We start from the raw sequence: 72,089 nt of genomic DNA, 5'->3' as shown, positions 1-72,089 counted from the left end.
TTGAGGGGCAAGTCTGCAAAAATGAATGTTAGGCAAGACTGTAGTCACAATCCATATTGTGAGAGACACATCCCCCCCAGATATTCAGATATGCTCAAATTAGCCCCCCCCCCCCTTTATATCGAGGTAATACATTTAAATATTCCACTCACCAGCTGTGTTAGGATGCATCAGTGTTCTCATCTGCTAATGATTCACTTTTTATTATAACACTCACTATTACTGACTATCTAACGCTTGATTTGCAGGAAAAGGCAACCTTAACGTCAATACGGCCTTTCGCGCTGAAACTGTAGTTGTAGAAATAAATATTTTACTTAAAAGTGTCAGTAATTGTGTTAAGTGGAAACAGACATTTTTGGTGAGAATGGGTCAGTTTGTAAATGCGAAATCAATCAACCATTACTACTGACTTTAGCTTATCATGTCTAAGTTTCCTGGAAAGTTAAATAGTCACACATTCATGCAGTGTTCATCAATGGTCTCGGTCATATTCAGACAACGTTAATGTTTTTAGATTTCGTTCTATACTTTTTATTTCCTGTTCACTCTGGTTCATTCAGAAAGTATGAGGATGTTGACAGGTCAGGGAGAGTGGGTGATATGGATGTGAGTGAGAAAAGGAGCAAATATTGATGGTTAAGACCAAGTAATGATGGTAAGGAGAAGGTAAAAGCTGCTCGTTGCCTGGACAGAACTTTGGAAACCAGTCGTCGTTCTGAGAAAAACATAGCAAGTTACAAATTTGTCCAGTAGAAAGAAATTAAACAATAAGAAATATGTGTCTATGTGTGTTAGAGGAGCAGTGGTTAATAAAAAGATCAAATATGTAGACACATTTCTACATTTGTACTGGGGGCCCTCTTGAGGTAATAAAATGATATTGTATCAGAAAAGTGTGGATGGTCCGGAATAAACTGGTTTCATAGAGGAAAGACCTCTCTAGGCCTCAGCATAAATTATGTCTTTAAATTTGTGTATTTGATATTCGGGGAAATGAGGAGGAGCATGGAGGCTACATGATGGCTTTTTCGCTTTTATGGTTTTATTTATTTTTTCTTGTTTTTTGTTTTGTTATCATTTCTTTACTGTTTGACTACATGATGACTTTCTTTGTTTTAGTCTTCTTCTATTTGATTGACATTAGGTCATTTTTGTTTAAGGTAGAGGCTGGATAAAATGTTTAGCATGACCATTCATGGTGATGCAGTAGATTTCGTTCTAAATTAGAGCGATGGTAATACTGTCTTGTCTTGCTGGGTAAGGATATAAATTCAGCTCCTACTTGATGGCAGTTTATGTTTTTATTTTATTTTATCCAATTTTGTTTTTTGTTCCTACTTATCTCGCATTTCCCAGTTACTTTTGTTGTTTTCTTTTACTTTGCTTTATACATTATGTCTAATCATCCAGTGTACCGAATCAGCACAGCAAGAGAACCTTCCTGACTTCCTAGATGGTTAGGAATGTATTAGTGAGCTCACATACAGTAGTTCATATCAATAGGTTACAGTTACTCACAGTATTAGTAAAATTATGAAGTGTAATATCTTAGTAGAAGGAACAACTCAACTATCCTGCCCCATGCCTGATGATGACTAGATAGGGTCTCTGCTGGCAGAGATAGCCACCTTGGACACAACGTATAGGTAAGAAGGAATGAAAGGTTGGGGATAGTCAATTAACCAATTGAGTTATATTAAGTATATAAACAAACTATTAAAACACTATCAATAAAAAAATATATCATCGATAGATTGCAAACAAAAACGCTGACTATAATGGGTTCATGACAAAAGTCATGAAAGAGGGGAAATGAGGTAATAAAGATATCTTAAGCGGAGAAATACACTGGTAGAAACAATATGGACATCACCGGAAGAACCAATATGGGCATCCGGTGATATAGAATAGGATCGCCTTTAAAAAAAAAAAAAAAGTAGTTCAGGTAGAACATAATGGTACCAAGAACCGGTTGGTGTAAGTATTGAATATCAATTTGCAAACACCGAATAATGTATGGTTTGGAGAACAATATTGGAACCTGGACAAGTATTATGAAAAAATAAAAATGGTTATGTAAGGGTCCTTGAAGAAAATGTATAAAAGATGTGCCCACCTGAGACTATTAGACATTCTCCTGTCAATGCCTCATTTGTAACATTGAGCTCAGAATAAAGACAGGACCAGCAGTTCTCTTCAATTATTTCAAAGTCTGGATCTTTATTTCTATTGAATTGAATTGTGTATTGACTAAACAGTGTTGAACTTAGGAAGCTCTAGGAACGAAACTTTCTTTAGTCATCCTACAGGAAACAGGTGGATAGAAAAGGACAGAAACAGCAATATCACAGGCTGACTAATTTACTGATTATATTTAAAATTGCATTCATTCAAAATTTCTCCTCCCAAAGTAAAAGAATGGTGTCTCCAATCCTTAGAGTTCTGAATGTCAGAGGTTGGTGAACAAGTGCTCAACCATGGATGACATTGGAAGGCTCCCCCCATTGGCAATGCACAAAAGCTGCTTCCAGCAGGGTTGGGTTGAAGTAACAGCAAAATGTAATAAAAACGCAAATGAACGTAAATGAACTTGATTCTTTAGTGCTCTGGTGAAGCAATTTTTAATCTATTGATGCAAGGTCCCTTGTGCTGTCATTGTACATTGTGTATATAATCATAATATGCATATATTGTACATACATTGTTAATATATTTTTGTACATACATAGAATATATATATTTATCTGTATATATATTTTTTTCTCTATGCACCCCTGGTTCTCTTCCTCAGTTTGGACAGAGCACTCTCCACCATTTCACTGCGTGTTATACTGTGTATGACTATGTATGTGACGAATAAACCGAACTTGAACTTGAACTTGTCTGTGGTCCCACCTGGTCAGACCCACGATTCCTTCTGCCTAGCCAACTGCCTACGAACAACAGACAAAGAGAAACATTTCCTACACCCACCTCACACACTCCCGCCCATCTAATATGCATAGGGGGGGCATGGACCCGCCGAAATATTACAGCTTGAAACAATGAGTCTAGAAACAGGTCCGATATTTTATACTCCAACAATGAACTCATGACAATAAAGTGGCTCTTGCAGGTGTGAATGACAGTGAGAGCGGACCCGCTGAAACAAGCTTTAGTGAAAACATGAATAACAATGAAACCGATGGGTGCATCAACCCACCGGTGCTAGCAGTCGTCGTTCGAGCTGTGATCAGGAATCTGATGTATATAATTATTGATGAAGATATGAGAGAAAACTGTCACGGCTGTGCTATTGACCATCCTAGTCAGCGTCAGCACACATGCCTGTATGATCCGGATGAATCCTATTTCAGCCTCAACGCACCTAAGCTGATACAATAAACTGTTCAAGCCGTGGTTCATACATACTCTAGCCAGAGCTTTGAAGCTGTGTGGCATTCAGATACCTCCATCCTCTAGCAAGATTCAGGCAATCACTGAGGTAGTGGTAACCGACCTGCAGGAAGAACAGAATATCAAATCCACTCTCAAAGAGTTCATAGTAAAAAACAATAGCGTGTGCGGGGAGCAGGTACAAGACGACGTCATGGACTATTGGAAGCTGCATGAAAACCTGAACAATGAAAACGATAGCGTGCGGGGAGCAGGTATACGACAATGTCGAATACTACTAGAAGCTGCACACAAGCCTGAACCCTGGTACTTGAGCCAAATGGGAATCTGCATGGACACCAGCGCTGGTCCTTTAACCGAGAAAAAAAAAAGAGTGCTGAGGACGAAGTTGATCACGCTGTTCTGTAAAACCCTTGAAAATAGAGTCAGAACCGTAAACTGATAATATCAAATCCGCATATAATTTGGAAAAGCTGATGTGTGTAGTATGTGAGTCTAGTCAGTGGAGTTCTCTAGTATCGGAAGCCAATAATACATGTTATCCTTTACACATATGTATATGTATATATATATATATATATATATATATATATATATATATATATATATATATATATATATATGTCATGTTATTTCACATATGTTTGAAAACCCGATGAATGTAAAAACGGGCATACATTATATATCTATATTCACATATGTAATAGATGTATGTGTTTTGAAACTAAGTAACGATGAAAAGGTTGATGTATATAAAACCTTTGATTGCATGCTTTCATTTTTAATTGAATGTAACGTAAACATAACCTCTTTTGCTGAAAAGATGCTAATAAAACCATAATCCAATCTAGCACTCTTTTCATTGTATTTCAATCATTTCGCCATGACTGAACATCTGCTGAAAAATATTTACTACACTCCTTCAAACCCAGGATCCTATGGAGGGGTCAAGAGTCTGCAAAGTTCCGTGGTGGATGAAATCGGTAAACGGATTGATGATAAGGAAATCAAAAACTGGTTAGCAGCTCAGGATGCATACATGCTACATAAACCAATCTCTGTGAAATTTAAAAGAAACAGAGTCATTGTAAAAAAACACAGATGAACAATGCCAGGCCGATTTGGTGGACATGACCAACATAACGGGAACATGAAATTTATGCTAACGTGTATAGATATACTTTCCAAGTATGCTTGGGTATGCATGATGAAAAACAAGACAGGTGCTGAGGTTACCAAAGCCTTTGTTTCAATTCTAAAAGAAGGCAGAGTTCCTAAAAAACTTCAGACTGATGAAGGGAAAGAATTTTTTAATAAAAGTTTCAAAACATTAATGAAAAAAACAACGTCAATCAATTTGCTACTGGGACGGGACAAAAAGCATCAGTGTGTGAACGGTTCAACAGGATGTTGAAAACCAGAATGTGGAGATACTTCACAGCCATCAATACGAGAAAATACATCGATGTGGTACAAGAATTGGTTCATGCTTATAACAACAGCTTTCACAGAAGCATTCAAATGAAACCCGTTGAAGTGAACGAAGGAAATTCCTTCACAGTGTTTAAAACCTTGTATGGGTTGTTTCAACCGAAAAAGGTGGAAAAACTAAGATTGAAGTTTAGAGTCGGTGATACCATCAGAATGTCACGATTAAAAAGACATTTTGAGAAAGGGTACGAGCAGGATGAATCACTTTATGGATGAATATTTTACCGTTTCTGAATGTCTAAGGAGAGACCCTCCTGTATACAAATTACGGGATTTTGATGGGGAAAATATAGATGGGATCTTTTATGAAGAGGAGCTGCAAAAGACTTTAGTGGCCTTTAAAACTGAAAAAAATTGTAACTCGGGTTTATTTTGTTCATCAGCTCATCATACAGAGGTTGCCAACATGTATAACACCATACAATGTTATCAGGAACAAGGAACTCGTGATCGTGTGAACCTACGGAGATACATAAAATAGAATTATAAACCGTGAGCATAAAAAGATCATCATGATGGTATCTTCTTTACCAGAACAAATAGATGTTACATCATTTAATGATTCATTTAAGTAAATAGAATTACCTACTTCGAAGTTAAAGTTTTTCTGTATAGCTAGCCATGAGAATAAGAATAGCCATCGAGTTTCAGTCAATCAAAATGTTTAACGTACTCTAAAACACAATGGTCATATTTGATATTGATCAAAAATAATCAGAATAAAGATAATATCCTTTCCTAGCTCGCAAAAAGAATAGATACGTACATAATGTACATAATATGTAATGATCGTTTGTTAAGATGTATGTTTTATCTAGACCTAAAAATTAATTATGACGCTAAGCCCTACCGAGTTAAATCATACAGTGCATGATAAATTATTTCAACCATTAGCTAAATAAATAACTAGATACACTTTAGCCTTTTTAGTAACTTATACTAATATAAAGTATAGCATGAATTAGTTAAGCATTACTGAATTGCTTACCTGTTCAAAACGGATGAGCCATGTCCATGTTCGTTCAGAGGTCTTGACAAAAGTTTTTAGATGTATCGCTTACAATTACGACTGTGAACTAAAGGAGTGAAGTACCGTAAAACACGGCTTTAAGAAAGAAGTGTAGGTGTGAAAAAAAGAAATGGTTTTCAGATAAAAGCTGTAAATTACAATCCACCCCTCCCCAACACCACTCTCAGATGTGGAATGCACTGAAAAGTGTTAAGGGCCCAAAGTGTGATAACGGACAAGAACCTAGTGTGATAAAACTTGTAAAGTAACCACATCCTGCTTTTTCCGTGAACGACGAGATGCCCGTGTACCTGCAGTGCCAGGGGATTTACTGTCTCTGGTTCGGTGGCGCTGAGACGTAGCGAACTCGGACTGTGCAGAAACAACTGGAGTTTTTTCCAAGCCTACCGTATCAGGAATGGCTTTGCTATTCCTCGACTAGTTTTGGCCAAGGGCGAGCGAGGGACTGCGGGTTGCATGACTGCACATTCCTTGACCAATGCATTGTTAATGATCCATTTTATTTCTGTTTGTTCATTCATACCACATCAAAGCCAGTTCACGTAATTTTCAAAGCCAGTGTGCGTGCCCTAAAAGTATGCAAACTGTTCAAAACATATGCCTTAAATTAGAAAATTATATGTTACTGATCACTGAAATAACCAACTTTCTGGAGAAGCAGATCCAGTCTGGTTAGCAGTGGCTCGCACTGCTGTCTGTGCAAACAGTTATACTGTGTATGACTATGTATGTGACGAATAAACCAAACTTGAACTTGAACAGTGTGCACTTAAAAAAGGGATCTTCGCGATTCTTTTCCAGCTGTTTGTCTTGGTTTTATTTGATAATGTTTCTCTCATCAATTATGCAAAATATATGTATTGAATTCTGTTAAAATTATTATAATAAATGCATTTATCTATTATATTTACACATTTGTTCTGTGTCTGAACAGGCAGGGTATGGATACATATACTTTGACATTTCCCAGATCTATAAACAAATCTCACATACAAGACTGCACCTTTTGCAAAATTGTATACTTGTTTTTGTATCTGGAGTAAGCAGAATTAATGCCGTAGGTCACAGAAGACCTGTCTTTTTTGTGTGTTTGCTTTAACAGAGACCTCTTGTGGTGACTTGTCACAACTACGGCAAGAGGCAGTCGCAGACGAGCTCTTGGGACGCCAAAGATCACAATAGCTTGGACTTTCATGTTCTATTTGTGCTTTATTATGCGTACAGTAGTTGTGGCATGTTTTATTTTTCCTTTCATAGCATCTCACAACATAGTAAAGTGAACAGTGGGAAAGTGGAACAAAAGAAAGGCATTAACATTGGGTCCCATGATAGTGTTGCAGTAAAGAAAGGAAACTAGGACATAGCTCACATTTCTTTTCAAGTAGCTCTATCTATCTATCTATCTATCTATCTATCTATCTATCTATCTATCTATCTATCTATCTATCTATCTATCTATCTATCTATCTATCTATCTATCTATCTATCTATCTATCTATCTATCTATCTATCTATCTATCTATCTATCTATCTATCTATCTATCTATCTATCTATCTATCTATCTATCTCTTGCTGTCCCAGACAAATTGGGACACACATCTGTGCTACTGGTTTTGGGTTAGGATTAGGGTTTGGTTAGCGTACAGTTAGGGTTAGGGTTAGTTCTTTTTTGTTTTTTTTTAACAATACCCATATTTTTATACATTATATATTTTATATATTTTAATGTTGATTGTTTTGGTTCTGTATAAATTAAAAAAGTTTTTATGCTGCATTTGGCCTCAATTGATGTATTTTAAACATATTAGATGTGAGTCCTTGACCAGCATGTCAATAAAGCTACATCCAGTTGCTCTTATCACAGTGTGTTCAGTTCTTCTTAAAAGGGTAACATCGCAATTCTAAATTGTATTACAGTAAAGCAAAACATTAAAGATTATTTGGTTGTACTATTCTATTGATCCTATAGTCAGTGGCTATCAACAAGAAATGATCAAGCACAGTTTTATTGGGTGTGTGTCTGGAAAGAGAACTACAGCTCCCGGTGAGATTTTTGGTTCAAGATTAATCATCATGCAAATGATTGTGATTAACGCTTTGTCTGTTTAATGAAACTATTATACTATAAACCTAATATTTTAACAGGGCTGGCAACTTTCTAGATCCGATTACTACACGTGTGTGAAGTACAGGTGCTGTAGCTTTACAAAATAGAAAATGTCCACAGTAGCCTAATTATAATATATACATCCAAAATAAACACCAGAAGCCTGGACTAATACTAATGTACATAAGTGCATTAAATCTAGGTAGGACTGCTCGATAGGTAGGATAACAAAACACTTGTCCCGCCATATAAAAGAAATGAGAGCGTGATAAGGACTCCAAGTCGCCACCAGATGGCGCCCGAGACCGCTTAAACGTATTCCAGTCGGAGCTGCCTTTTACATTAACATGCCAGGGTACACACACTGGATGTTTAATCTTTCTAATGGGTAAGCTATATTTTTATAGTTAGGAAAGATTTTTTTTAAATTATTAATCAGTTAAGGAATTCAAGCTGTTGCATTTTTCTGAGGTGAGGGAATATTGCATAACCCTGTACTGGCCAAATAATTCGATTTGATGTGCTATTTTGTGGATTAATACCATACCAGGTATGGTGGCAACTTCCATCGAAAACTACTTTATCATCACAAACTACATCTAAGGAACTACCAGAAACGTAAGTAACGTTAACATTTTGCTTTTTGCAACATGTTTATTCTTCGTCGTTAGCGATAGTTTTATCTGTGAGAAGTGTAGTTGAATTGCTAGTCTGACGGAGAAGACTCAAGCGCTAGAAGTGCTCTGGTTATAGGGGACTTTATTTTGCGACACGTGAAATTAGCAGGCCTTTAGGGAGACCAGCAGCAACAGTTGGCTGTATAGCAGGTGCCAGGGCGCCGGATGTTGCAGGTAGTGTTAAGGTTTTAGGCAAGCATGGGTTTTCTAAGATAGTTATTCACGTAGGAGCTAACGATATACGCCTTCGTCAGTCAGAGATTACTGAAAATAATATTGAAGAGGTGTGTCAATTAGCGAAGGCGATGTCCGATGCTGTAGTATGCGCTTAATAACATAATTAGTATTAAAGTAACTGATTCACAGAAAACTCCTTTTATCTAAAGCTGGGTTTGCTAAATGTTAGATCATCAGCGTCTAAAATGCTCATGATAACTGAAATACTAACAGATCATAGATGTAATGTACTTTTAATAACAGAAACCTGGATCAAGCCAAACGAGTACATAGCTTTAAATGCAGCGTGTCCTTCTGGCTACAGCTATGTACACCACCCTCGTCTAACTAGCCGTGGAGGTGACATTGCAGTTATTTCTATTGACACATTAAGCATAAACCAGAAAGCCTTTGAAATGATTTTTACTAGCATAAATCATGTAGCCAGCGATAAAAAGCCCATCCAGCCTCTTCCAGTAATTGGCATCTACAGGCCACCAGGACGCTACTCAGAATTTATTAAGGAATTTGCAGATTTCCTTTACACTTTTGTTGGTGATTTCAACAATATTCACTTTGATAGTGGCCAAGACCCTCTGATGGGCCTTTAGTTCTATATTAGAATCAGTTCGTTTTACCCAATGTATAACAGAACCCATACACTCTGGTGGACATACGCCTGACTTAGTACTGAGCTATGGTGTAGATGTAGTTATACTACTCCATCTCAGACCATTCCTTCATTTCATTTGAACTATGTACGCACAATCACATCAGCCACTGCACCTGGTTTTATTGGCAATCTACCAGACATATCATTTGTGACTAGGATGCCCTCACACCCTACAGAACTTGGTCAAATAACTGAATGCTTAGAATCAGTATTCTGCTGCACACAACTCCGAGGACTGGAAATCATTATACCAGTCATGGTAGTCGGACGCAGTCCCTTGTGACTCCTCCACTTCCGTCCCAGGACCACATTCCCGTATTGTGGGAGTCAGCAGGGTAGCCAAGAACACGGGGGAATTGCATGCACGAGCTGGGGAAGTGTGTCTACTCCCCTTCCTCCCCTTCTTCCTACCCTTCCCCGGCATCCTTCTTCGGTTGGTGTTTCTGTAACGTCTCGAGGTAAACAGGATGCGGGGAAGAGGCACGATTAACCAGACGTTTATTACACACACGAATGATACATAAAACAACCCACATGCTCTGTACACCTTAAACATCAACAAACACACTACGACACAGGAGATGTATATACATTAAAGACGATTACACATAATGCAGAACAGGTGGACAACACGAGAGGACATGGCAACACGGATGAACACACACAAACCAAGACGTTTGAGGAGGGGGTGGGGCCATAACATGACATTGGCAGTCTCCCAGACATATTATTTGTGACTAGGATGCCCTCAAACGCCACAGAACTTCATCAAATAACTGAATGCTTAGAATCAGTATTCTGCTGCACACTTAATGATGTTGCCCCACTTAAGAATAAAAAAATTAGGGACAAAAAATTGGTACCTTGGTATAATGACCACATTTGCAATTTAAATCAAAACACTTTCACATTTTAAATAAAAAATTGAACGTAAATGGCGCCACACAGCTTGTAGTCTTCCGGCTTGCATGGAAGGAGAACCTTCTCAAGTTTAGAAAAGCACTTATTACCGCTCGAACAGCTTATCTCTCAAACCTAATAGAAAAAGAAAAAAATAATCCTAGATTTCTTTTTAGTACAACTGCCCATCTAACTAAGAATAAGATTGACACCAATGCTCAGATTACATCACCACCATAGTAGTAAGGAGTTCATGAATTTCTACAATGAGAAAATAAAGCACATTAGAGATAACGTTAAGAGCATTAATATGACATCGGGCAACTACTTAGGTACAACCAAGAACAACCAAGCCAAAAATGACTTTTGAATCCTTTACACCTATCCAAGAGCCAGAAATTGCATATCTGATGTCACGCTCAAAGTCCTCCAGTGTTTACTAGATTCACTGCCCACACACTTTCTTAAAGAAATTCTACCTGAAGTAATTGAACCTTTACTAAATTTAATAAACTAATCCTTAAATATTGGCTACGTTACTAAATCATTCAAATTTGAAGTAATCAGACCACTTCTCAAAAAATCTAACCTCAACCCATGTCAGCTGTCAAACTACAGACCGATCTCAAACCTACCATTTATTTCCAAGATCCTAGAAAAAGCTGTAGTTCAGCAGCTAAGCGCATATCTGAATCAGAACCGAATGCATAAAGGATGTTGAGAAACTTTCTCTCACTTAATCCTGACAAAACAGAGGCGCTTCTATTAGACACAGAGACAGCTAGATCCTCTAATTACTCAATGAACCTCAGTGAAATCACAGTCACATCTTCCCTAACAGATAAAGATCTTGGAGGTATCATGGATCCCAGTCTCTCGTTCGAAGCTCATGTAAATAATATTTCTAGGAAGGCCTTTCTCCACCTTAGGAACATTTCTAAGATTAGAAACATGCTCTCCTCACATGATGCAGAAAAGATAGTCCATGCATTTATTACTTCAAGATTGGACTATTGTAATGCCCTACTATTAGGCTGTACTACTAAGTGGTTAAACAAGCTCCAGCTAGTTCAAAATGCAGCAGGCAGAGTGCTCACTAGAACGACAAAATCTGAATCCATCACGGCTATCTAAGATACTTTACATTGGCTCCCAATAAAATTTCATATTGATTATAAAATACTTCTAATTACCTACAAAGCATTGAATGGTCTTGCCCCACAGTTCCTTAGAGAACTCTTAGTTCATTATAAACCACCATGTCTGCTTAGATCGAAAGGTGCAGGTTCTTTACTTGTACCAAGACACTTTACTTGTTTTTTCATTTTATAATTATATTTTTCTCTTTAAATTGTTATTATTGTGGTGACTGTTGTCGGCCAGAGGAGGATGGGCCCACCATTTAGTTTTAGTTCCTCTCAAGGTTTCTTCCTCATGCTCTAGTGGGGTTTTTTCTTGCCAATGTCAGCCTTAGCTTGCTCACTGGTGGCTTGGACTTGGACATTTGTAAAGGTGCTTTGTGACATCTGTTCTAAAAAGCGCTATATAAATAACTTTTGATTTTGATTTTTGATTTGATCTCCTGAGGAAAAGCCAGAGTAGCTCCCACTCTGAGGCAGATGCTTCCTCTGTGAGCCATTTCCCACCACTGGATGAGCCCCAGAGAGAGCGAAGGATCCGCGGCCCACAGGCTGCTGTCAGAGAAGAGCGGCCCCACTTCAGGCAGGTGGCAAAGAGCTATAATTACAGAGCATACCTAAAAATACACAAATGGCATGCTTTAGAAAAATAAATATAAAAATTAGTGAGGGTCACCCTGACAGCGAATACATTTGTTTCTGTGTTTTTAAAAGTTGATTTTATTAATGAAACCTGTTTAGCATTACCGATATCATAACACCAGGTATGTACACCGTGTTCTAACGCTGTTTTAGGGAGAAGAAGAAGGGGAGCTTGACTCTGGTGCAGTCTCTGGCCCAGAACCACACTGACATCCTGCTTCCCAAGCTCCACGATGTGTGCCTGACTGTGGTCCAGAGGGGCCCTCTCAGGGACAAAAGATTCTCTAATCAAATCATATAAACAATGGCCCAAAAAGGAGCTTCGCATTTTGCTGTCCGAGCTGGAATTGCTCTGTTTTGTGACCAAAATGGTTCTAACCTGATGAAGAGTCAATTTGGAATGTTCTAGCGAGGAATATCTTGTCCTTAAACATGGTAGGTAGTACAAACTGATGCTTTTCCTTCTCTGACACACCAAGTAAATCTGCCACATATCGGATGAGTCCGATAGGCGTGTTTAAACAGGCACATCCCCATGGAGTGCCTGAACACCTGAGCCCCATGTCCACTGTCTCAGTTGAAGAATCTGAGCTCCATGGTGTCGCGTGCTTCCATGACAACACTGGCGCACATGTCCACCGACCTGTGGAGGGCCATGGACGCCAAGGCGGAGTTGGTTGCCTGCATGCTGCCGCACAAGGCGGGCGAAAGCAACCTCTTCATCAGGGAGGACAAGGACCTTGCACTCGGTGCCATGGTGCAGAGCTGCTCGCCCACTCAGGTCATTCATGCTCTGCTGGCCGGGGAACTCAGGAAGGATCACCTCACCAACACCTCTATAAATTTGTTTTGAAAACGGTCATGCAGCCATTTGACCAAAATAAATTACACTGCCAAAAGAGACTTTTAGTAGAAGACAGAAACACATTTATAGTACAGCAGAGCCCTGCTACTACGAGGCAGTAATAGTGGAATCTAGACGCTATAATAGGTTCATAATAATTACACGCTATAATAGGTTTCCAATGTTGGGCAGTAGTTTAGCTGGGGCCTGGGAATATTGACATACCTATCGATATCTTGGTGCCCTTTTTTTTGTTTTGGCTCCTCCTACAGGTCCAGCAGTCTGTGATGTCATCTCACGATAGATCAGGAAGCAGCTCCCTTCGTCACCAGCTCCCTGACCAGCCCTACCATTGGCCCGTGGCCTACTCGCTCGGCCAGAGGAAAGCCTGTATCCTTACCTGTGAGAGGAAGAGGAACACGGAGAGACATGAGGGATTCGGACATTGAACATCAGCTCGATTATTGAACTTGATTATTGTAGTTTCTGGGCTTATTGTTTGTTTTAATGCCTTCATTTTTTTTTAAAAATAGTGTTTTTTACAAACAGACTAACAAACTGTATTAAATGTATCTCAAATGCAATGTGTGATTAATGTGTTTAACAAGTTGATTGTTGTATTTTGAATTCCATGGGAGGTGTAACTATAAAAAATAGTTCTTTGGCACTTAGTGGCAGTATTTGTTCAAAACACATGTAACATCAAGCTCTTATGTAACCTTTATAGGATCTTCACCTCAGACTTTGAATTTTGGCTTAATTTAAAGGGATATTATGGGCTAATTGGAGCTAATTCTATAACTATAGTAGTGAACTGTATTACTACAGAGAAATCTTTTTGGGATTGTGTGTGTTTAAAATAGAAAACAAAAATTGAAACAGGTAATTTATCAGGTTTCAGATTTCCTGTTCTGCTGGACTGAGGGCATGTTGCTATATTGACAAAATCCAAGTAACTGCAAAATCTTTAAATAGTACAATATATAAACACAGGCAGTGGTAGTTCAGCGGTTAAGGTACTTGACTTGTTCTCGGAAGATTGCTGGTTCACTGCCACGTTGCCACTGTTGGGCCCCCGCGCAAAACCCTTAACCCTCAATTGCTCAAATCGTACTCAGTCATAATTGTCGCTTTGAATAAAAGTGTCAGCTAAATGACATAAATGTAATCAGCACAGTCAAAGATTGATTAACCACACTAAGTCCAATACTAAGAGACTGGTACAGTGGATGAGGCACAGAGCAGGATACAGCACTATTTTTTGCTTTCCATCAGCAAGTGCTACCTGGATGCAGTCTTGCTACTTGGGGATTTTGCAGGCTTTGACTCCTTGGGTGTGTGATGAGGATTTTGCTTCAGTTAAACTCCTCATGAACATGTCTGACAAACCTGCACGTATGCTCTACCAGGACCTCATTTAATACTTCTCTTTCAGTAACTTGGAGCCTGTGGTTTTTGTTTGCTATTTCTGACATAACTGGGCAACATTTTACATTTAATGTATATATGGAATCCACAGAATCTATACCATAATACTGTAAAGAAATAGTATACTTTATACATTGTAGCTAGTCCATGCTAGAAGCTCCCAAACAACTCCACATAAACTTCAGCTCAAATAAGCCTCTTCCTTTCCATGATGTCCAAAAGTATTGGCGTTCAAATCATTCTTATGGCTGCATGAGTTTCGCCAAACAGCGTCAAATAAATGGGAAGCTGATTGACAGCACGCGGACCTTTAAACGGTTAAAAGGAGAACTAAATAAGACAAGTGAAGGGTCTACGTTTTCATCTACACCTCCTCCATTTGTTGAAACAGCTGCCTTTCACGCCACTTGCCCAGGAAACATATGAAGTAAATAATAGTCACCCACCCCACTTTTTATGTAATTGAATTTTCTTTGACAAAATCTGAAGTTATCTTATACTGGAAGCATGTTTTAAAATGCCATTTAAAATGACAGGCACGATTGTTGTGGAAATTTACCAGAAAAGCACGAAATATTTAGCGTGGGATTCTGGAGAACGGATGCATGTAGACGGCTGAAATCGGTAAGCAGGTACATGTATTAGTCCTAAGAAATGTTATGTTGATAAATGTAGTACTTAATATTCGATGCTATCAAGTGATTTATATGAGTCTGCCAGTTTGGGCCCGTAGGTGCAGCAGGCGGACAAGCAGACACTAGTTTTGATTATGTCTGGACAAAGAGTAAAATAAATGTGAGCTTTTATCTTGTCTACTGGCGAGGTTCAATACGTGCACTTGAAATTCCATTTTATGACGTTACACCTGTCCATGTCACCTTGTTGCCATGGAACGAAGAGTCCGTAGAGTAGCGAATTGATATTTGGTGGAAATCTTCTCACTCCGGTCGATATAGCGTGCTAATAATTTCAATTCTTTAAATTAAGAACCACAGAACAACATGGATGATCATGAATTATATCCGTTCGGTTTTCTTGAGCCTTCTTTCCGTAAGGTTAAAGGTGGGAAAATAATCAACACTGAGGGTAAGTTATGAAGTTAACTAGCGGTTAGCGTTAGCGTTAGCTAGCTAGCGTTAGCTAAATCATAGATCGTGTTGTTGTTGTTGTTGTTGTTTTTTTTTAAATCTGCTGTTTTAGTTTTAATTTTGAATATAGCCCCTAACTAGATCTGCATAGCATTCCTTTGGTTAGTGGCCCTGTTTTCATCTTTCCCTAAAGGAATATTCTCTTCCCCTTCAGATTCCTCCAGTGGGATCGCCAAGAAAGTAAAATTCGAGAGCAATTACTACCTGCGGAGTCCTGGTCCTCGGATTCGGCCGGGGACGCCCTGGCCCTCGGATCCAGGGTTCAGTTCAACCGATGGCTTACCTGCCCTGGTCTTTTCCCCCTCTGGAGCCTCAGACAAGGCTGCGTCGTCGTCCAGCCAGCGGGGAGAAGACGCCCGTCAGAAGCGGTGCAGCCTGAAGAGGAAGAGAGAAGGGGAACACAGCAGCGACAGCGTACAGATCCTGGAGGATCTCTACACCCCTTCGTTGTCCAAGCGCGTGGCCAGGAGCGGAACAACCACCTCTTCCACCCAGTCCATTGCGTACTCCGGTTGTACCGCAGATAGCAGCAAATCGATAAGTGATTGCGAATACCAGCTGGTGCAGAATGAAATCCTCTGCTCTGCCTCCAACAGCTACGAGGTTCTGCACTACCTTGGTTGTGGAAGTTTTGGCCAGGTGGCCAAATGCTCCAAGAAGGACACCAATGAAATGGTTGCCATCAAGATCCTGAAAAACCATCCATTCTTTGCTCGACAGGGTCAGATCGAGGTGGGAAAGTTTTGCCTGCTTTTTTGGAGCTTTTGATATGGAATCAGCTGTAGCCCCGATTCTGTTTGTTGGTATCAGATGTGCTAACTCACACTGTGGAATCTGTATACAGCCAGGGTAGCACAAAAACACTTGTGTTTGGTATCAGCACACTAGTTCTAATTTTCAAAGCGTCAGTAGGAACTAGTTCAGATAACACATCGACAGCTTGAAGCTTACTATAAAAAGAAGGCTTAGCTACAATTGCATAAGCCATACCTGTTTGGATGTGTATTAAAAAAAAAAGTGCAGAAAAATTAAATCTGTCTTTCCTCATTTGCTCCTCCTCAGGTGAGCATCCTGAGACGGCTGAGCAGGGAGAACGCAGACGAGTTCAACTTCGTGCGTGCGTATGAGTGCTTCCAGCACAAGAAGCACATGTGCCTGGTGTTCGAGATGCTGGGGCAGAGCCTCTACGACTTCCTGAAGGACAGCATGTTCAGCCCGCTTCTGTTGAAGTGCGTCCGGCCCGTGCTGCAGCAGGTCGCCAAAGCGCTCATGAAGCTGAAGAGCCTGGGCCTGATCCACACCGACCTCAAGCCCGAAAACATCATGCTGGTGGACCCCGTCAGGCAGCCGTACAGGGTCAAAGTCATCGACTTCGGCTCGGCTAGCCACGTCTCCGAGGCCGTGTGCTCCAGCTACCTGCAGACCAGATACTACCGGTGAGGGACACGTGCTGAGGCGTGTTAGAAATAAGTGTGCACTTGTTGCACTCGAGTGTGCTTTAGAGTAGAGCTGCACATTTTGGCAGTTGCGATGACCCTGCTACACCTTAAAATCATGATAAGCATTACAGTTAACTGGAGCACGACTGATTCATATTTGATTTATAAGTGGTTTAATTTTAGTGATTCATGTGAGTGCTGTTATTTAGCAAAATACCTGATGAACCCTCTTCAATGTCTGAGATTAGTTAAGATGCTCCGAGTTGCAGGCTTTGGTAATATTAGTATTGGTCATGTCTGTACAAAACTGCTGTTGCATTGTAGCTATACCGTTAATTAACCGTGTTGTTTACCGAGTAACAGTGTTTAACTGCATTGATACTCTGTATTTACTTAATGGAAAACAGAACATCATTGTAGTGTCAGTGCATTTTTGCATATAGTTCCATGTTAGAATAGTGGGTGTGTAATGTAAAGTGGTGTGTAGGGGGGAAAAAAAAACCTGGACTCATCAACAAAATACTATTTAAACCTTTTACATTTTCATGAATGAATTCAGCACCGTTTGTGTTAAAGCAATTGCCGCCGAATCACCACAAACTACGGAATCAGCCGAGACTGATTTCATGATGGCGATATCTGTGTTTTTGGTCTAGGTCACCTGAGATCATCCTGGGTCTCCCTTTCTGCGAGGCCGTGGATATGTGGTCGCTGGGCTGTGTCATCGCCGAGCTGTTTCTGGGCTCCCCCCTGTATCCGGGAGCCTCTGAATATGATCAGGTAAGCACACGGGCCTTTGAGCTGTGCCTAGTCTTTTTCACGCATCTTGGGCTTGGATTCACGGAGCTCTGTAGAATTTCGCTGATTTGGGGTCGGTTCTTTCACTTTCTTTTCACACTTTTCTCACTGTGTGATGAAGACGTAAATCTTGTTTGTGAAAAGAGTGGCGTAGTGTTGCTAATGGAAATGGCCGTTCTTCTAACTATGCAGTTTGTTAGGGAGTCCATAATGGCTAGCAAGGAAGAGAGTGAATGTATGGTTTGAGCTTTTAGCTACTGCTTTGGCTAGCTTATTTTTAGGAATAATATAAATAAGAGTTTCTATGGCCTGTTTTTCTTTTCTTTTTTTTTTTATACATGCATTTTGAAAATGGAAGGATGAACACAAAATAAAGTCGTAATCCTCTTGCCGTGTGGTGTCTCTGCAGATCCGTTACATCTCCCAGACGCAGGGCCTACCAGCAGAGTACCTGCTGAGCGCAGGGACCAAGAGCAACTACTATTTCCACAGGAGCCCTGACTCCAGCTGCCCCCTGTGGAGACTCAAGGTTTGCCAGTCTTTCAATGCCAAATACCATGTGTTTGTTTCATAAGGGATGTAACTTAATGATGTCATGTAACTTTATGGTGGAGCTGAATGGTTGATTTTTTTTCTTTCCTTTCTCCAGACGCCTTCAGAGCATGAGGCAGAGCATGGCATCAAGTCCAAAGAGACACGGAAGTACATTTTCACCTGTCTTGACGACATGATGCAGGTTATTTTGGCTTTTGTGCACATAACTGTACGCATTGCTTTACTGTTGTGATGTGAATTTGAAGAACGTGAGAAACGGCTTCCACGGCTCACGTTGTAGAGCAGGTTGAGCAAGGTGCTAGCTCAAAGGTCGAGCGTTCGTGCCGTTATAATGAGGAACGCACATGAATCGCTCTGGAGAACGGCGTCTATGAAAGGCAGAGCAATGCATAGTAACTTGCTGCAGAACTTGCTGCGTCTTAGGTGGATCGGTGCCCTCTGCTGGTGTTTAATATGACTCACCCCTGGGTCTCTCGCGCAGGTCAATACGACCAGTCTGGAAGGCGCAGACGTCTCGGCGGAGAAGGCAGACCGGCGGGAGTTCATCGACCTGCTGAACAAGATGCTCACGCTGGACGCTGACAAACGGATCACGCCGATGAAGGCCCTGAAGCACCCGTTTGTCACCATGAGCCACCTCCTCCAGTTCCCTCAAAGTGCCCAGTGAGTTGTTCCAGGCCTTCCAATCTACATGTCACAGTTTTTAAAAAAAATTAAGGAACACCATCTTAATTTACAAATCCAAATGGTAGTACTGTAACTTGCCCCCCGCCCGTGTCTCTCTCTCTCTCTCTCTCTCTCTCTCTCTCTCTCTCTCTCTCGCTGCAGTGTGAAATCTTGCTTCCAGAAAATGGAGATCTGCAATCGGCAGTGCACAGGGTGTGATGGCAGCAAGAGCCTGTTTGGCAGTGGGGGTGGGGCGGGGGGCGGGGCCAGCACAGCTGCCAACCTCAATGACACCTTCAGCAGCTGGCTCGCCCAGCACAGCCAGGTGGGACAACCGGCACAGCAGGGCGGGTTCAAGAGGTCAAAAGATCGCCAACCAGAGAGCCGGGCTAGGTACTCCCTGCTTCTTATTGCACTTTTTAATGGTTGGCATTAGCGCTAAAACTCCACACTAATTCAGTGCAAGGGAACCCTAGAACAGGACTCGAGACCTACTGGTCTAGTGTGTGGGTCTGCATAGTGGGTACAACTGTTGTAACAAGTGCTGGATGGCTCTGTGCCATCACACTTTGGTGATAGGTTGTGTGTGTTCACTCGAGTGTGCAGTGTGTGTTGAGAGTGTTGACGTGCTCCTCTGACCCTGTGCCAGACCTGTGTCCTCCCCCGTGCATGGCATGGGCGACGCATCGGAGCCCATTATCATCTCTGACACGCCCAGCCCAGCTATGAGCGTCATCATCATCTCCAGCGACTCGGAGGACGAAGATGACACCAAAGTCCAGCCCACCAGGTGCCCTCGCCTCGTCTTTTTAAAGCCATTATGAAATCCTTCCTAACACTTTCCTTGCTGTCACTCATCTTGTTGTTTAACCCTTCCTTCCCTTCCTTGGCCCCAACTCCCAGCTGCGGCGGGCGAACGTCATGAGCTGCGTGACGGCGCAGCACTCCGACATGTCCACATACATCCCGCTCAGCCCCAAGCGTCTGCCCAAGTTCGTGTAGAGCGCCACCAACCTGCCCAAGTGTTTTTTTGTTTTTGTTTTTTTTTACTTTGAATAAAAAACTTTGAATTGAAGTCGCTGACTGTGCCATGCCTTTCTGTGGGAGGCCCCATTTTTAACATTTTTTTTAACAATACCCATATTTTTATACATTTATATTTTGATGTTGATGGTTTTGGTTCTGTGTGAAGTTAAAATATTTTTTTATGCTGCACTTGGCCTCAATTAATGTATTTTAAACATATTGGATGTGAGTCCTTGACCAGCATGTCAATAAAGCTTCATCCAGTTGCTCTTGTCACAATGTGTTCAGTTCTTCTTAAAAGGGTAACATCGCAATTCTAAATTGTATTACAGTAAAGCAAAACATTAAAGGTTATTTGGTTGTACTATTCTATTGATCCTATAGTCAGTGGCTATCAATAAGAAATGATCAAGCACAGTTTTATTGGGTGTGTGTCTGGAAAGAGAACTACAGCTCCCGGCGAGATTTTTGGTTCAAGATTAATCATCATGCAAATTATTGTGATTAACGCTTTGTCTGTTTAATGAAACTATTATACTATAAACCTAATATTTTAATAGGGCTGGCAACTTTCTAGATCCGATTACTACACGTGTGTGAAGTACAGGTGCTGTAGCTATACAAAATACAAATGTCCACAGTAGCCTAATTATAATATATGCATCCAAAATAAACACCAGAAGCCTGGACTAATGCTAATGTACATAAGTGCATTAAATCTAGGTAGGACTGCTCGATAGGTAGGATAACAAAACATTTGTCCCGCCATACAAAAGAAATGAGAGCGTGATAAGGACTCCAAGTCGCCACCAGATGGCGCCCGAAACCGCTTAAATGTATTCCAGTCGGAGATGCCTTTTACCTTAACATGCCAGGTTACACACTCACTGGATGTTTAATCTTTCGAATGGGTCAGCTATGTTTTTATAGTCCGGAAAGATTTTTTATTATTATTAATCAGTTAAGTAATTCAAGCTGTTGCATTTTGCTGAGTTGAGGGAATATTGCATAACCCTGTACTAGCCAAATAATTAGATTTGATGTGCTATTTTGTGGATTAATACCATACCTGGCATGGTTTTAATGGCACATGGTCAATACTTGCTGTCAAAATACAGAGGTTCATAAGGACCTCCTTCCTTCATAAGGAGACTCCTGTTTTTGAAACTGTTTCGCGCTAACACCACTGTTTCTGCATACTAGCTCTTACTGCTTTTTTGCAACATGTTTATTCTTCGCCGTTAGCGATAGTTTTATCTGTGAGAAGTGTAGATGAATTGCTGTTCTGTGACGTGGGAGACAAGGCAGGATGCAAAGACGAGCCGTGGTTCACATGAGACAGATGTTTATTAACACACAAAACAAAATGAAACCAAACACGAAGAACATTAAGCACTAACATCGGAGGCTCGTCGCTTTCAGAGTCCTCTGACCTGGTCTATAAACCACAGGAAGGATCCTCATGGCGGGCCTCCTCCACCTCCACTGATGGATCCTCAGAGCGGTCGGATTCGGTGTCTGACCTGAGGCCGACGTCAACATACTCCTCATTCCTGCTGTAATCCTCCTGGTAGTCCGTGGGGGGATAGTAGGACCCTGCAGAGTCTGACCCTGGATATTGGTAGTCGTAATCGTACGGGTCCCGGTAATCCAGTGAAGGTAGGCAGGACTCTGCAGCATCTGATCCTGGACCACCACCAGGGCCCCCCCAAAATCCTCCAGAGATACTCTCCCCTGATGTGATGACAGGGAGTGTTCCCACAAGTATGGAGGATTCTCCTGCATGGGTTGGGTAGAAGCAGCTACACTGCTTCTTCCCCTTTTTCTTCTTTCCCTTGGCTCGAGGCAACCTTCAACGGTCGGTGTTCCTGTGACGTGAAGCCGGATGCAAAGATGAGCTGCGGTTCAGATGCCACAGACGTTTATTATCATACAGAACAAGACAAAACCAAACACGAAGAACATTAAGCATTAACACTACTTAGAACATAACAGGCAGTCTTAAAACACAACAAAGCAGCATACATGGGGTCAAACACTGACAAACAACAACAAAACAAGGGTTTAAATATGTGTGCTCACAATTAAAAGAACTATAGACAGATGCTGGTTCACTCCTAACATCTGCAAATTAAAATACAAGTTGGTTATTTCTCAAAAAGGACTGAAGCTCTTCCTCCGTCAGTGAAGCACCCTGGTAGTGTTCTCATATGTGGCGATGGAAGTGACGTCCATGTAAATAGGTGTTTAATCACTGCCATGTGCTACTTGGAAAAGAAATTAATCTTTTAGTATGAACAATGTTGGGGATAAAGAATGGGGACTTGTACATCTCCAATAGCGATTAGAAGACAATAACTGACACTAGGACACCTCATCTAAATATGTTGACTTGACAAGTATAGTATTATTCATGTTATAAATCTATGGCATAAAAATATGGAAAAAGTGTTTTAACAAGAACGCCAGAGGGGGCATTTACTATTTTGTGGAGAATAAAAAATGGCTCATTTTAATGGGTTAAATTTTTTTTAATTATTTTACAGAGAGGGAAGGGTGAAAGGACTGAGAAAGAAGGTTAGCACCTGCCAACCGGTGCTGGGAGTAGGCCTCACTCACCTGTCATGCACAAGAGACCTGCAGTCCCAGGGCACAGTAAAGGCTAATTTACTCCCTACATATATAAGCTTGTAAAACTTGTTTCTGTTAGAGTGCTCCTAGACTGAGGTACCTACATTCCCAAGTCTGAAAGGTGAGATTCTACCTGTGCACGTAGAAAATCAGGTAGGCTGTTTTTGTCCTGCTCTTCAGGATGGCTGGCTCAGTGCTTCTTGATACTTTTAAGTCACTGAATGACAACCAGCTCTGTCCTTCTCCCTCAGCTGTGTCACTGATATAGTGGCCTGTCGGAGTAGTCGGTGGTCCTTAGTCATTTAATAGTTTCTACTGCACGTGTATAAATAATGTCAGATTACTCACCATGGTCCATGCTGTCACCTAAATGAGAAACCACCGCCTGGAGTCTGTAGGTGCCAATGGGTGCACATTCCTGCAACAAACAAATACATCTTTTTTTTCATACGATTAACTGAAAACGCATCACGGATCGAACGCCATCTCTGTATTAACAGGCCTCTTTCATTCTCTCTCATTCTGTCTCTGTGTCTCTCTCAGCCTGTATCTCTCTTCTTTTTGGTCTCTCTCTCTCCTCACCGGTAGGCTTACTTGCTGTCCTCTAGCTCCCTGTCCTTCTCCTCTCTCATTTACTACTGATGGGTTAAAAGAACTTAGTCATTATGGCAGATACTTATACACAGCCGTATTATCACTCCACTGTAAGAAAATGGCACAACTCTACCTGGCTGGGGACTGGAGTTTTCCCCCAGTTTATCATTTTGCATTTCTTGCGGTTTGTCCTGGGTTCCCGCTGCTCCACTGAGGACAAACCACAAAGCCATTCAGTCAGCATTTTGTAGCTAAATGGGAATGGGTGGACAGAGAAGTATGTGGGCACGGGTTGATGGTACGAGCTCACCTCGACTGCTGCCTGAGAGAAGCCACCCCAGGAAGGGCAGAGAGATCCAGCTCGGACGGGACGTCCATCACGTCTGAGAGCTTTTGGCCCAGCATGTCAAACCGCTTAAGGTGGAGGACGAAAATACTGTTCCAAGAGGAAAAGTGACTTAAGGACTGGAAGTGTGTGTGAGTGGAGGAGGGTGTGTGTGTTGGACTGGTTTAAAACTCATTCTTTAAGGTCATCTACGTCAGACGAGACTCACCGTGGCAGTGTGAAAAACTCCACCTCTTCAGTTGCCTCGCAGCCTGCTTCACACTCACAAAAACGCTCCAGTAGTGTTGGCTGAAAAAAGAAAGAGACCCTTTCATTGAGAGTGATAAAATCAAAATGGTAGCATGTCATAACTGTATTCTCTCCTTTACAACACAGTAATGAAGCCTTATCCAAAGAGGGTGTGTGAGGTGACCAACCTTAAAGTAAGTGTGTAGGCTGTCGGTCGTAGCAGGGCTCAGATTTACAGAGAGGTGGTTGTAGACATCCACTCTGCAGCTCTGCTTTCCACAGCTTTCACAAAATGGAGAACAGAAATGTTACAACATTTGCACAGAAATAATCTCCTGCATCCCTTATACAGTGTGTGAGTTATCACATGCTAATTTGCTCAGTTTTACAAGTAGATAACATCTTATCTAATGTGAAGCATCAGAGCAGAAAACATTTAGAATGCTCAGTCCATGTCTGTTGTTTTCCCAAACTCACACACACTCTGAGATTTGAAAGCTATGTGATGAATACAAGCTGAACTTGTGAGCATTTTAAATGTTCATATTTAAGTTATGTATGTTATGAAACTTTCATGAATACTTTAAACAGAGATGTCCGGAGAAAGCGCCTACTCTCCGTGAGAAAATGTACTTTAAACAAACACGTTAAGACTGGTTAAGACCAGTCCATTAACACAAAGGAGATATGCAACAGTGATACCTAATTACCTGGTGCATGTGAGCACAGACTTGATATGAAACTCAAAGTTTGCCACAGGGCAGATGTAAGAGAAGAAAGAGGCCCTGAGTCTCTCTCCCTCCTCTTTCAGCTGCAGTAAGCAGAGCATCAGGAACTCATGAGCATCCTGTGGAGGACAGCACAGGAGAACATCAGAGGAGGATTTGCTCCTGGACTTCAACAGCAGCACGGTGAGAAAACAAAGGTGGCCGTGTGCAGTTCCTGCAGGGTACTGCGTGAGGTTCTGATGTGTTCTGAATGGCTGAGGGGCCCATTTAGCTGGACCTGTTCATAGTCCTCTTCGAATGCAGGGCAGCGGGCTGAAACACACTCAAGCAGGGCTCCCAGGAGCTGCACCTTCTGCTTTGTGCTGCGAGTGGTGAGCTGGGCTTGCTGCAGATCTGAAAAACATCTACACACAGCAACAGGGAGACCAAGTGGTTTATATCTCTGAGCATCACAGCACCTCCTTAAGCACTCATGATTAAACAGTTCATTTAGACCCATGTGAAGCCTCTGGTTCTGAACGGGTACCTGAGCATCTGGCAACTAGAAGGATCCGTCAAGCAGGATGACTGAGCTCTGATGGGTCTCCAGAAGCAGGAGATACTCAGTAGGCACTGCAGAGTGGCGTTCATATAGCAGCTGTTCCCAATGTTGGGAAACCTAACAGGTCATCCATGTTAAAAATAGATTTAGTGCACAAGCTCTGAAACATCCAGGCCACTACATGTCAGTATAATGGCTGTTTCATAATGTGAAGAAGAACTGCTAAATGACTTACTGCTCATTTAATTACAATATGTTTGTATTTGTATAGGAGAAAAAGACTGAGCTTCACCTGTGTAAACTGTAAAATCATCTACTCTTAATAGGCTGTGTAGTAAAACGCGGTGTGTATTCTCGTCTTTACCCGAGCTGCCGAATGTTGAGGTGTTCGACAGCGGAATGGATGGGGGTGTGGCCTTGGCCCTCACCCTGACCAATCTGACGCCTCCTTTTACTCCTGAGGACGTGCAGCAGCTGTCGCAATAAATTCCGCGGCTGAACACGAGTGTCTGCCTGCATCAGAACAGCCGGAAACCTGAGAGACAGAAAAGAAGGGAGAGATGAATACAGAGTGGCCAGTTATGGACAAAATGTTCACATAACAACCCTTAGACAGATAAAGGTGTGAAGAATGAAAAATACAATGATGTTTTTTCTCGTTTTATGCCCTAAGGAAGTTACAATGGCAGTGCCATTGGGTAACCACCATGCCACACTTTTCTCTGCCACGAAGATGAATTTTGATAATGTACCCACCTCTCAATGCGCACGGAGTCCACATCTTTATCTGCAGCCTCTGTATAGAGAACAGAAACTTGGAGTAAATGTCCTTAACCAAAAACAGACTATGCATTTGAACAACATGATCAAATCTGCTGAGCTCTAACCAGGAACAATCACTGCTGTAGTCCTGAGCGACTCATATGAGGAGGAGGAGGAGGAGGCTTGACCAGGAAGGCACGACTGGGTAGAAGAGGCATTGTGGGATATGTCCACAGGTGAAAAGGAAGAAGCAGTACTGAAGATCAGGGACCCCTCAGAGGAAGAGGGGCAAGAAGTGGAGGTGGTCACATTCGCGGCGTGACCGTCTAATGCCACGCAGGAGTCAGACACTTTGGAGGATGAGATTATGTGTCTCCACCAACTTCTATTCGTTTTCTCCTTCTTCTTTTTCTGTAGAAAAGCATTGTAGAAACGTATTGATTTGTATATGCAGTATTATCGCGATTTAGCGATATCTCGGTATTCTTACAAGAATCTCATTTTGATTTAAAAAAAACAAAACAAAACTTTTTAATCATCTGCATTTGCGCTATTTTTTTTACAGGAAAATGCTAATTAGTTACGCACTGTAACGGCCCGAGTGCCGCTGCTCAAGGAACAGGACGTACAGACTCGCTCCACGGAGACGTTTATTAACGATTATTAACATACGATACAGACACCGGCACTCACGTATAACACAAACTGTGACCGTGAACATGATCAACGACTGACAATAAGGCACACACTAACAAGGGTTTAAATACATACAAACATGACAAGAGTAAACCGATGCAGGTGTGTGCTGAACAACATAGGCAAGGTTACGCACGAGACAGTCAACGAAGAACTCCCAGTGCACGCGGCGGGCCATACCACGTGACCAGTGGAAGCGTTCCGTGACATGCACAATAAATCTTAATCCTTTTCAGATTATCGTATTTAAAATCGTTCCCAAAGTGTAGGAAAAAACATACATACCTTCATACACGAGCAAACACAGCCCATCCTGTTCGAATCTGTGATCTACTCGATTAGAGAATTAAGTAAAATATCAAATATGGTTTTTACAGGTCCTTTAACTGATATTCGCGATACAGCGCACCTCATTGTTTTGTTTTAAAACGGAGTTTTGACTCTTAGATGTTCTGAATATGTATTATTTCGTCATTACTGATGCAAGTTCTCAGTTCTCATACGTTGTCACCCTCTTGAAAATAAATATTATTTACGTGTGTGTGTGTGTGTGTGTGTGTGTGTATGCGTTTCAAACGTTAAGATTCTTTAACTTCCGCAGTATAGTTTGGTAAATTCAGGTAGCGTAATGTTTTTCCTAAAATCCTCACTGTCTCGCCCTGTGGTAAGGAGAAATGTTCCAAATATGACAGGTTACGTTTTATCATAGATAACTGGCTACAAAGTTACATTTGCGCCCTAATTTCTCTAGACATACATCTATAAGCATTGTTACTTTAAAACGCAATTAGTCTTGCGCTCTGGCAAACGTGTGCACCTGTAAATAATTACAATTATTTTAATGTACAACTTATTTTATTGTATAACCACACTGTAAATAGAATCCATAAGAATGTATTCAAAGCCAGAGTTGTAACGTTCAATTATTTTTACAGGTAGCGGATTACTGTGCTTCTACTATCTCTTAGCAACAAGTGATTTTTTTTTTCTTCAGTATGACATGTGGGATAGTTTAGGGAACCTGATTTTTTTGTTAGATAAATATGTGTGGGTTATGACCGTTAAAAAGACCTGAACAAAAAAAATGTTTGGATTTTTATTCGCTGTCACCTTTCATCACGGGCAACATAAAAATTCACACTACTGCAATATCGCTAACATGTTACTGGCATGCGAATAAGACACCTGAGCACAGAGAGAAACCCAGTGTTATGATTACAGTTGACATTGGAACTAGCTAGATAGCTCATATTAAGACACTTCTTTGGAGAACACGTGCTAAAGTGTTTTCCCCACAATCTATATGCACAATTTATTTGCCAACTGTGACCAGAGAGAGAACATAGCTTACTCACAGCCTAGGACATGAATGGATTTTGATGAGGACTGCATATGTCTGGGATCAATTCAAACACGTCATGACGATGATATAAAACCTGATGAAACAAGCTTGACAAGCAGCAGTTCCGTTTTTCCGTGAAAGTATCAAGCACAGATGAAGACGTTTCTATGGTTATCTCGGTTTTATAAATATTAGCCTATAGAGTTGGGCTTAGTACGTGAATAAAAGATGGAATTAAACATGCATAAATTACGGTGTCCTGGAAAACCCATCGTGCTGCAAATACACAAAGCATATTCATCAAAGTGGTAACACACTTTAGAAATGCGGTGCAAATTTAGAAAACGCATACAACTTCAGGAACAAATCCTGTCACAACACAACGGAATTGCTGTTTCCGGAGGACACGGAAAGGGGTGGACTTCTATGAGATTAGCGTGAAGTCTATTGGAAGTAGTGACAACTGAGTAAAAAGGGTTGTTTTTTTTCCAGTTACCACGGTGTTATCAAAGGTAGGTATGTGATACAGAATGGAAAACTGACCTATTCATGCTCTGCATTCTTGCTTATTTATTTATACATAAGGCAGCCTTAAAAACATGGGATGGAAATCCCATTTAACACAATATGGACTGTTTTACATTCAGAGTGAAATAAGTAACATTCACCTTTTAATATATATTATATATTTATTTATTTTAAATGTTAAAATTCTTAACTAGGTCAGTGTTTTAGTTAGCTGCAAAAATGCCCCCATATTGAAATTTGTATTTCTAATGTCACAAGAACACTTTATTGACCTATCTCTGCCTAGTCAGCCTATAGAGGTTTAGCACACCCACTTAAATTGCCTTTCTCAGGCATTTCAGCTCTGAGTACCTTTTGAATGAAGCACAATACAGGGCAGCCAATCATAAAGGAGCTCATTTATCTTACATCCGTCTTAAAGGTGCAGTAGCAACAGGTGTCTGTTGAATTCCCAGCGATATCTATAGAGGTTGGAAATTGGTTGTGTAAAAATGAATTGTGATTATTAAGCCACATAGATGTAAGTGGACATCAAGGGAAAAAATAGTGTGGGTGCCAAGTATGGTGATTGTATCTTAAAAGCTCTAGGAAATGTTACATTCAGAATGTTTGTGAGACAAAAAAAAAAAAGATATAATTACTATCCATGGTTTAATTGACTGTGTTGCAGACAACATAGGCAGAGATTAGACTGAAAAATGTCAGAGTATTTTTAATGCTGTTTATTGCTGTCGTCAGAGGTTATGCAGCCATATCCTCCCTAGCAAGTACGGCGTCTAATACCTGCAGACACAAAAACCGTGTTGAGCAATATTTAATTACATCTACTTGAAATGCATATTTAATTGCATTGTTAGTATTCATGGAAAACAAGTGTTAGGATTGCTCTGCTGCATTGCAAACTTTCTCACTCTAACAACTGTGGATTCCATCTCCTCAATCAGTTGGTCCATATCATGTTCACAGAAATCATATTGCATCTTTATGAAAGAATTCAGTTTCAGTTCCAGCTATGAAGAGAAACAGTGTTAAGCAATATTTAATTACATCTACTTGAAATGTATAGTTCATAGCATTGTGAGAATTTATGGAAAACAAGTGTTAGGATTGCTCTGCTCTACTGCAGACTTTCTCACTCTAGCAAACATGGCTTCCGGGTCCTCAATACATTCATCCCAGTCATTGTGATCGTAAATCTGATTCAAAGGAGTCTTTTCAGGAAGCATCATCTTGAAATTCATATCTGGAGGTTCTATCTTTTTGAAAGACTTCAGTTCCACCTGTAGATATAAGTAGAAATATTGTTGAACAGTATTTAAATACATTGAATTGAAATATGACTTTAATTACATTTTGATGCATTTGGAATTTATAGTTTGTATTGGACTGGAAAGGAAACAAATACAATTTTTATCGCATAGCCGTTATCACATAGCCTGCAGGCCTAATGATGTAAAAATGTGCCCCCAAATATCAAATGTTCAACAGAAATAACAGGACCTGACACACTAAGGTACCGTAGACCCATTCAAATTGTGCTATTGGAATAATAAATTCCAATGCATTCAGTCATTTTAGCTAGTGTTGATTTTGATTCTAGCGACAATTATACTAATAATCAGTGTTACAACTCAGCATGCAAAGTCACCGAACAGTCGACTGTTAATTCTATATTAAGGAGAATGTAAAACAAACAAACAAAAAACCCACCAACAATTTTTTTTTTCCTGTAATTGACAAAGATTGCATATGCTAAATGTATGTGTCCTAAATATCATCTAAATAAATTGACATTAGTGTTTTTAATTAATTTCTCCAACATTTGTTGAAATGCATTTGTAATTTATATTCAAATACATTTCAGTGTACTTAAGTACAAGCATTAAATTAGCATCACTTCTTCACCATAGCTATTTTTCCATTTTTTGTGGCTTTTATCCCTTGCCTCAGTATGGCTTTAAATCATTTGTCTTGGTTCTACTTTACTTACCATGGCTGATTCAGTTCTCTCAGTAGGCAAGTCATTCTTCAATAAATACTTTGGTCTAGTATCTGTTTAAAAAGTAACAGAAAATGTCTTATTAGCGTTGTATAGATACTTAGAACACTTCTACGTAGATCTCTCTCTCTCAGACACACACACACACACACACACACAGTTCATCCAAGTGGTGGCTGTGGTCAGAACTTACCCTTAAAGAAGTCATCCACTGAGGTAGTGTTCCTTCTCTTAACACCCTTCCGACAACAGCAAGTGAACAATAGCACAAGCTGCGTGAATATTCTGGCAGGGATCTGGGCTCGTGTCTTTTCGTTCTTCTTTTTCCTATATTTACCAAATATCCCGTGCTTTTCCTTTTCATACTTGTCAGAAAGAACAGGTTCCTTGCGTCTTGGATTGCAGTCGTAACTACCGGACTGACCCATAATAAATTTAGTTTTGAAAATCCAAGTGTAACCGTTATCTGTGATCTGTAGACTAAAAATGGTTCACAGAAATTGTTCATTTGAAAAATCTGTTCTTTGACTACATCATAATTGCATAATTGATGCGGCTGCATTATGACATCACACGTCACCTCTGCAATAGTTTTCAATTTATACCAACCTTAAAGAGAAAATGATTAGCAAATGTAGTTGCTAGTGATTGTCTAGTGATTGTAAGCAACGACTATTCGTGCTCTGCATTCTTGCGTATTTATTTATGCTAGGTATTTTTTGCATTATGCTTACTACAGAATTAACAGTCAACTGTTCAGTGACTTTGCATGTAGAGTTGTAACACTGCTTATTACTAGAACTGTGGCGAGAATCAAAATCAACGCTAGTGTCGTTCCTAAACCCCAATCAGCTAGTCGTAAAGTTAACATTCAAATAGAAAATAAAGATGCAGACTTCAGAATTAGTTAAAGAGAATAGCTGAGAGAATAGAATAAATTATCCGTTACTACCCCTGTCTTTTATCATCCCTCCATCCCTCTATCCCATGCCATCTCCCTCTATTATTTGCTTTTCTATTTTGTTCTGGTATCTTCTTATCTCTTTTTAAAAAAAACATTGGCCAAAAGACTAACTAAAACACTGACATACTTAAGACCTTTAATATTTTTTTTAAATATAACATTAAAAGGAGAATGTTACTTATTTCACCCTGACTGTCCACTTATATATCTGTTTTGAGTATGATTTTCCTTGTTCAAGTGAAAACAGTAGGCCTATTATAAACAACATGGAGGAAATAAAAATAAAAATACTTGAGTTAGACAGTGGACACAGGTTGCTAATAAATCAAGTAAATGAAACTGGATGGACTGCTTAATTATGTAACAACACAACATTTATGGCGACGAAGATGTTTCAGACATATACATTCTTACGTGATGCTGACCTCGATATCCATATTTCACATTGATACTGTAACACTATAGATGAACCTAAACCTCACATTCTCGTCACGTTGATAAGCTTTTTGAAAGTTTGATCATGATCAAAGATCATGATCTTTGTTTTCTAAGTGTGTTTCCAAATTGCCTTTGACTGCTGTATGCCTAATTGCGGCATTTAGCACCTCATTTCGTCTCTAATTTTTGACATGTACTCTTGACATAAGTCTTGCATAAGTGGAAAGTCGATCAGCCCCCATTTAAAAATGGTAAGCTTTTACTGTCACGTTAATAACATCACGCACACGCACACATAATGCTTCGACTGTCCTACACTTTAAATATCTTTTGCACATTATGGAGTGTGAGCATAGTTACCAGTTCCCTTCATGCAAAAGGGTTGTCTTAGGTTACTGTAAAGTCTAATGCACATTTGGAATTATTAAAAGTAGTTTATAATCAATACGAAATTTTACTGGGAGCCAAAGTAAAGTAGCTAAGATATGATTGATGTGATCAAATTTTCTAGCTCTATTAAGAACTATGGCTGCTGCATTTTGAACTCGCTAGGCACTTTAGGCACTTAATAGCACAGCTAGATAGTAAGGGATTACAGTAGTCCAATATTGAAGTAATAAATGCATGGACTACCTTTTCTGCATTATGTGTGGAGAGCATGTTCCTAATCTTTGAAATGTTTCTAAGGTGGAGAAAGGGGGTCCTAGAAACATTATTTATTTACGTGAGCTTCGAACGAGAGACTGGGATCCATAACTCCAAGATCTTTAACTGTTAGAGAAGATGTGATTGGGAAACCATTGAGGTTCATTGAGTAATTAGAGAGTGGAGACCTAGCTGACTCTGGGCCTAATAGAAACACCTCTGAATGTCTCTGAATGTTAGAAATTAATTAAAAATACTAATGTCAATGTATTTACAACGCATGTATTTAGGACGTAATTTTTTCAATCACAACAAAATATGTTGTTGTATTTTTTGCATTATGCTTACTACAGAATTAACAGTCAACTGTTCAGTGACTTTGCATGTAGAGTTGTAACACTGCTTATTACTAGAACTGTGGCGAGAATCAAAATCAACGCTAGTGTCGTTCCTAAACCCCAATCAGCTAGTCGTAAAGTTAACATTCAAATAGAAAATAAAGATGCAGACTTCAGAATTAGTTAAAGAGAATAGCTGAGAGAATAGAATAAATTATCCGTTACTACCCCTGTCTTTTATCATCCCTCCATCCCATGCCATCTCCCTCTATTATTTGCTTTTCTATTTTGTTCTGGTATCTGCTTATCTCTTTTTAAAAAAAAACATTGGCCAAAAGACTAACTAAAACACTGACATACTTAAGACCTTTAATATTTTTTTTAAATATAACATTAAAAGGAGAATGTTACTTATTTCACCCTGACTGTCCACTTATATATCTGTTTTGAGTATGATTTTCCTTGTTCAAGTGAAAACAGTAGGCCTATTATAAACAACATGGAGGAAATAAAAATAAAAATACTTGAGTTAGACAGTGGACACAGGTTGCTAATAAATCAAGTAAATGAAACTGGATGGACTGCTTAATTATGTAACAACACAACATTTATGGCGACGAAGATGTTTCAGACATATACATTCTTACGTGATGCTGACCTCGATATCCATATTTCACATTGATACTGTAACACTATAGATGAACCTAAACCTCACATTCTCGTCACGTTGAGAAGCTTTTTGAAAGTTTGATCATGATCAAAGATCATGATCTTTGTTTTCTAAGTGTGTTTCCAAATTGCCTTTGACTGCTGTATGCCTAATTGCGGCATTTAGCACCTCATTTCGTCTCTAATTTTTGACATGTACTCTTGACATAAGTCTTGCATAAGTGGAAAGTCGATCAGCCCCCATTTAAAAATGGTAAGCTTTTACTGTCACGTTAATAACATCACGCACACGCACACATAATGCTTCGACTGTCCTACACTTTAAATATCTTTTGCACATTATGGAGTGTGAGCATAGTTACCAGTTCCCTTCATGCAAAAGGGTTGTCTTAGGTTACTGTAAAGTCTAATGCACATTTGGAATTATTAAAAGTAGTTTATAATCAATACGAAATTTTACTGGGAGCCAAAGTAAAGTAGCTAAGATATGATTGATGTGATCAAATTTTCTAGCTCTATTAAGAACTATGGCTGCTGCATTTTGAACTCGCTAGGCACTTTAGGCACTTAATAGCACAGCTAGATAGTAAGGGATTACAGTAGTCCAATATTGAAGTAATAAATGCATGGACTACCTTTTCTGCATTATGTGTGGAGAGCATGTTCCTAATCTTTGAAATGTTTCTAAGGTGGAGAAAGGGGGTCCTAGAAACATTATTTATTTACGTGAGCTTCGAACGAGAGACTGGGATCCATAACTCCAAGATCTTTAACTGTTAGAGAAGATGTGATTGGGAAACCATTGAGGTTCATTGAGTAATTAGAGAGTGGAGACCTAGCTGACTCTGGGCCTAATAGAAACACCTCTGAATGTCTCTGAATGTTAGAAATTAATTAAAAATACTAATGTCAATGTATTTACAACGCATGTATTTAGGACGTAATTTTTTCAATCACAACAAAATATGTTGTTGTATTTTTTGCATTATGCTTACTACAGAATTAACAGTCAACTGTTCAGTGACTTTGCATGTAGAGTTGTAACACTGCTTATTACTAGAACTGTGGCGAGAATCAAAATCAACGCTAGTGTCGTTCCTAAACCCCAATCAGCTAGTCGTAAAGTTAACATTCAAATAGAAAATAAAGATGCAGACTTCAGAATTAGTTAAAGAGAATAGCTGAGAGAATAGAATAAATTATCCGTTACTACCCCTGTCTTTTATCATCCCTCCATCCCATGCCATCTCCCTCTATTATTTGCTTTTCTATTTTGTTCTGGTATCTGCTTATCTCTTTTTTAAAAAAAACATTGGCCAAAAGACTAACTAAAACACTGACATACTTAAGACCTTTAATATTTTTTTTAAATATAACATTAAAAGGAGAATGTTACTTATTTCACCCTGACTGTCCACTTATATATCTGTTTTGAGTATGATTTTCCTTGTTCAAGTGAAAACAGTAGGCCTATTATAAACAACATGGAGGAAATAAAAATAAAAATACTTGAGTTAGACAGTGGACACAGGTTGCTAATAAATCAAGTAAATGAAACTGGATGGACTGCTTAATTATGTAACAACACAACATTTATGGCGACGAAGATGTTTCAGACATATACATTCTTACGTGATGCTGACCTCGATATCCATATTTCACATTGATACTGTAACACTATAGATGAACCTAAACCTCACATTCTCGTCACGTTGAGAAGCTTTTTGAAAGTTTGATCATGATCAAAGATCATGATCTTTGTTTTCTAAGTGTGTTTCCAAATTGCCTTTGACTGCTGTATGCCTAATTGCGGCATTTAGCACCTCATTTCGTCTCTAATTTTTGACATGTACTCTTGACATAAGTCTTGCATAAGTGGAAAGTCGATCAGCCCCCATTTAAAAATGGTAAGCTTTTACTGTCACGTTAATAACATCACGCACACGCACACATAATGCTTCGACTGTCCTACACTTTAAATATCTTTTGCACATTATGGAGTGTGAGCATAGTTACCAGTTCCCTTCATGCAAAAGGGTTGTCTTAGGTTACTGTAAAGTCTAATGCACATTTGGAATTATTAAAAGTAGTTTATAATCAATACGAAATTTTACTGGGAGCCAAAGTAAAGTAGCTAAGATATGATTGATGTGATCAAATTTTCTAGCTCTATTAAGAACTATGGCTGCTGCATTTTGAACTCGCTAGGCACTTTAGGCACTTAATAGCACAGCTAGATAGTAAGGGATTACAGTAGTCCAATATTGAAGTAATAAATGCATGGACTACCTTTTCTGCATTATGTGTGGAGAGCATGTTCCTAATCTTTGAAATGTTTCTAAGGTGGAGAAAGGGGGTCCTAGAAACATTATTTATTTACGTGAGCTTCGAACGAGAGACTGGGATCCATAACTCCAAGATCTTTAACTGTTAGAGAAGATGTGATTGGGAAACCATTGAGGTTCATTGAGTAATTAGAGAGTGGAGACCTAGCTGACTCTGGGCCTAATAGAAACACCTCTGAATGTCTCTGAATGTTAGAAATTAATTAAAAATACTAATGTCAATGTATTTACAACGCATGTATTTAGGACGTAATTTTTTCAATCACAACAAAATATGTTGTTGTATTTTTTGCATTATGCTTACTACAGAATTAACAGTCAACTGTTCAGTGACTTTGCATGTAGAGTTGTAACACTGCTTATTACTAGAACTGTGGCGAGAATCAAAATCAACGCTAGTGTCGTTCCTAAACCCCAATCAGCTAGTCGTAAAGTTAACATTCAAATAGAAAATAAAGATGCAGACTTCAGAATTAGTTAAAGAGAATAGCTGAGAGAATAGAATAAATTATCCGTTACTACCCCTGTCTTTTATCATCCCTCCATCCCATGCCATCTCCCTCTATTATTTGCTTTTCTATTTTGTTCTGGTATCTCCTTATCTCTTTTTAAAAAAAACATTGGCCAAAAGACTAACTAAAACACTGACATACTTAAGACCTTTAATATTTTTTTTAAATATAACATTAAAAGGAGAATGTTACTTATTTCACCCTGACTGTCCACTTATATATTTGTTTTGAGTATGATTTTCCTTGTTCAAGTGAAAACAGTAGGCCTATTATAAACAACATGGAGGAAATAAAAATAAAAATACTTGAGTTAGACAGTGGACACAGGTTGCTAATAAATCAAGTAAATGAAACTGGATGGACTGCTTAATTATGTAACAACACAACATTTATGGCGACGAAGATGTTTCAGACATATACATTCTTACGTGATGCTGACCTCGATATCCATATTTCACATTGATACTGTAACACTATAGATGAACCTAAACCTCACATTCTCGTCACGTTGAGAAGCTTTTTGAAAGTTTGATCATGATCAAAGATCATGATCTTTGTTTTCTAAGTGTGTTTCCAAATTGCCTTTGACTGCTGTATGCCTAATTGCGGCATTTAGCACCTCATTTCGTCTCTAATTTTTGACATGTACTCTTGACATAAGTCTTGTATAAGTGGAAAGTCGATCAGCCCCCATTTAAAAATGGTAAGCTTTTACTGTCACGTTAATAACATCACGCACACATAATGCTTCGACTGTCCTACACTTTAAATATCTTTTGCACATTATGGAGTGTGAGCATAGTTACCAGTTCCCTTCATGCAAAAGGGTTGTCTTAGGTTACTGTAAAGTCTAATGCACATTTGGAATTATTAAAAGTAGTTTATAATCAATACGAAATTTTACTGGGAGCCAAAGTAAAGTAGCTAAGATATGATTGATGTGATCAAATTTTCTAGCTCTATTAAGAACTATGGCTGCTGCATTTTGAACTCGCTAGGCACTTTAGGCACTTAATAGCACAGCTAGATAGTAAGGGATTACAGTAGTCCAATATTGAAGTAATAAATGCATGGACTACCTTTTCTGCATTATGTGTGGAGAGCATGTTCCTAATCTTTGAAATGTTTCTAAGGTGGAGAAAGGGGGTCCTAGAAACATTATTTATTTACGTGAGCTTCGAACGAGAGACTGGGATCCATAACTCCAAGATCTTTAACTGTTAGAGAAGATGTGATTGGGAAACCATTGAGGTTCATTGAGTAATTAGAGAGTGGAGACCTAGCTGACTCTGGGCCTAATAGAAACACCTCTGAATGTCTCTGAATGTTAGAAATTAATTAAAAATACTAATGTCAATGTATTTACAACGCATGTATTTAGGACGTAATTTTTTCAATCACAACAAAATATGTTGTTGTATTTTTTGCATTATGCTTACTACAGAATTAACAGTCAACTGTTCAGTGACTTTGCATGTAGAGTTGTAACACTGCTTATTACTAGAACTGTGGCGAGAATCAAAATCAACGCTAGTGTCGTTCCTAAACCCCAATCAGCTAGTCGTAAAGTTAACATTCAAATAGAAAATAAAGATGCAGACTTCAGAATTAGTTAAAGAGAATAGCTGAGAGAATAGAATAAATTATCCGTTACTACCCCTGTCTTTTATCATCCCTCCATCCCATGCCATCTCCCTCTATTATTTGCTTTTCTATTTTGTTCTGGTATCTGCTTATCTCTTTTTAAAAAAAAACATTGGCCAAAAGACTAACTAAAACACTGACATACTTAAGACCTTTAATATTTTTTTTAAATATAACATTAAAAGGAGAATGTTACTTATTTCACCCTGACTGTCCACTTATATATCTGTTTTGAGTATGATTTTCCTTGTTCAAGTGAAAACAGTAGGCCTATTATAAACAACATGGAGGAAATAAAAATAAAAATACTTGAGTTAGACAGTGGACACAGGTTGCTAATAAATCAAGTAAATGAAACTGGATGGACTGCTTAATTATGTAACAACACAACATTTATGGCGACGAAGATGTTTCAGACATATACATTCTTACGTGATGCTGACCTCGATATCCATATTTCACATTGATACTGTAACACTATAGATGAACCTAAACCTCACATTCTCGTCACGTTGAGAAGCTTTTTGAAAGTTTGATCATGATCAAAGATCATGATCTTTGTTTTCTAAGTGTGTTTCCAAATTGCCTTTGACTGCTGTATGCCTAATTGCGGCATTTAGCACCTCATTTCGTCTCTAATTTTTGACATGTACTCTTGACATAAGTCTTGTATAAGTGGAAAGTCGATCAGCCCCCATTTAAAAATGGTAAGCTTTTACTGTCACGTTAATAACATCACGCACACATAATGCTTCGACTGTCCTACACTTTAAATATCTTTTGCACATTATGGAGTGTGAGCATAGTTACCAGTTCCCTTCATGCAAAAGGGTTGTCTTAGGTTACTGTAAAGTCTAATGCACATTTGGAATTATTAAAAGTAGTTTATAATCAATACGAAATTTTACTGGGAGCCAAAGTAAAGTAGCTAAGATATGATTGATGTGATCAAATTTTCTAGCTCTATTAAGAACTATGGCTGCTGCATTTTGAACTCGCTAGGCACTTTAGGCACTTAATAGCACAGCTAGATAGTAAGGGATTACAGTAGTCCAATATTGAAGTAATAAATGCATGGACTACCTTTTCTGCATTATGTGTGGAGAGCATGTTCCTAATCTTTGAAACGTTTCTAAGGTGGAGAAAGGGGGTCCTAGAAACATTATTTATTTACATGAGCTTCGAACGAGAGACTGGGATCCATAACTCCAAGATCTTTAACTGTTAGAGAAGATGTGATTGGGAAACCATTGAGGTTCATTGAGTAATTAGAGAGTGGAGACCTAGCTGACTCTGGGCCTAATAGAAACACCTCTGAATGTCTCTGAATGTTAGAAATTAATTAAAAATACTAATGTCAATGTATTTACAACGCATGTATTTAGGACGTAATTTTTTCAATCACAACAAAATATGTTGTTGTATTTTTTGCATTATGCTTACTACAGAATTAACAGTCAACTGTTCAGTGACTTTGCATGTAGAGTTGTAACACTGCTTATTACTAGAACTGTGGCTAGAATCAAAATCAACGCTAGTGTCGTTCCTAAATCCCCAATCAGCTAGTCGTAAAGTTAACATTCAAATAGAAAATAAAGATACAGACTTCAGAATTAGTTAAAGAGAATAGCTGAGAGAATAGAATAAATTATCTGTTACTACCCCTGTCTTTTATCATCCCTCCATCCCTCCATCTTCCTCTATTATTTGCTTTTCTATTTTGTTCTGGTATCTCCTTATCTCTTTTAAAAAAAAACATTGGCCAAAAGACTAACTAAAACACTGACATACTTAAGACCTTTAATATTTTTTTAAAATGTAACATTAAAAGGAGAATGTTACTTATTTCACCCTGACTGTCCACTTATATATCTGTTTTGAGTATGATTTTCCTTGTTCAAGTGAAAACAGTAACAAATGTAGCATGTCACAAATATATACATAAATATGTATGAAAAATGAAAGACATCAACATGAAACACTGGAGCTGATTTCAGTTAAGCACCTAGTTATGGAAACTATAAAGACTAACATTGTCATAAAAATGTTGTGAAAGTTAATGCTTAGAAGATTACAAGTGGCTAAGACATACCTTGTTATAGGCTGTGCTTACTGATGTACACCAGGTGGACATAGTGTCAAAGCAGAGGGTCTGATGGAGCAAGTGGAACATCAACATTTAAAACAAAAATGAACTGCTTGTATTTAGTGAACTAAATAAAGCATAAGCGTCCTATGCATGGCATACAGATCCATATAAGCTTTGATAAAATCCATCCTCATGTAAAATATGTATTGTGCCAATCATAGTAAGTGAAAACTATGACATAAAAAACTTTGCTTACCTAATATAAGCAGGCAATTATCTTTTAATTTGACCTACCCCAGTAAATCACGGTACCTAACTTGATGAATAACAGGAATAATCACAAACTTCTAATGAAGCAAAGTAATATATAATTACAATTATAAAGGACTCATTTGGTTCGTCTCGCCCAAAGCCATTAGAATGTTCTTTATATAACAGGTGAAAACAACCTACACCAATGTGATATACAAACCAATCCTGCTTTTATTACACAGAAGAGCTGAGCAATTATAGGGAGGCACCCTAAAAAGTTGAGGGTGGAATTACCTGTCAATAAACAAAGTACAGAATAGATAAGCAAAACTATTCTGTTGCATCATCTTTGAAATGACTCTGCAAGGAAAATGTTGATATGAATAAATGCTTGTATTCCTTTCTGATACAAGTCAAAAAATATCTTTAAAGTGGGTCAAACATGAGAACTATGTGCATTCCTTCACAAACATATACAAATCAATGAAAAAATCTCCCCTAATATGTTTATATACACAAGTGTCTGTGGGAGCCCCAAAGCTATATTATGCATTCAAATAACAAAATATATATCACAGTCCCTACAAAAAATGAAAGTAAAAAAGCAAACAAACAACAAAAAGGGGAAAATCATAAATGAAAATATCCCAAAAATAATTTACTAATGTCATGTTTGTAAGCAGCCCTGCTTTCCTGCTTCCTAAAATGGTGACATATTTTAGGTACTCAGGCCACTGGAAACAAAAATATACACAGTAGTTCTTCCACACATTTAGAGGAACCTGATTTTTTTGTTAGATAAATATGTGTCGGTTATGACCGTTAAAAAGACCTGAACAAAAAAAATGTTTGGATATTTATTCGCTGTCACCTTTCATCACGGGCAACATATAAATTCACACTACTGCAATATCGCTAACATGTTACTGCGAATAAGACACCTGAGCACAGAGAGAAACCCAGTGTTATGATTACAGTTGACATTGGAACTACCTAGATAGCTCATATTAAGACACTTCTTTGGAGAACACGTGCTAAAGTGTTTTCCCCACAATCTATATGCACAATTTATTTGCCAACTGTGACCAGAGAGAGAACATAGCTAGCTACCTTACTCACAGCCTAGGACTTGAATGGATTTTGATGAGGACTGCATATGCCTGGGATCAATTCAAACACGTCATGACGATGATATAAAACCTGATGAAACAAGCTTGACAAGCAGCAGTTCCGTTTTTCCGTGAAAGTATCAAGCACAGATGAAGACGTTTCTATGGTTATCTCGGTTTTATAAATATTAGCCTATAGAGTTGGGCTTAGTACGTGAATAAAAGATGGAATTAAACATGCATAAATTACGGTGTCCTGGAAAACCCATCGTGCTGCAAATACACAAAGCATATTCATCAAAGTGGTAACACACTTTAGAAATGCGGTGCAAATTTAGAAAACGCATACAACTTCAGGAACAAATCCTGTCACAACACAACGGAAGTGCTGTTTCCGGAGGACACGGAAAGGGGTGGACTTCTATGAGATTAGCGTGAAGTCTATTGGAAGTAGTGACAACTGAGTAAAAAGGGTTGGTTTTTTTTCCAGTTACCACGGTGTTATCAAGGGTAGGTATGTGATACAGAATGGAAGACCGACCTATTCATGCTCTGCATTCTTGCATATTTATTTATACATAAGGCAGCCTTAAAAACATGGGATGGAAATCCCATTTAACACAATATGCACTGTTTTACAGTCAGAGTGAAATAAGTAACATTCTCCTTTTAATATATATATTTTAAATGTTAAAATTCTTAACTATGTCAGTTAAGCTGCCAAAAATGCCCCTTTTGAAATTTGTATTTCTAATTTCACAAGAACACTTTATTTACCTATCTCTGCCTATTCAGCCTATAGAGGTTTAGCACACCCACTTAAATTGCCTTTCTCAGGCATTTCAGCTCTGAGTACCTTTTGAATGAAGCACAATACAGGGCAGCCAATCATAAAGGAGCTCATTTATCTTACATCCGTCTTAAAGGTGCAGTAGCAACAGGTGCCTGTTGAATTCCAAGCGATATATATATACAGAGGTTGGAAATTGGTTCTGTAAAAAAAAAAAATGACAGGCTGAAAACGAGTCGTTTCCGCTCTGTGAATTGGGAGAAAGGGACAGTGTGTGGAAGCCCAACCGCAGTCATATAGGTTTGCTTCTAACAGTACCATTACCATCACCCACTCTGGTGCACTAGTTTGAGTGTATTAGAACTAGTAGCAATGCTGAAGCATTACATGTATCTATAACAAATATTCTGACCATGATGAAGTGATAGATTTGTTAAGGCAAACTGTGTATGCAATACATGTTGCTTAGGTCACTTGCTCTAATTGTACACAACTCTAAAGCTACACAACTGTACATTAGTTAAAGTCTACACAGTGTCAGTCATGTGAAGTACAACTGAAAGTTCCCCTGTTCTATTCTTCCAACAATCAAGTTCTGCGTAAGTGGGGGCAAAATAATATGAGCCTTTTCTTTAGATTCCTTTTGTACACACTACAGACTGTGACCTCGAGATGCTTGAATGAATGTTGAACATTCACACTTGTGTATGAGTGCCGACTGTTAGCTAATGCATCATGATGAGCCTATCCTTTTGGAGTTATTTACTGAGATCATTCTCATAGCAAGTTCATTACACCTTGTGTACTCGATGTAGTGCGGTGAGCAGTTTCAATCTTAGTTACAATCTTAGTTATCAAAGACTCACTCCACCAACCAAAGCCTCTTCTCTTAGACAACATGACAAAACCATAGCAGCTTGAGAGCAAAAATCGAGCCTCGTAAGAGGTGTTATGTTCCATAGGCAGATTGACATCTTAATGCGATACACATGAACTCAATTTTCTTTGCATACATGTACATTGCACTTGTAATGTTTCTGATATTGCTTCTCTCCTGAATAGCTCAGTCAGTACAGCATCAGACTTTTAATCTGTGGTCCCTGTTCAAGTGAAAATATTGTTCTTTGCCACTAAAGTGCGCTTGAGAAGTTTCTTGAAATACCTCTAGATCAACCTAAGTCAAGGGACAGGACCCTGTTGCCTTGAGCCTTGCCGATTAAACTGACATTTCACATCCGTTTCCCCCAGCTGTGATGCTGTGCATTGGCTGTCATCCCAGGTTAGGCTAGCTAGTTCTGCTGGCAAGCTTGAAATATCAAAATCCTTCCTACTTTAAAAAAAAGTCATCACTTCTGAGCCTATCCTTTTTGAGTTAATTACTGAGATCATTCTCACAGCAAGTTCATTAGACCTTGTTCACTCATTGTAGTTCGGTGAGCAATTTCTATATTGGATGAGAGAAGGAGCAGACTTGTTCAAGTCACAAAATCCATTTACACTTAAACAACAGGAGCTTGTCAGTGGAGGGTGTACTTGCTCACACCTTTCTTTTCGATTCCTGTTGCATAAGGGAATAAGTGACAAGGGAAGTCATTTTGGAACAAACCTGTGAGGCAACTGTCTTTGAGGCAAAGTGTCTGTATCCAGGGAAGAACATGTGCATGTTCAAGTGCTTGCCCTGTACTTCATTCTCTGAAGTTTACTGAGAAAGACCTGACAGCAGTTGAACACCATTGGTTGTTGTCTGCTACCTTGTCTCTGTCTCTCTCTGTGTTCGCATGATAGGCACCACTGCATGCCATGCACCAGGCCTCCTTTCTTGTGAGGCTGTCCCTCATGACATCTATGGAGTGCATAATTGAAGACTAAGTAAAAGGATTCCCTTAAGATCTGAATACCTTTGGTTGTTGTCGTACATCGTCTCTGGCTCTCTCTGTGTTAAATGCAGACTGCTCAGGTCATGGTGTTGACAGCTTCTAGTATTTTCACTAGATCCAAAGCAGTGTCAAACCTGTTTTTACATTTAAATGTTTTCACTTGGTTTTACATTTTAATGTTAACAAAATAAGAAACAATACACATTATAAATGTTAGATAGCTACATATTTGTACTTCTTGTACAAACTAAGAAAATAATAGAACACTAATTTAGTTATGTGACATATTGACACCTGAGCAAGACATGAGTGAGGGATAAAAAGGCAGGATATTAGTCACACAAAGCACTGCCAAAAAGTTTTAAAAACAGATGTGTGGAAGCTCATGAAGACAGGCTCAGCTTTAGTCCACAGTATGCTAAATGGGAAACACTGGAGGATGGTACATGAGGGGTTTAAATAGGGAGAGAGTTAATTAGAAGCAGGTGATCGTGATGGTTGATAAGTGTGTGATTGTGAACCGAGCAGTGGTCGTCGTGGGTGATTTGTGCGGATATGTGTGTACGTGTCTGTGTCTGCGTTCCTGGTTCGGTGCGGACCAGAACCTGACAACTTGTTTCCACTTGATATCAGAATTAGTTGAAGAGAATTTCTGGTCCCGTCCTTTATTGCAACTTAAATATAAACATGCTTTTGAGGGACCCTCCGGAGAATGTCGGAGGGGTACACAAGAGTTTAATTCTTATAAACTTTTTCAAGGGCAATTATGTAAACAACCCTCCTTTTTTTCCATATTGTTCTTTGAAGTTTCCACCATTATGCTCAAATTACAAATGAAATTATAAAAGCTAGTCACCTATGAACCTGCGGGCTTATATAGAAGGGAAAATAAACTATGGACTATTTGTGCTCTGCATTCTTGCATATTTATTTATGCTAGGCTGTACATAACGCAGCCTTAAAAACATGGGATAAAAATCCCCATGTAACACAATTCAGGTTCTGTTTAAATACATGGCTAGCTAGCTAGTTATTTTACAATCCCATTTAGCCCATATATCGTCGTGAATGTCCTGAATAAAACGCGCTGTACCTAATCCCCATAAATGACATATCTCTCAGTGAATAAAAACTCGTATGCTTCAACAGTATACAACGGGAGAAATGGCGATCACCTTTAAAAGGATTTCTTACTGTAGGCCTATTATAAACAACATGGAGGAAATTAAAATAAAAATACTTGAGTCAGACCGTGGGCACAGGCTGCTAATAAATCAGGTAAATGAAACTGGATGGACTGCTTAATTTTGTAACAACACAACATTTATGGTGACAAGGATGTTTCACACATACACTCTTAAGTGATGCTGACCTCAATATCCATATTTCACATTGTTACTGTAACACTATAGATGAACCTAAACCTCGCATTCTCGTCACGTTGATAAGCTTTTTGAAAGTTCCGCTCTGCACGTCTCTGAAAGGCAGGTGAGTTAATCTTCTGAAAGCATAAAAGCATGATCTTAAATCTTTCACTTTGTTCTTATATGCGAGTTGTCAATAAGTCAAAATTCTTGTTAAAACTCTGGAACTCTGTTGCAGCTCAGTCTCTCTGTTTTGCATTGCCAGATCAATGGACAGGAGTATGTCCAGCTTTGACACACGCGCCCTGCGCTGACCAGTACCGCCAGCAACCACAACACATGTGGAGACGAAATGCTCTTTAACTACTTGTCCTTCCTCCACGTATATACACTGAAAACTCCAGTTTAGAGTGGTTAATGGCACTTACGCCAGCGCACTGTACCGGTTTGTTCACCTGTAGTCAGAGATGCACGGACCCGTTGGTGCGTATGCGTAACTCGGAGCAGGTGCTGCTCTACAAGGTTATGCTGCTGCTTATTGTCACTCTCTCACGACCACAAGCCCTCATCTACTTTAACAAGGCTAAGTCACTGATAATGTAATAACAAACATGTTTGACAAAATACTAGGTCATGGTTTGCAGTCTGAAGCACTTCTGACCTGCTGAGAGTTAGCCTGATTTGATTTAGCTTGTTCTTAACCTTTGTTTAGTATGTTACGTAAAAGCTTACTCATTAGGTTTTTTTTTTAATAGGCTGTAGTAATTTCAGGAGCTCAGGCAGGGGCATACTTATATTTATGAGTGGCTATGCAACACCCACTGAAATAAAAGCTGAGGATGTCATTGCAGAGGTAGGAGGAGCCAGAGCAGAATATTACATTGCTTGAATAGTGGCTCTGTCTGCCCTGGGGGTATTATTGAAACCCAAAGGCTGAAAGGATGGGGAGAGAGAGAGAGAGAGAGAGAGAGAGAGAGAGAGAGAGAGAGAGAGAGAGAGAGAGAGAGAGAGAGAGACAGAGAGAGAGAGAGAGAGAGAGAGAGAGAGAGAGAGAGAGAGAGAGAGAGAGAGAGCATGTGTGAACATATTCTTGTCACGGTACGGCCCCTCCCCCCAAAAGTCTCCCCGTGTGCGTTTGCTTGTGTGTGTGTGTGTGTGTGTTCATCCGTGTGGCCACGCTCCCTTGTGTTTCACGCCTGCCCTTCGTTATGTTGTTATTGTTTGCGTATATAAGTCCTTTGTGTAAACGTTAACGTTGTCAGTGTTTGATCCCACGATAGCCTTATTGCTACGTTGTCTTCCATGTCTCTAAATAAACATCGTTGTATGCATCATGGCTCCTCTTTTGTATCCTGCCAATCCTCCCTGCGTTACAATTATGATAAAATTTGATAAAATACAAGATCATAGTTTGCAGTCTGAAGTACTTTTGACCTGCTGAGAGTTAGCCTGATTTGATTTAGCCTGTTCCTAACCTTTGTTTAGTATGTTGCGTAAAAGCTCATGGAAATATTTCAGATGTAACATACATGTAACTGACCTAGTAGAGCAAAATTACAGAATTTTAAGGAGGAAGTGACGTTCTTGGGGCATATCATTAAGGGAAATACACACAAGCTGTCTCAAAACCGACCACAAGCCATAATTTCGCTACCTAAACCATTAGGTTTTAGTCCCACACGCAGTACACCGAATACTGCAGGACCAAAGATTGTCACACTTCTCAGCCCAGTGGTAGCTGAGATACCACACCACCCTCTTAGATATGCCTAATATAACTGTCAAAAGGTGTATAACACTGAACCCAGCTACACTCCTTCCTACGGAGGAGGATGGAGATCCACAAGACTGCACAGCAATCTTAGCTGAAGTATATATACCGCGGGTTGATCTCTTTGAAGAAGCCATAAGTAACCCAGACCTATGCCTCTATGTGGATGGGTCAGCCAGCAGGGACGACACAGGGGTCAATAGGGAAGCATACGCGGTAGTAACAGATCATGAAATACTTAAAACAGAAGTATTACCATCCTCCTATTCAGCGCAGGCTGCTGAACTAATAGCACTGACGGAAGCATGCAAACTAGCTGCAGACAAAACTGTTAATGATTTTGGAGCCATATGGAAACATAGGCAATTCCTGACAAGCTCGGGTAAATATATTAGACATCGCCATCTTGCTAGAAGCCATTTTGCTGCCAAAGACAATTGCAGTTGTTAAGTGTGCAGCTCACAAGACTACAGAAGACCAAATCAGCAAGGGGAATAATTTTGCAGATAGAGTAGCAAAGGCAGCTGCAACTAAAACCGCTGTGCAAGCAATACAGGAAACCGCTGCTACCCCGCAGGCCACATTACGGGAGATTCAGTCAGGGGCTACCGCCACCGAGCGCACCAGGTGGAGATAACTAGACTGCACAGTGTACAATGGTGCTTGGACACACACACCTACGGGCAAACCTTGCCTACCCAAATCATACGTGCAGGGCCTAATCAGAATTGCTCATGGGCGTAGCCATGTGAGCAAAGGGGGAATCGTGGACAGCATATTAAAGTACTGGTTGAGTTGGAACTGTGTTGAGTAGGGTGTTAAAGGCAAGGCCTACCCTTTCGACACTCGGAACCGTCAAGAAACCCATAAGATGGGTGTGTTGGTGCTTGTGATACTTGGGGTCTGGCATAGTGTCCACTTGAGTACATCCGAACGTATAACCTGGGATACCTCCTCCTCCGCTTATTGGACCAGGTTAAACAACGGCTATTTTAGCACCTCTAACAAGGAACAAATCCCATGGTATCAAGCCTTCAATAAGCCAGTGCAGCAGACAATTACAGGTCACCTAAGAGAAAACACCACAAAGCAGAGTCAAATCATTAGGGTTCCGTCTGGTTCTTATGATTATTCTGCAAACAGAAAATATGTATGGGACATCAGAACTGATAGTGAAGTTAAACAGTCAATCTTACTATTGCCAGTGCGCCCGGGGATGGAAATGCCATTCAGGTAAAGTTACGAGGAAACTGGAACAATCCCAATGGTAGCTATCTGTGCTGTATAGAAAGGGTGGGGGCTGACATTTGTGTGCCACTGACACATGTAGCACTGACACATAGAGAAAATCAGACACAGCTAACACAGTCAGAACATAGACTGCATATTAACATGGATGAAGAATCCCACCACTTATCAGAAGACTTGTTACCATTTCAGGGTCCCAACGCCACTGAGGCAGAACGATTAGCAGCTAAATGCCAGCAAAATACAGCGTGTATGTCAGTCATTGTGCATGCCCAACATATCGAGCAAGAGTGCCTGGTGTGCCAGCATACCAGTGTTCCATGGACTGTAATCCCTCTGAAAAACGCAGACGTAGGAGAAGTGAATATGACAATCTCTATGTGCCAGGTTATTAACCAGACCTCAAACTGTCCCAGTCCCACTAACCCTGCACCACCGAAAATGATGCTGCATGTGGCAGCTAGTAAGGGTGAGATATTTGTATAGCAGATGAAGCAGCAGGTGCCGGAAGCCTGGTCCAGATGCGTCGACTATGTGCAGGTGCACAGCAACGGCACTTGCAGTGACTCCAATAGCAGTTCCCTCTGGAATTGTTCCATGACAACCCTGCAGGGGTATTGGAATGTAATGTGGGTCTGTGGTTCGGTGGCCTATGGTGAATTGCCACAGAACCGGATTGGTTGTTGTTATCCAGCTGTAGTGCGCCCAAGGACACAGGTGTATACACTTCCCCATGCCAAGCAGCACAGGGTGAGGAGAGACATAACCAGCACAGACTATTGTGGTAGAATTCTGAGGGACCCATGGACCACTCCGGGTGAAACCATTGGTTGGTCCCTTTTCCTGGGCGGTGGCACAGTAGCAGCCCTGCAAAAGATCAATGGCTTAGCTTATCAGTTACTGCAAGTAGTTAATGACACCTTAGCAGCAATAGGTGCCTTAAAGATAGAACAACAAGTGATAAGGGCAGCAGTGCTTCAACATAGATTGGTATTAGATCTCCTAACCATGAAGGAAGGAGGAGTGTGCAAAATGATTAACACTTCCTGCTGTTTTTACATTCCAGATCTCAGCGCTAATATTGCTGATTATATGAATCATGTGTTATCTGCCTTCACTCCGCAGCCTACAGTTCCAGGTGGATTCTGGGACTGGCTGACGGCCTGGTTGGGCAGTTGGGCAGCGAACCTAGCAGCTGTAGCGTTGCCCATTCTGCTACCCATTCTTCTTCTTCTTCTGTGTTTACCTCCTTTTTTGTCATTGCGTGTCAGACGTCTTTCTAGTGTGTTCACCATGCCAGCGCTCAGCAGTCATGCCAATGACCAACCCCAGCTCTGTGAAGACATTCCGCTCCCCAAGATGGGCGGTGCCGGTGATCCACATGAAGACATCGTAGTGCTATTTGCTGAATAAATGTGTGATAATGTGTGATATAGAATAAAAGGGGGAAATGTTGTGGAAATTTACTTTGCTTCATTTTGTGGAAATTTACTTTGCTTTATTTTACTTTGCTTTATGTTTCTATAGTCACAGCATAACAGTCTGCAGATAAGCGTGTGAGTCAGGGACTCCAGCTGCTCACATACCGTTCTAACCATAGAGATAGAAGAAGCCTTCAGCGCTCAGGCTAACCAAAACATGAATTAGCAGATACTCTGTAGGAGTCGTTTTTCTTTTTTTCTCTTTCTTCTGTTCTGTGTATAAGGGGAGGGGGACCGTACTGCGGGTCAGTCCTCTTACTCTGTTATACAGGGGACAGAACTCAATAAACTTTTACTCTTTATTACTCAATGCATAAAGCTGTCTGTGTTTGATGTGCTCTCATTTTCCCACCACATCCATTTAGCAGTACTTCTGAATAACCGAAATGGCTTAAAACAGCTGAGGGGATGTTTGAAACTGAGTGATAAGATGTTCAGCAATTTATATATGATAATACAAGGCAGTAAATTAAATTTGGCTGAACTGGACAATAGTACCTGGCATGAAAAGTATGTCGTAGAAAGAGTAACAAAAAACTCAACCTCTCACCTCGCGCTCTGAGATGTCTTCGTCACTGTCTGTAGTGTCCTCTAGGATACTTCTGCCCTCACTAAAGTGTGTCAACCTGACCGGGTCAAACATCCCTTGAACATAATAACTACACAATGGAAAATCAGCTTCAAGTGCTGCATTGAGCAAGAGTGCACTGTAAATGGCCAGATATAAATGGCAATGTCAGTAGTAAATTTATATATGCAGTCATGGAACAGGACCTAGCTGTAGAGCACAGCTTTAAGGTGCATATTATGATGTGCTCTTACCAATCATCCTCCTGGCTGTGTCTTGCTCTTTTGGCCAAATGTTTCTCTTCCAAAGCAGACAGACCAGACTCGCTGCATATTACTCTGTGCACTATAAATAAACCACATGTATAATGCCTTGTAAACAATGGAAGAAGGGAAATTTGAACTGTGACTACTCTGTTAAAGGGGCGGATAAGGCACCCCACCCAAACCCCCGAAAGCTGTTCTGTTATCCCTAATTGCTATGCAATAGTCCTGTGATTAACTCAAAGGCTGGAGAAGTTTCACCTTTCTCTATTTGAATCCTGAAGGCTGTTCGGTTCCGTCGCCCACAATCCATCCTGTGTAATTAAACATTCACATCATAACTCGACACCGTGTAATAGGGCAAACTCACTCGGATCGGGGAAAGGATCACAGACTACCTGTACTGCTGCTGCAACTCTGCGGCCATTCCAACAACATCCACATACATTCCAGCAACATCCTATTATAGGACACAGTGTATCTGGCTTAAGTACACCCATTTAATAGCATGTTGGACCTTCTTTGGCCTCCAGAACTGCAGCAATTCTTTCTGGTATAGTTTCCACTATATGCTGAAAATACTCTGCAGGAATCTTGGTCCAATCTTCATAGGATATTTTCTCTCAAATTACATAGAGGGACTGACATGTTCTAAACTGCCTGTTATACCTTTACCCAGGGATGTTCTATAGGATTAAGATCTGGGGACTGTGAAGGCCAGGAAAACATTGAAAATTTGCTGTCTTGATACTGGAACAAATCCGTGATTATACAACCCTTGCGGCAGGGTTTCTTGTCTTGTTGAAAGTGTCCTTCTGCCATAGTTTAAGCAGCTGCATGAAGGGATGCACTCGGTCGCAATACATAGGTAAGCCCTTCTGTTCAAACATCTACTGATTTCAGAGGACCCATGGTGTGCCAAGAAAACATTCCTCACACCTTTATGCCACCTCTACCAGCTTGAACTGTTGACACCTGACAGGAAGGACTCTTTAATTCATGCTGCTTATGCCAAATTCTTACCCTCCCATCATCATAGTGCAACAGAATTTTGGATACATCTGACAAGATGATGTTCCACTGTTTAGTTTTCTGCTCTTCTGCCCACTGGAGTCTTGCCGTTCTGTTTGCCTCAGACAGCAATGACACTCGAACAGATCATCTGAACAGGTCATCCAAATGTGCTAAGGTGATGACCTGTGCATTCAGACATGTTAGTTGGAGCAACAGCATTGTATCTGGCTGCAATTTGCTTGACCGTGCACCACTTGATCATCAGAATTATTCTTGATGTCATCCTCCTTTGATCCCTTTCAAAATATTGGTCCTGGTTAGTCTGGTCCATGCCTCGTTCGCAGTTCGCTTCGCTCAGACCACTTGACTTTCCCATTCTAATGTTTACATGGCGTTTTTTGCAATTAGTCAAAACTGACCTTTCATGACCTTCATTATAAACTTTTCTAAGCAGTCATGACCTCACCCTGTCATAATATTTACTATCATATCTTCCCTGTGTCCAAAGTGATCTCATGGCAGGAATTTTCTAGCCAACCATTTCTAAGTCAAGCCAATTCAAGCAGAAATGCCACTGAGAGTGTTTCTGATGAACTCCTGTCATTGTACTAAGTCGGTAAGAAAGGGTTAACTACATAAAAATAAAAGTGAATGACTTAAAAGTTTGATCATTTTAACTGAATCTATATTTTATGGAATGGTGTAATTAACCTTCATTATAAACTTTCCTTAGTCGTCATGGCCTGTCCCTGCCAGAATATTTACTATCAGATTTTCCCTGTGTCCAAAGTGATATCATGGCAGGAATTTTCCCAAGTGTTTACATTAAAGGAATCTGACTATACTGATTACTCTTTGCCAGCTAACAGCAAATAAAAGATGCTGGATTTTGGATTATGTGAGTATATAACACGTGACTGTGTTTGTGTCAGAGAAGGGAGAGGAGAGGCTTTGTCTCCAGCCTCCCGCTGCTTGCCGCTGTTCAGCTTCTCACTCCTGAGATCCTTCTCGCTCTCCTTCTCCCCATTGCGTCCCACTCCGCCAATGCTGCTGCAACTTCAACCGCTGACAAAGTGCACCAGCTCAAAGCGTGGTCTAGAGCCAAATTTGAACACGGGCATCTTCCTCATTGGCTCATCTCCTCAGAGGGGCAACACATGCACAGTTTCAGCTCCTATCGATACCCACGTAGAACCTTATAAAATCAAACTGACAATGACAAGGAAACCATATTTTCAACACCTCCAGCACAAGTAGTAGTTTTTAGCAATGCACTACTTTTAGTGGTTGTTGAGCATCTGGAAAGAATGCAAGTCACCAGGGTAACATCATCAAGAAGCCCTTTTAGACTTACTTCCATCAGATGAATTCGGCCTCTTTTTTGCTTCAGTATTTGGGACTAATTCGTAGGAGGGCATTTTGCCAACATGAATCCCCTCTGCCATGTCATGCACTCTCTGCATCAGTTGTGGGCCATACCTGCTAGACCAAACATTTACATTCTGAATACTTTGGCTCAAGTTGTTAAAATCTTAGTATAAAAATCAACACTTTTATCTGTATCTTAATTTCAGGCTGATTTAACAAGTAGATAAGCTAACGTAGTGAGCGGTTGTCTTGGCTTGTCCTAATGGCAGTCAGGGGCCAAAACACTTACTGTAACACTTTATAATTATAACACACTTTCCTTAACTATTACAGATGCCGTTTAACAATGTTCTATTTTTAAAATATGGAAACAGCAACTCAGCACATAAGGCGTTAGACCATACCTGCATGCTAAGAACACATGGTTCACTCAGACCATCGATAGAGACAACAGCTGATCTAAGTCTCTTGCTTCGTAATTTTCAACATGCTTGTTTATGAATAACTTTCGAGCTAACCACTGCTTATCACTTTCAAAGTGTTGTCAGAATTTATTGATATGAAAGGCTCTCGTCATGCTGATAATTGTCTGGTAGGACCAACTGACAACGTTATTGCCCCGACATACGCCCGGTGAGAAAAGCATTGTGGGAATTTCAAATATGGCCTGTGCAATGCTCGGTTTGCCTGCTAGTGCCTGATCTTCGAGCAGGGAACCTCCAGCTTTGGTCACGTTCTGCCCAGAAATCTATCCGCTTCAAGATTGGTCTTATGGGCCAGTCATTGCTCATCCTCCGCTGCTCTTGTTCAGTCGGCAGAGGGTGGATTTTCGTCCTGCTCTGTCTCTGTCCCATTGTCAAATGCGCTAACATTTGCTGAACTTGAATCTTTTTAATTCTATGGCAGGGGTAACATTCCAGAACTGTTGTCAGTGTAGATCATTTGAATAAATGACTGTTCTGTTTGCCTGCTACGAGCTGCCATAGCTGCAGGTGTTTGGTGACTAGACCAGTCAGCATGCAGGAGTCTGCCTATGTTCAGTTAGAACAGGCATCAGTAAGACAAGACTCGCTGTACTCACTCATTATCTTAATACTGTTCATTAAATTAAGTCAGCGGTTTATATTGAGTTTACGTCATTTGGTACGACGACTCTACAGTCTTGAATTGATTTATGCAGTGTAATATGGATATAAATGTTAAAATGTTCTATTACAGAACACGACACCTGTTGCGTTTTATATTGGTAAATATCTGATATGACCGCTGTAACATAAAGTTGCGGTTATAAGTACGTGAAACATTTTGATCGACTGAAATGTAGATGTATGTACATGCAATATATTTGTGATTATGTAAATCAAACAGCTATTCTTATTCTTATGGCTAGCTAAATTGATTGCAATTTCGTCGTCTTCAAGGCATGGCATGGTGTTTATTCATTCTTTGGCATACAAAATGACACCTTTTCACGTTTTGGAACTACAAATATGGCGGCCTTTTTTCTTTAGCGTTTTAATGACGTAAAAGCAGAGTCTCACCGTAAAGTCGGGCAGGAGGATCTGGACTCATTTATTTCTTCGTATCTTCCCCCATCTAGCGGTCAATAACGGGTAGTCTTGAACTGATTTCTATCGCGTAATACTTCGGATATAAATGTTTAAATTTCCTGTTGCAGAACAGACAAAGTATAGTCAACCAGTTCTAACCTTTTGATAAAAACTTGAACTTCAAAGTAGGTGAATCTATTTCCTTAAACCAATCAGATCACAGTTCATTTACATAACATCAATGCTTTGAGTGCTTTAGATATGAGAACATCACAGTGATCTTTCTGCTCACACATCAGTCAGTCTATAATTCTGTATTATGTGTTTCTATAGCTTCCAACTTTCATGAGTTCCTTGAATCTGTGGAGAAAAGTGCAGACCAATGTAGTTTCTTATTTGTGAATATTTATACATTTATTGTAATTTATTTATCATTTAAATGTTTTAATTCTTTTAATTTATAGACATAAGGATACAGAAAACAGTTCATATATGTATAGTACATCAATCAATGTATAACACTTTTAGTACTTAGTATATGAATCAATGTATAATATTTGGACTGCTTTAACACCAGTACAAAAGTTTAATATAATAAAGAAATAATGCACTGTGATTACGTGTGGCGGCCCGAGTGCCGTAGGGCGAGGGGCAGGACGCACAGACTCCACCGACTGGGACGAACATTTATTAACATAAATGACAGCGGCACTCACGTATTAGAAACAATAAACATGGACCTGAAACAAATGAAGTTAAACAAACATGATACACAAGAATACATCTAACATAAACACGTTACGCTCAGACATTACACTGACAATGACCAACACCCTGTACACTTTAACACGGGTTTATATACATTGAGACGAACAAGGTGCAGGTGTGGTTACAAACACAGCCCTCCCACTGAACGTGGCAGGCCAAACCACATGACTCGGGGGAGGCTAACATTCCATGACATTATGCTTCATCTTGTAAAAGCTTTACATGACTGACAATTTCAGCTTTTTCAGAGGACCTATTTGATTTTTTCTTACATTGTACTTTTTTCCATTCCTAGTCTAATCTTGAAATAAATTTAATTTTAATGGAAGTCTTCATAATGTGTGTTTCAGGTTATGCAAATACTTTGGGAGTTGTTTAAATTAGTCAATCTACTGAATTCCCCACCAACAACAGTATGAATAATTAATTGTCATTTACATTTATAACTTTTAACATACTAGCAGCATGTGAGTTTCATGAATTTGTACTTCATTAACTATTTGTATCACATTATTTACATTACTGTTGTAATAGTAATAGTAAAAATTCAATGGTAATAGGGCACATTGATTTGACACAGTTCAATGGTATTAAGTACCCAATGCTCTGCTTTGAAGAAGAAGAAGTACAACATTGAATTATTTTACTGCACTTGTACTGCATATTTTCAATGTATTTACATCATTTTAGAGAATGCCATATTAAGGAATAAATAAATAAATAAAGTTTATTCACCTACTATTGTTCTTACGTCCACTGAAGTCCAAAATAATCTTTAAGGCTCTAGGTTCCTTAATAGCAAATACATTTCTGTGGTATTCTGATTTATTTTCTACTTGAAAGACAGGGAATATAAATAGTCTTTATTAGTAACTTTAATGCACCTAATGCACCCTTTTGGGGCACCCTAAAACTCTCACTGGTATTACGTGAGTAATCGCTCACAGGGAATTGAAGATAACAGGATAATTGAGGAAAAAAGGGGAATTTTTTTTTTTCTAAAATGAATGATGTAGCCAGCGATATGAAGCCCACCCAGCCTGTTTCACTATTTGGTAACTATAGGCCACCACGGCCCTACTCAGAATTTATTAAGGAATTTTCAGATTTCCTTTCTAATCTAGTCACTTTTGTAGAAAGAGCCATTATTTTTTGTGATTTCAATATTCACCTTGATAATGCCCAAGACCCTTTGAGATTGGCCTTTAGCTGTATATCAGAATCAATTGGTTTCATCCAATGTATAAGAGAACCCACACACTCTGATGGACATGCGCTTGACTTACTATTGACATACGGTGGACACGGAGAACATAGTCAGACTACCCCAGTCGGATGCCATCTCAGACCATTCCTTAATTTCATTTGAACTACATACAAGCCACAATATAATAACCTCGCCTCGCTATCATAGCAGACGCACGATCACATCAGCCACTGCATCCCCTGTAGATTCACACACTGTTCTTTATAAAGGCATCTCTCACAGTTTAGTTACATGTAACATTTTAGCTTTTAAGCATGTTGCTACCTTTCCATATCCTTTTCTAACCTTTAAAGGGAGATGTTTCTAGCATCACCTTTGACCACATTTCCATACTTTCAAATGCAATAAATTCTTTACAAGAGGTGGTCCCTGTTATTACTGAGGTAATAACATGCGTGTTTACAGGGAAAAGAGGCCTAACAGTGCATTGGACAGATTAATAACATAAAACATAAGGGAGTTTAGAGATTCTGTGTCCTTTCAGAATGACTTGCATACAGGGCTTCAGGCTTCAGTAAAGGATCCTGCGTAGGCTTTTGGTGGACCTCAGGGTAAGATATATGAACTCTCCACCAGGCTCAGGACCATATAGAAAAACAATCTTCTTTAGGACAAGGCTAATACAAATCTTCTCTTGGAATGTAGTGGTAATGGCTTCCAACTGGTGTGGGTATTGAATAGCAGTTTGCATATATTGACTACTGTGTGGTTCAGATGTAATGGTGGTGAATGCAAACACTAATATGTAAAGGAAGGTGGGGTGAATACATAACCACTTCTGAAAAGTGTATAAAAATATGGGTTCTCTGTTTGACAGTTAGACCTTCACGAAGGGTGCCTCAATAATGTTTGTTAAGGTTAACCGGCAATAAAGGATGGGACCAGCTATTCTCTTTAACTAATTCTGAAGGCTGACTCTTCATGTTATGTTTGAATGTTTAACTTTAAAACTAACTGACTGGGTATTTAGGAACGACATTACTTTCCAAACTTCATTACTACTTTTCATCCCTTCTCATACCTTTCGGTTTCTACCCTTTATCATCTTTGTTAGCTGCACAGCAGGGGCAGGATATTGGTGGAATCCTGCAAGGCATTCCAGCACTCTCTTACAAAACTATTAAAACTGTTTTTTGCCATATCCATATAAGATATCTCAAATGTGTATAGAATGTAGGTAAGCAATTCTGCTTCCTCCATGGTGCAAATTTGGTATAGATTGAATAACCCTATTTATAATCTTCAGTAGCATATAAGAAATCCAGATCCTCCAATAGCCACATTAGAAATTGTAATTTGGTACAATTTTAAATGCTTGTCTATCACAGGGTAGACTTAGATTGAGACACCATGTTTGACAATTGTATTCGAAACCACCATACCTAGTAAAATTTACTGGGCTCAACCAACCCTTGTAATTGCACATCTTCCTACATCTCACAAGGGACAACTTTCTGGAGGGACATTACTTCACATAATGTCATTCCTTTAATCTAGCATCTTAAACACTGATGATGGGTTTACTCCAGCTACACAAGCTAATGCTAACACTTGCTAATGTCCTCTTTTCTCAGGCCTGATGTACTTCCTCCTTTCTAACAAAAGGCCGTTTAATCCTGTCAATGATTTGTGATACCCAGTTTGTTTTCTTTGTATCATCATTTTAAAATCAAGTGAAAATCTAAGACTTACAATAGTACACTTACATTGCTTTAGGTAGTTTGGTTAATCAGCCTTGGTTACTACCAAAGAGCTGCACATATGTAATCATGATGTCAGGACATCTCAAGGATTACACTATGAACCGGATGGACAAGTTGACTTGTGGAATTGATCACCTGCAAGTGGATATTACAGTAAACCTGGACTGCATGGATAACCGTTTGTGCTCTTCAGGACTATGACATCAGCCCCAGCCTGAAGACCAAGGGGGGAAATTTAGGTACCATGCCAATCCAGCAGATAGCAGCACCATCATCACCGCATTGAGCAAACTTGCATCAAATGGAAGAAAGAGGGTGTGCCTAAAAGCAGGTGGAATTCAGGTGTCTTAAATACCCTGATCAACAGACCTTTACTCTCTCCCTGGTTTTTCCTCCATCAAGGTTAGACCTAAAAGAGGGGCTTTGTCATCTCTCTCTCAGATACTTTCTTCACTCAGCACCATGTGGACAGTTAACAGCAAACAGCTGAGAATCATATTTCTCCATTTAATTGATCCAAGAGATGGTGGAATCTAGACTAACGTCTTGTTACCACCCCGTCTAGGCTATGGCACCGTACCAAGGAAAAAGAATGATAAACGGCTAAAGGAATGGAACATGCAACTGTTAAAGAGTAACAGAAAGAAACATAAGCACAAATGGTAGACTCTTTTTAGTGTATTGTTGTATAATACAGAAGTTACAAATAAACACACTGGTGCAATTTCTTCTGAAGTGACCCAGGCCAAAACAATAAATAAGACACACACCAGCGAAAGAAAATTGAGGTCCAAGCAGGGAAAAGAAGGTCATACACACAAATGATACAATTACAAACAAGCCAAAACCGACTGCTGAACTAGCTGCCACTGCCGCCACCCCCGCTGCCGCCGCTGCCTCACTGCCTCCAACAGCCTCACTGCCTCCCTCCTCTTCTGCCTTCGGGAGGGGCCTTTATATAGGAGTGGCCAGGAGTGGCCAGCAGGCAGGTAGACCTGGGGAGGAACAGAGCAGAGTCAAGTTCAGAAAAGGTGAGGAAACCTGGCACCGGATCTGGATTCTGAGATACACCTAGAGAAAGGAAACACATACACACACGCTTACAGACAGAAATCTGATCAACATTACCACAGCAACAGGTTCACCAAATTTCTTCAAGCAAGCTTGCAAATGCGGTCAGTTCCCTCTTGTTAAACTGCGGATGGAACTCATATTCCCAGCATACCTTGACGACGTCACATTTTATCAACAAGAAACCAGGGGTGGAAATTCCCTCCTAATTGTAGACAAACTGAGTGAGGATGACCAACTGAGATAATCATCAAAAATCATCAACATGTGAGACTTTTACATCTGGGCATAGTTTATAGTCGGGCATATCTGGGCAAAAGTATATAGGTTACATTTAGCTGACGCTTTTATCCAAAGCAACTGAGTACAACTTGAGCAATTGAGGGCCTTGCTCCGATGCCCAACAGTGGAGCTTGATCCAGCAACCTTCTGATTATAACTCAAGTAACTCAAGTAACAGCTGCCACTGCTTGAATTAAACAGTAAAGTTTAATCAAGATCCTAGTACTTTCTTGAAAGTATTTGGGCTTGGTGTACATACCATTTTGTTTGGATAATCTTAAGTAATATTTGTACAGACTGGAAGTTCTTTTTCCTCTTTGCATACAATCTCTCTATGTCTTGCTTTTTACTAGCAAACATAGGTATCATCATGTCACTTCAATAGGCACAGACACATTGACCTTATTGTTCAGTTAGTAAACCTGCCATTACCCTTTGTTCTAACATCACGTGAGAACAAGCCAGCTGAGCTCATTAACATACAGTCACATTGCTGTTTAAATTCTGCACCATTTTATTGCTGGCACAATAGCATGTCCGCCTCCTTCTCGCTCTCGCGAGCGTGTACCGACCTGCATGAAAGCATTCGCTCTCCTCTCCTTTTACACACTCACACACATAAACACATGCTCGCTATATTTTAGCTTGTTTTTCTGTAAATATACAGATTGTTTATGCTATTGTTTGTGATTTAGAGTAGTTGCATTAATAAATTTATCATTTATTCTCACCAAGTTGTCTGTCTTGATATCATTCAGATTGTGCTTGTTGCCAATATCCTCAAACAAATGACTGTAATTTAAATCTTTCAGGGATCAAATCATTAATGTTACTTTCTTTGTTAAAAATGAAAGATTGTGATTTCAATATTTGAGATGATTTAATGGGACTGATTAGTGTGTCAAACCACTACAGTGGGCCTGTCCCTCTTGCTGGGCGCCCAGCGCACTGTGACAGCATGACTTTAAACTTAGCAAACAGGAACTGTTTGGATTGCTTCAACCACAGTGGCAACAAGACTAAAGATATGTGAGGAGGCTTCTCAAATAAGCTTCTCACTTTATTCAACATGAATTGGCATTTCATTTTCGTTTTCATCATTTGATGTAAGTTATTTTCTATGCAATACTACAATATATACATTGTTAGTTTTTTTTTTTTTTTTTTTCATATGTAGCATTTTTTAATTCCTTAGCAGAAACAAGAATTCTTGTGTTCCAGTAACAGTGGTGCTGGGTTGTATATGCAGGCACTGAGAAATGGAATTGGTCACAGAGGCAGTTAAGTCTTCAGAGTGGAGCATCTGTCAACATCTGAAATATAAACAACATAAGAAATACTGGTGCTGTGAGCGTGTAACAGCATTCAATTACTGCACGATTATGGCATATGCCAACAATACAAACAAGAAAGTGACAGTAACTGATAACCCAGCTCAGAGTCTCTTTACTGTCACTGTGAGGGATCTACAGGAGAGAAACACTGGAGCATATTGGTGTGCAGTGGAGATTTCAGGAATGTTTCAACCAGATGTCAAAACACAGCTATATATCACTGTGAAATCAGGTATTACAAATTCTTTATGAATATTGAATATTCAGTTTAGTGACATTTCTCATATTGCATATATTTCATCCATACATATTCATACAAAAGTGCCTTTCTTTGTTTCCAGCTCCTGCTGTGTCTGTGACCAAGAGCAGAGTGAGTGGAGAGGAGGGGAGCAGCGTCAGTGTCCAGTGTCTCTACAGCGCTGCATATAAGAAAGAGGCGAAGAAGTGGTGCAGATCTATAGACTGGACCTGCTACACAGTGGGGAGGACCAACACATCCCAGAATTCAGCAGTGCAGATCAGTGATGATGGGAAAGGCACCTTCACGGTGTTGATGACTGGACTGAAGAAGACTGATGCTGGCTGGTACTGGTGCTCCACTGGAGGTCTAGAAGTTCCTGTTCACTTTGACGTCACTGATGCACTTGCAGGTATATTGTTTTGTATCTAATCAATTAAATGGTGTAAAAATTATTAATGTTGTTTAACCTTTAAAAGATGACAACAGTGATTAAAGAAAGAAAAAAAAACTATGCATAGGGTGCCTTATTAGATTTGGTTATGTCACGTTGCAGCCCCGCCCCTCCTCAAACGTCTTGGTGTGTACGTGTGTGTGTTCGTCCATGTCGCCGCGCCCTTTCGTGTCGTCCACCTGTTCTGTATTATGTGTAATCCTCGTGTGTGTGTATATATGTCTCTTGTGTTGTAGTACGTGTTGTTGGTGTTTGAACGGTGTTTAGTGAGGTGTGCGGTGTTAGATGTGTCGTCTGTGTTAAATAAAAATGTGTGTTTGAACGTGCCCCTACTCCACATACTGTTAGCCTCGAATCATCACAGAAACACCAACCAAAGAAGGATGCCTGGGAAGGGCAAGAAGAAGGGGAAGAAGGGGAAAAGACGCACTTCCCCAAATAGTGCCTGCAATCCCTCCGTGCTCTTGGGTACCCTCCTGACTCCTGCTGCAGAAGAGCGTGGTCTGGGGGCAGAGGTGGAGGAGTCACACGGGATTACGTCTGACCATAATGACTGGTATAACTATTTCCAGTCCTCGGAGTCGGACACCGCGGACTTTTCCTGTACCAGGGTGAGGCCATCACTCATCCTGTCTTCGCTCCATGGGATCACAACAGAGCAGGGACCTGCTGGGTACTACGGAGACCTACCTATTTATGAGGACAGGTACTTGGAGGTGGAATCCGCAGAGTCCTACATGGACCTTACAGAGGGATATGCGGAGTATGGCGAGCGAGGGGAGTGCCGTAACGTCACCCTAGAGTCAGACTTGGGGTCGGATCATGAGGAGGACCCGTCGATGGAGGTGGAGGAGGTACCTCAGGGGAATCTAGGCGCTCTGGAGTCAGCAAGCAGCCCTGGGTGACTGGTGGAGAGATGGCATCATCAACAGAGGAGGACATTCCTCCCCCTAGGGCGAGGACCTATGCCTAAGTCTCGGGGAGGTAAAAAGGCAGCGGCACCGAGGTCTGCTCTGCCGGGGTCTGGCAGGGTCACCAGGGTCTGCTCCAACACCTGATGGTGAATGACATCTCAAAACTATTCTTGAACGTACTTTTTCAGATTTGAATTCCTTACTGAGAAGTTTGAAAGAACTTAGGAGTCGTTGTTGAGTTACGAAAAAATGTGTCTGGAGTGTGAATGGCCATCATAACTTGCGTTTTTCATCGGAGCCTTGCTCACTAAAGCTGTTATTTTAACTAAGCCTACTCGCTGGTTGAGTTAGCTAGACAGGCAAGCTTGTTAAGGTTTAATTCCCGAAGTTTGGGCCCTGCTGTCGGCTTGTATGTCCACACGTAGCCCCCAGGAGAGAGAGTTTCGCCTGGTTTGGGCTCCTACGCGACAGCAAGGATTGTATTTTGCACTGGAAAACTTAAATCAGATTGTGAGCTAAGAAAAGGGGGAGAGAGACAAGTACTCATGCATGTGAGCACACAGCTTGACAACATGGAAAAAAGACACCCAACATGCAGCAGGAGTGGCTAAAGCCATACAGAAAACAACGCATCTGGTAATGGGACATCCAATCACGGTACTAACCACACACAGTGTAATAGCATACGTGAACTCACAAGCCTTCACCTTGACAGCACTAAGGCAACAGAGGATCAGCAAAATTTTGGAAGCACCACACATCACATACACACATGAAGGAATCAACATGGCAGACATGATGGGAGGAGGAGAGCCTCATCAGTGCGAACAGGAAGTCAAAAAGCAGGAGAAGGTGAGACCAGACCTAGAAGGAGAACCAATTCCAGGAGCAGGGAACATGTTCACTGATGGGTGTGGATTTAGAGGACCAGATGGGGATATAAAAGCAGGGTATGCAGTGGTGGCAGAAACACAGGGAGAAGTAGATGAATTTTGGACGGTGAAAGCAGAAAGGCTGAAAGGTTAGCAATCAGCACAGCGAGCTGAGGTAATGGCAGTAGTGGAGGCCTTGAAGTTAGCAAAGGGTAAGGAAGTGAATATTTATACTGACTCTGCTTACACGGTAGGGGCAGCACATGTGGAGCTAAGACAATGGATGAGAGCAGGGTTTAGGACAGCGGGAAACAAACCAATTAAACATGAGGCAGAAATGAGGGAGCTGGCAAAGGCCTTGCAGGGACCAGAAAGAGTAGCTATCATAGAGTGCAGGGGACATGTAGAGTATGTCAACAGTACAATCCCAAACCTACAATTAAGGTGGCACCCGGTAAGTATCCGTTGTCATTAACACCAAGGGAAGAGATAGTAATTGACTACACAGACATGGTGGACTCAGCACAGGGGTACACGTACGAATTGATGTGCGTAGACAACTACACAGGGTGGCCGGAAGCGTGGCCAACAAAACGGGAAGACAGTGCTTCAGTGGTAAAGTTCCTGGTGAACCAGTACATTCCTCACCATGGGTTTCAGAGAAAGGTGAGATCAGATAATGGCACTCATTTTACAGCGCGCAATTTGCAGGAGTTAGAGAAAATGCTGGGTCTGAAACATTCATTTGGGGCAGTGTATCATCCTCAGTCTCAAGGTAAGGTGGAAAGGATGAATCTAAATGCGAAAAACAAAGTGGCCAAAATCTGTGCACAGACAAAATTAAATTGGGTTGATGCCTTACCTTTGGCAATAAATGAGAAAAGAAAAACATCTCACACACACATCATACTTTAATGAATTGCAAAGTATCGTTTCAGCTTTCTCCACACAGGAGGGGGACCGGACGGGGAGCAGACAAACACAGACGATACCCGTTACGGACTGGGGGCTGCTGAGAGTCATCAAGAGAAAATGGAGTGAGCCGAGGTGGACAGGTCCATTCCAGGTGACAGAAAGAACCAGCCACGCCGTACGCCTGAAGGGTAAAGGGGAAACGTGGTTTCATCTGAGCCAGTGCGCCGCCGCAGAGTCACCGCAGAGGAGTCTGCAAGAGACAGCGAGGGACCTTGCTGAAACATCACCTAACTCACCTGACCCGGAAGGGGCAGAATAATCCCCGGGAGCAAAAGGGTCAAGGTAGTCCACCCTTAGACCCCGAAGTAAGAAGAACAGAACACCAGTGATGACTTCTGGACAATTGTGTTGTTTGATTATTTGTTGGTGTATTGTGTTGTGTGTTTCCATTTACAGTTTGGTCACGCTTGGGTTAAATAATAGCATGGCAGTAGGAAAGGATTAAAACATTAACAACAAGACGGTGAAGAAGAATGGGGGTAGAGATTGGTGGATGTGTAGCATGTGCAGCCGCAAGACCCAGACTTATAACCACCCCGGCACCCCTATTCCCACAAAAAGACCCCAAGGGTTATGCGTGCATGATTGGCCTGACTAAGGAAAGAAACCCTAAGAATTGTGACACTTTGAGCATTATTTTCCCCCCCATCAGTAACAGAACCAGGACAGGACTATTTTCACCCGAAAAGGGGGAGGGGAACTACACGTGCTTCGTTAGAAGTTCAAGCACACCTCAAGTACACTTGGGGCACATCCCGGCGGAATGGTGTAACCGCACGGTCACTGGGAACGAGTCTGTGGGTTCATGGGCACGAGCAGGATTGTATGATTATTGTGGAAGGATGACTTTGGTTGTTAACATGCCAGAGAACTCGGAGGGGACATGCGCCATGGTCAGGTTAGCAGCTCCTTTATTACTGATAGGCAAAAAACTACACAGGGACCCGGTAACTGATGCAGCAAGACAGTAGCGAGAGGCATACCATTTTGATTTAACAAGGAATACCCCCACATACATAGATGCAATAGGAATACCTCGCGGAGTTCCGGACAGATATAAGTTAGCAGACCAGATAGCAGGGGGATTTGAGAATATTCCGATACTTTCTGCATTATTCCCCATTACTCCAAATAAAAATGTGGATCGGATTAACTATGTACATTATAATGTCCTCAGGCTAGCCAACCTGACTAGGGATGCAGTGGAAGGACTTAGAGATCAGCTGGGACCAACCTCACTGACGGCGGTGCAAAATCGTATGGCATTAGACATGTTGTTGGCGGAAAAGGGGGGTGTCTGCGCTATGCTTGAGGATGTGTGTTGTACATTCATTGCTAATAATACCGCTCCGGATGGGTCAGTTAGTAGAGCATTGGATGGTTTGAAGACCCTATCAGAGGAAATGCATGAGAATTCAGGCATAAACAACCAGTTGGAATCCTGGATGGTGAGCCGGTTCGGTCAGTGGAAAGACTTAATTGTGTCATTGATGGTTTCATTAGCCACATTCACGGGAATTGCTGTGACATGCGGGTGCTGCTGTATTCCATGTATTAGGGCGTTAATGGTTAGACTAATCTCAGCTATGATAGAAAGGAAAGATGTGCATGAGGGTACCACGATGATGCCACTGATACAGGGGGAAAGGGACGTAGAGACAGGAGATGCCAGAATAAAGGAGTGTGATTGGTGATCTCTTTGTAGAGATCAAAAGGGGGAATTGTGGAGTTTCAGAAATTAAATGAATGCTAAGCTTACACTAGTAGAGAATAATGTGCAGAATGGAATAGGACTAATGCTTGAATAAATAAAATAATTACTGTATGTCCAGACATAACAGGAAATGCCCTAGACGTGCATATGTGTGATTATGCAAGAAGACGTGTACGAGACGGTCAAACAGAGGTGACGGCTGAGATGGAAAAACACAAAAGCAGAAGTGGCACAAGGCGAGAGAAATATAAGTCTGTCTGTTGCAAAGTTATGCTTTAGATCTCACTCGCACTGTGTTGTGAAGTGACATCTCCAGAGCTCTGCATTAATAAAAGGCCACAGGGTAACGCACTGTTTCCTGTCTTTTCTTTCCTGCATCAACGGACACGACACTAACTAATGATATAACAGAATCTGGCCCTTAGCTATTTTATTAGCTTTTTATCAGGGCACGCTTAGTAAAACGTCACATCTCTACATCAACTTTTTAGAAAAATTAACAGGCAATCAAATTATTTTGGCTATACTAAAACCTGTCCTGGAGCAATGCCTAGCTAGCTGGATAGCTAACACTAACATGCAAGACTGGGTTTGTTTTGCAGAAGTAGCAGATGCTAAATAGCTGCCTTGTAAAAGAGGTTTGCATTGGGGACTGTTTGTATTTGATGCATGCACTTTAGGTATTATTGCATAACGCTATTTGTGATGTATTTTTGTTTTTCAATCAGTCACATTCCGAGCCAAACTTCTCTTAGGTATCTTGTATCAGTGGAGAACTACTTTTGAAGGCATTGTTACTAGCTAACTGTTAGCTAGCAAGGTAACAAGGTAACTCTTTTTAAACAACAAAAAGAAAAAACACTTTACTGTGATTAACAACTATGAATTTACTAAGTTGTGATTGTTTCATAGAAGGTCTGATTAGCTAGCCTAGCTAAAGCTATGTTTGATACGTTTTGATACGTCTAACGACACTGGCATTTTTGGACAAGAGTAGCTTTATAGTTGCTTAGCTAATGTCACAGAATTAAAAGTAGAATCAGAAGGAAATGTTGAATATTGTGTCATTGCACCAGCCATGAGGCATTAAAGTGTCTGGACAAGAACATAGCTAGCTAGCTAACTGGCTTAGATCACTACTGCAGCTCTCACACCTCGGTTTATTACATCATAATAGGTAATGTGGAATTTTTAAGGACCATTGTTGCGTCTGATAACCCGTTCAGAAAAGGTGTTCTTCAGCTGACTGAACAGATACTGAAACGAACACTAAAGAGATCATCCAACATTAAAGATATTTCAGTAGACACACTAGTGGAAGAGCTGCTGAGGTTCCTGAGCCATGAATGTCCGGCCTCCAGCATCTACTCTGGACAGGTATGTCACCGCCTTGCACCAGGACGCAGAGATCCATGAGCATGACTGAGATGTAATTATAACTATATACACCTCATTAGTCTGATGCTAATGAGCACACATGCACACCTGCCGTCCAGTTCTTTAACATCCATATCCGTCACCTTGATTTATCTTAGTAAGTTGCTGCTGAAGCTCTGTCTCTCTTTCTCTCTTTCCCCATGCCTCCTTCCCTTCCTGTAGGAGTGTGGATACACCAATGGCGTTGTTGCCTGATGCACCTCCTTTGGAAGAGGACACGGTCCACTGTCAGAACTGGCAGGAGACAGTGGAGCCGCACACACTCGCCTCTCTCGGCTCCCGGGAGATCGAACGGCAGGCTGTCATATATGGTAAAACAGCAAATGTGGTGCACAGCAACTGACTATAAAAGACAACTCCCAGTACACAGTTAACATGTAAAATGAAAAAAATTATTTACTGATCTAACTTAAACTAAATAGCTACTAAATCTTTTGAACATACAGTATTCTATTTATTATGCACATATGATAATTCTATCTTGACTCATGAAAATGTGGAATTCTGAATTGTGTAACGTTTGTAAGAAATTGTAGTGACTTTGCTATATCCTCTTCCTCAGAGCTGTTCACAACGGAAGCATCTCACTTGCGGACTCTCAGGGTTCTCGATCAGGTGTTCTTCCAGAAGATGAGGAACCTTTTGACCGTCGAAGAACTTTCCTGTATCTTCCCCAACCTGCCCCAGGTCTACAGTCTACATGGTCAGTCTCTCTGTGTGCGAGCGTGTGTGTGTGCGTGCAAATCCGCTCCATTTGTCTTAATGTGTTTTCAAACCTAAATTTCTGAAGCCTACTTGGTGTCTAAATCATAATCAAGATTAAAGAAGTGTAAAACCCACCCAAACTGAGAATTTAATGACAGAACAATATCAGCTATCGGCACCATGCCATTACTGTGAGCAGGTATGGACTGGAGGCTGTACATGTTGTTTCTGCGGTGGCCTTCATGACACAAGTAGAGTTCTGTTGCCCACTGACACAACTTTCTAACAAACCACATATACACTGGCTCGCTTAAACAGATTCTGTTTTGTGGTGTTGCATTTGTGTTTCAGCGAATCTGTGTGAGTCCATGAAGAGGCTGAGGGACTCTTCTATAGTTCAAGGCATCGGAGACATCATGGTGTCTAGAGTGAGAGCTGGCTAGTGTTACTCCCTTTCTAGTTCACATCATCTTTTGGTGCTGTCTAAAATGAAGGGGTTGTTCTGTGTAGTGTGGGATATACTTGTTGCTTTACTTGATATGTCAGTAGCTCATGTGTTTGTGTGTGTGCGTGATAGTTTGAAGACGCTGCAGGAGAGGAGTTCCAGGAGCAGGTGTCTCACCTGTGCAGTCAGCAGAGTCAGGCACTGGAGCTCATTAAAAATAAATGCAAAGACCCGCGTTTCGCGCACCTTATACAGGTAACACTTTTTAGAGGTATAAAGCCTTTGGACAAACCTACAAACACTAGAGCTTCTGCCATATTTGTTAGTGGGCTGGGTTGTGAATTGGTTGACCCATACTTTGAATTGGAGACTATCCAGTCTTTTATATTTGACTTTTATTGCAGCACATAACTTCTAGTGATGCTGTTTTAGGTATAAATTGGTGTTGCAGTCAACAGAATCCACATTTGGACTTAGATGTCCTTGGCTCATTCGTGTGTGTGTGTGTGTGTGTTAGGAATGTGAAGCCAGCCCTCACTGCCGCCGACTACAATTAAAGGACCTTCTAGTGTCTGAGATGCAGAGACTCACCAAATACCCCTTGCTGCTGGATAACATCATCAGACACACAGAAGGCATGTATAGAAACACTCACACACAATGTATTGAACCATGAAAACACTTCAGTATACACACACATACCAGTTTACCAAGGAGGCAAGCACACACACCCTTTCTCCTGGATTAACACTAGTATGTGCCCCCACAACAGCTGGTTCTCCAGACCTGCAGACATTGGTGAGGGCACAGGCGTGCTGCCGTGGGATACTACGAGCTGTCAATGAGGTCGTCAGGGAGACGGAGCACCGGCGACTGCTCAGCCGTTATCAGCGCAGGCTAGATTTGTCCCCTCTGGAGAGGCAGGCCAGTCCTGTCGCTGCTCAGTTCAAGGTACGGCCTTACTATGTATCCACCATCTGCCTTCCAAACAGCTTCTCTGGTCTTGGAGCACCTGATCCAGAGTATGAATTATTAACTATATTCTTTTTCTATGTAGAATCTGGACCTGACCACTAAAAAAATGATCCACGAAGGACCGTTGACTTGGAAAGTTAGTAAAGATAAAGCTATAGGTAAGAGATCATCACAGCTGAACAAATCACATTTTTGTTTTTCCTCTTGCAAATGATTACTTGACAGGTCCATTCTCACTCTGTGTGTGTGTGTGTGTGTGTGTGTGTGTTTCAGACATTCATGCTCTGCTTCTCTCAGACCTGTTGGTGCTACTCCAAAGGGGTTCAGGTGACCGTTTGATCTTGCGATGTCCTGCGCGCTCACTGGGTGGGGTTTGGGGTAGGAACACGGACCTCAAAACCCCCTTTTGCCCCGTTGTTCGCTTGGATTCATCTCTTGTCAGATCTGTGGCTACAGGTATATTTGTAGTTATTCTTACAGCTATGAATAGCCAGAATAGATGAATGGGTCTGGAATAACTAAGTCTTTATTTTATTTTTAAAAAATTAAGAAGCCAGTTACAAATTGCATTTGGGTTAGTTTGAATACATTGTTTGACAGCCTGCTCTTCTCTATCAGATAACAAGGCCTTGTATGTGATCAGTACATCAGAGAGACAGATATACGAGCTGGTGGCTGGGACTTCCTCTGAGAAAAACACGTGAGTTTGTTTTTTTGTCTCTCTCTGACCCACCATCTTCTCATCAAGGTCAACCAGTCAGCACTGCTGTGTCTGTTTTGTGATAACATTTATGGTGTCAGGCCATTTATGTTCAGATGATTTTAACAACATTGTGCTGTTGTAGAAATTGGGACCTGATGGCTTTAGCGATGTTTCCACAGATGGAAGAACCTGTTAGAAAAGACCATCTCCTCGGCCTCTGGAGGCATTGAAGCCACCGAGCAAGGATCAACAGCTCCGTAAGTACTCAGGATTTTTAAAGTTTTCTAATGCTGCTGTAATGCTGTTAAGAGAAGGCAGAATTTCAAAGATGCACTTACAATGATTGGACTCCTGACATCTCCTCTAGGTCTGCGGTTCTACGGTTGCATGGTAATCATGTCGGTCGTCTAGGTAAGCCCATGTTTGTTTTTGTTTGTATACAATGTCATAGGATTTGCTCTCTTTGGTACTTATGGCTGATGCCTTTGGTCCCTAGATGGCTCCCTAACAGAAGAGTCTGGTTCTATAGAGAGAGATTCACAGAGTGAAGATGAAAATGTACTCACACCTACTATCCCAACTGACCAATCAGAAGCCTACATGCATACTGGTGGGCAGGGTTATGTGGGAGGACAAGCTAAAGTGGCTGATGCTGCTTTTCAAGATGGTAAGAATTTGTTACACTCCATTACACAGTCATTGTTGCACTATGATAGTTAAACAGTATATTTCTGGTGGTGGTGGTGTTTTTGTAAATAGAATTTTAGCAGGCTCAGATATTTACCAACTTTTTTGCACCCTTTGTGTTCTGCCAGTCAGGACACTAAGACTGTTGATCCTTGGATCCTTGGATCCTTTAGAGGCTGCCAGTCAGAAGCAGAAAGTGACATCATTGTCCTCACAGCAAGAAGGGCAGGAGATGCCTTGCCAGTCACCAAAAGGCCGTTCACACCTGGAGATGCTGAGGCATGAAACGAGGCCCTGCCAATCACGAGCAATCATACGGCAGCGCATGATAAAAAATGTGGATGGAATCTTTCAAAGAATGGAGGGACTGATGAAAAACCTGCATCAGCTTAGGGTAAAGTGGATATATTACTCACTCTCTCTCAAACACACACACACACACACACACACACACACACACACACACACACACACACTATCATTGCAGCTAGCTAGCACTTTCATGTTATGTTTTAAAAGAATGGCTTTGTGCACTTGTGAGATCCTGGTTAACTCCTTGTTTTCATTTTCATAGGAGATTGAAGCACTGTAGACTGCTTACAATGGTGAGAAAAAAGTTACCTGTCAGTCAGTTCAGATGACACCATCCATGGGTCTTCCTCCATTATCAGG

The 72,089-nt window shown here is 40.4% G+C and overlaps 3 protein-coding genes and 1 long non-coding RNA gene across 4 annotated transcripts; 2 read left to right on the top strand and 2 right to left on the bottom strand.

Annotated features, from left to right (window-relative positions):
• Positions 1-12,906: 12,906 nt before the first annotated feature.
• On the top strand, positions 12,907-20,155 carry LOC145659179 (homeodomain-interacting protein kinase 1-like). Its single transcript, XM_081720322.1, has 10 exons — positions 12,907-13,024; positions 16,012-16,427; positions 16,758-17,131; positions 17,791-17,914; positions 18,342-18,461; positions 18,582-18,668; positions 18,969-19,150; positions 19,316-19,546; positions 19,803-19,929; positions 20,057-20,155. The coding sequence occupies exons 1-10, from the start codon at positions 12,907-12,909 to the stop codon at positions 20,153-20,155; spliced, it is 1,878 nt and encodes a 625-aa protein (XP_081576448.1).
• Positions 20,156-21,507: 1,352 nt separating this feature from the next.
• LOC145659278 (uncharacterized) lies at positions 21,508-23,604 on the bottom strand. Its single transcript, XR_014125321.1, has 4 exons — positions 23,538-23,604; positions 23,159-23,228; positions 22,944-23,082; positions 21,508-22,077 (listed from the first exon to the last, which is right to left on the bottom strand). It is a non-coding gene; the product is annotated as an uncharacterized LOC145659278 (long non-coding RNA).
• A 1,928-nt stretch (positions 23,605-25,532) lies between these two features.
• LOC145659178 (uncharacterized) lies at positions 25,533-59,989 on the bottom strand. The gene is made up of 5 exons (XM_081720321.1): positions 59,963-59,989; positions 59,514-59,606; positions 26,135-26,420; positions 26,004-26,043; positions 25,533-25,782 (listed from the first exon to the last, which is right to left on the bottom strand). Exons 1-5 carry the CDS (start codon positions 59,987-59,989, stop codon positions 25,608-25,610), a joined length of 621 nt encoding a protein of 206 aa, XP_081576447.1. The 3' UTR covers positions 25,533-25,607.
• A 1,234-nt stretch (positions 59,990-61,223) lies between these two features.
• LOC145659177 (polymeric immunoglobulin receptor-like) lies at positions 61,224-62,895 on the top strand. Its single transcript, XM_081720320.1, has 3 exons — positions 61,224-61,530; positions 61,640-61,948; positions 62,483-62,895. Exons 1-3 carry the CDS (start codon positions 61,224-61,226, stop codon positions 62,893-62,895), a joined length of 1,029 nt encoding a protein of 342 aa, XP_081576446.1.
• Positions 62,896-72,089: the final 9,194 nt, after the last annotated feature.

The sequence above is a fragment of the Electrophorus electricus genome, chromosome 9, assembly GCF_041902795.1.
Source record: "Electrophorus electricus isolate QZ-2024a chromosome 9, ASM4190279v1, whole genome shotgun sequence".
Classification (NCBI taxonomy): Eukaryota; Metazoa; Chordata; class Actinopteri; order Gymnotiformes; family Gymnotidae; genus Electrophorus; species Electrophorus electricus.
Note: the sequence above shows the minus strand (reverse complement) of the source record. Positions and strands in the feature narration are given on the sequence as shown.

Coding starts and splice junctions, on each gene's coding strand:
- LOC145659179 (XM_081720322.1), top strand. CDS start 12,907: ATGTCCACCGACCTGTGGAGGGCCATGGACGCCAAGGCGGAGTTGGTT. Junction 17,915..18,341: donor GAGCCTCTGAATATGATCAG/GTAAGCACACGG, acceptor GTGTCTCTGCAG/ATCCGTTACATCTCCCAGAC. Junction 18,462..18,581: donor GCCCCCTGTGGAGACTCAAG/GTTTGCCAGTCT, acceptor TCCTTTCTCCAG/ACGCCTTCAGAGCATGAGGC.
- LOC145659178 (XM_081720321.1), bottom strand. CDS start 59,989: ATGCCCGACTATAAACTATGCCCAGAT. Junction 59,607..59,962: donor ACTATAAACTATGCCCAGAT/GTAAAAGTCTCA, acceptor GTTCCTCCCCAG/GTCTACCTGCCTGCTGGCCA. Junction 26,044..26,134: donor TACAGCAGTGATTGTTCCTG/GTTAGAGCTCAG, acceptor TTCTCTATACAG/AGGCTGCAGATAAAGATGTG.
- LOC145659177 (XM_081720320.1), top strand. CDS start 61,224: ATGGAATTGGTCACAGAGGCAGTTAAGTCTTCAGAGTGGAGCATCTGT. Junction 61,531..61,639: donor ATATATCACTGTGAAATCAG/GTATTACAAATT, acceptor CTTTGTTTCCAG/CTCCTGCTGTGTCTGTGACC. Junction 61,949..62,482: donor CGTCACTGATGCACTTGCAG/GTATATTGTTTT, acceptor CTCCTGCTGCAG/AAGAGCGTGGTCTGGGGGCA.